General features: G+C 40.5%; 2 protein-coding genes and 1 long non-coding RNA gene across 3 annotated transcripts; all 3 read right to left on the bottom strand.

The window, feature by feature from the left end:
* Positions 1–29,546: 29,546 nt before the first annotated feature.
* LOC145554345 (uncharacterized) lies at positions 29,547–58,213 on the bottom strand. The gene is made up of 9 exons (XM_081613916.1): positions 58,100–58,213; positions 57,817–58,054; positions 34,306–34,425; positions 33,837–33,968; positions 32,850–33,014; positions 32,692–32,787; positions 32,363–32,573; positions 30,663–31,608; positions 29,547–30,601 (listed from the first exon to the last, which is right to left on the bottom strand). Exons 1-9 carry the CDS (start codon positions 58,211–58,213, stop codon positions 29,822–29,824), a joined length of 2,802 nt encoding a protein of 933 aa, XP_081470042.1. The 3' UTR covers positions 29,547–29,821.
* A 5,686-nt stretch (positions 58,214–63,899) lies between these two features.
* Positions 63,900–64,342, bottom strand: LOC145554016 (uncharacterized). Its single transcript, XR_014090054.1, has 3 exons — positions 64,262–64,342; positions 64,074–64,188; positions 63,900–63,991 (listed from the first exon to the last, which is right to left on the bottom strand). It is a non-coding gene; the product is annotated as an uncharacterized LOC145554016 (long non-coding RNA).
* Positions 64,343–64,357: 15 nt separating this feature from the next.
* LOC145554004 (uncharacterized) lies at positions 64,358–66,595 on the bottom strand. Its single transcript, XM_081613223.1, has 7 exons — positions 66,434–66,595; positions 66,171–66,272; positions 65,758–65,990; positions 65,286–65,464; positions 65,084–65,177; positions 64,653–64,997; positions 64,358–64,558 (listed from the first exon to the last, which is right to left on the bottom strand). The coding sequence occupies exons 1-7, from the start codon at positions 66,540–66,542 to the stop codon at positions 64,388–64,390; spliced, it is 1,233 nt and encodes a 410-aa protein (XP_081469349.1). The 5' UTR covers positions 66,543–66,595; the 3' UTR covers positions 64,358–64,387.
* Positions 66,596–72,089: the final 5,494 nt, after the last annotated feature.

The following is a 72,089-nucleotide window of genomic DNA, read 5'->3' as shown; positions in this document are numbered from 1 at the left end:
CGCTTGGAATTTCTTGCTCTTAAATGGGCAGTCTGCGACAAGTTAAAAGGGCGTCATCTCACAGTCTGGACAGACAACAACCCATTAACATACATACTAACCAAGCCAAGGTTAGATGCGTGTGTACAGCGATGGGTTTCCAGGCTCGCTGCCTATAGTTTTGATCTGAACTATGTTCCTGGTAGCAAAAATGCCGCTGATGCCTTGAGTAGAAAACCATTTGTTCTGTCATGCATGAGCCATCGCATTGTAACTGAACCATATACCGCACTACTTAACCAGGTGAACGGCATGGTGGACAAAACGGTCCAAGATGCGTTTCGTTGTACGACCAACTGTCAGTTGGTTGTTGAGTGAGCGGATGACAATGCTGAGGTGACCTCACCGACTCCCCAGACATCATTAACATTGCAAGATGTGTCGGATGTTCTTGAGGCACATGAGTCTGGAGGTTTCAGTCAGATGAGAGCCACTGACCCAGCTGTCTTGCAACTCAGTGACACTGATCAATCTGCCTTGCTGCCAAAGAGTGAACTTGCTAATTTACAAGGTCAGGATGGGCAGACTTTTCTATTATATGCAGAGTCACAGAAGACCCACTAGACGTGAACGAGCAAGTGAGTCACCTGGTGTTTTGAACTTGCTGAGACATTGGCCTAAGATGATCATTTAAGATGGCCTGATTTACAGAGTTAAGAAAGACAAACAAATGAACATGACAACTCAACAGTTTATTGTCCCTGACTCTTTAAAAGCCAAAGTCCTCCAAGGAGTGCATGATTCAGCTGGTCATCAGGGCCAGGCCCGCACTGTGTCTCTTGCCAGACAGAGGTTCTTTTGGATTGGGATGGAACATGACATCATTAACCATGTGAAGTGTTGCTTTCGATGTGTGGTTGGCAAAACTCCAGAACCCAATGATAGAGCTCCCCTTGAAAGTATTCAGACCTCTGAGCCGATGGAACTGGTCTGTGTTGACTTTTGGACAGCTGAGCTCTCAGATAAGCGAAGTGTGGATGCCCTAGTTGTAACAGACCACTTTTCCAAGATGGCATATGCGTTTCCATGCAAAAATCAGTCAGCCAAACAAGTTGCTCATCGTCTGTGGGATGACTTCTTTTGCATATATGGATTTCCTAAACGCATTCATTCAGATCAAGTAGCAATTTCGAAAGTTTCTCATCAAAGAACTTCTGGAAATGTCTGGCATACAAAAATCTCACACTATATGGAGGAATTCAAAGGTGCTAAACTCATGAATTAAGAGACGATACACAAAACTCCATTCTCTCCGGCTCACTGACAACCAGGAAGACATTTAATGCACATCTGCGGAATCACATATTACATTTTCATCATCTCATTTCATCGTCTCAGAATCCAAAATGTCTTGTCTTCTGCTTCTGGTTTCGAGCATTTATACCGCTTTCAGTCTGCTGTTGTGTATTGGAAACATCTGACCAATGGCGTTCTGAATCTTGCTTCTGGCTCTGTTTTACATTGAGTGTGTGTTGGAAGTTCCGAGAATTCTGGGCCGACCTCGTGGAAGTTAAATCTGCTCCCTCAGGAGGACCATTAGTCAGATTGTTAGTTCTTATCTGTCCAAACAGAGACTCTGGCTGAGTCCCTTGCCTGCCTGGATGTCTCGTACAACACCTTATTTGGTGTTGAACCAGCACAACATAACACATTCCTTTTCAGTAAAACATATCTTAATGTGAATTAACACAACTTTTACTATTAACATAATTATATTCCTCAACATTCCCCCCTAAAATAAGTACACTTATTTTCTAGTTAATTCGTATGGCATTGCTCTCCCATGGTCATAGGTTTCATTGATATAGGATCGAAAAAACCCTTCATGACAATCCTTTCATCCGAGGGAAAAATTATCCTATGGCCCTCCAGGCAACCACCCTCAGGCACCAATGAAATCAATGACCATGGTACCCACAATGATTTCTGCTCAAACACCATCATAGGACAATCGGCTTGGTTTGAACCGAGTAGTAGTAAGCTTGACTTCTCTGCAGCGATGCAGTGCAGCGTTGTGTAGTACAGTTCCTGTCCTCGGTCGCAGATGCAAATTGTTGTTCCGGTCTGATGTTGCCTTGAATTTATTACTCTGCCTTCTCACTGTCCCGGTTCAGGGCTCCAACAAATTCCCATGTCCATGAGTCTCTGAGTCCAACACACAGAGGGTCCCTGAACCGCCAGTCACTCTGGTTGCCCTGAGAAGACAGGAAAACTGAGCAGTATCATATAGTACAATATGTTCCAATTAAAGGTCTTCATTGCTTGTATGAAAAAATCCTTGATGCTCCTTATTGGATTCTAAAGTCCTATTAGTAACTCACATGTGACCTGCGCATGATGACCTTCCATATACATTTCATTTAACATACTGTCCAAGTCATATTATTACCACCTCAACATTCCTCCCCACCATCACACAGCGAAATTTCATCATAAATCAGAATTGAACAACCTGTGACAAAACAATAAGGGAATTTGATAAAAAGAAAACAGTTCACAGAATATCCAATGTGGTTGAACCGAATCATGTCACTACAGAATCAAATTATCCATCTAGATGCATAATAATGACATCACCTTTGCAACCTAACGGTGTCAGTTCCCCCAGTTATCACAATCCGCTTGTCCACAGTCCCATGGTTGTCCAGGAACCACGACTCCATCGAGACGCAAAATAACAAAAGAAAAATATAAACACATCAATAAAAACTTTCAAAACAACGTCACAGTAACAATCACAACCTTACGGAACATTTCATGAAGGATGTAACAATTATGAATTATCAATTCTCAACTCAAAGGATATTGTTGCTTCAACTCACTCAGCCAGTACCCAGATTCAGCCATTTTCCTGGGCAAACAGCCCTACCTGATTGCAGTTCCTGAAACATAGTTCTGATGGGAACATACATCAAATGGGATTGAATTATGTATGGGATTATTTAAATTTATTGATCAGGGTTTTCATGCAAGAGAAGAACAAGGAAAGAAGCAAGGGTAAGCAGCGATAGAAACAGAAACCCCCTTCTCCTCTGGAAGACCTCCATCTTCTCTCAAAGGATATAGAAACATTTAAGTTGTTTGTATGTATGCATGTAGAAGCATAGTTTGGTCAGATATGCTGGATACCTTTAGTTCAATCCAGCACTGTGAAGCTTAACTATTCACATTACCACATGAGTCATCTCTACCACACAGTGCTTATGTAATGGCTAGATATAAATTGTGAAACACCCCCCTATGACCATAACTACCCCACTATGGAAAAGGAAAGTATCAATTGAAGTGCCCAAATCAATATTCATCAACTATTCAGTTTATTGTTAGTGCCACAACCGTCAATTATTGATAGTTCTCAATTTAGTTTTACAAATGTGATGAAACTTTTCCCTGTACATCTTATAACATAACTGTCATAAAATCTCTTCTCCTGATTCCTCCTTCAATTCAACACTATGCTACTCATTTAGAATATAATAAGTCCATTTATTTATTAAAGGCCATATAAGAAATTTGTCTTAAAAGTTGTACTTCAGCCTGTCAGCAGTTTGTTTCCTATTAGATCGCATACAGGTCTTATGTCAAACCCATTTATTTAATTTAACTGGTTCGTGATTTGGAATTAAATAAGATTGTTGCAGTTTTATTCTACATTTGACTCTTTTACATAGTCTCCAACTTCAGTTGTCATGGTAGATTTTATGCCATAGGTAAAAGAAGCTTTAACTTAAGTTTACTTCTTAAATTTTAACCAAGTCTTTCAGCAAGCTTGTTGAATTTTGTTCCTCTGTGAAATGTTTTGCCTCCACAGCTTAGAAAATTTAAACCCTTCTTAAACTCTCTGGATTTGCTTTTGTGCTGAAAAGGTGCTTGTGAATTAAAATTACATTACCTTGAGAACTTTAAATTAATTCCACTAGAGTAATCTTACCTAATTGCCAACCCATTTATTAAAAATTCTTCTATCTGAAGAAGAACTGTCGTACTGAGACGTAAGTCATAATATTAAATGTACACTGTGTGTCAGAAGTGACTCCAATGTTTGTTCGGTCCAATAGCATAGGTTCAATAGAAAGCTGTTATATTGAGTTTTAATGACCAAACATCAGGAGAGATCTGTTCTAGGTCCCTGCAGTTCTGATGACCTAAATCAAGAATTAACATTATCCATATTTCACTTTGTGTTTCATCATACCGTCTCTCCAGATTTCACTCCTCCTGTTCTGGAGATATTTAGGTGTCTTCCATCAGGAGAAGGCAGCTAGAATAGGACAGATTTACAGCTTCTGAAACACAGATCTAAAAGCAGAAACAATTAGTGCTTTTGATTAGACAAAGCATGCAATCAAACCCTGGTCCTGTCTTTACTTTGCTATACTAAGGCTGAACCTGTTGTCCTGGTCGGAATATGAAACATTTCTTCTCCCATAATGTAATGCTGACAAAATGTTTGTAATTGACAAATATAGCAAAATCAGATTGATGCCAGATACAACTTATTCATAGTGAAAGAAACAAATTTATGACCAATCAAACAGAAACCCTTGATATTTTAACCTTAGAGTAAAATTTCAAGTTCTCTACATGAGTTCAAATAAAAATACAGAGAGAAAAATGAACTGAAGTGTACATTCTGTCTGTTGATGAAAGGGTACAAATGAAACACCTACTGCAGAGTTCAAATAAAATTATGAATTTCCAAAACAATTTCTGATTTATGTGTCTCTTAGCATTGTTTTGAGTATGATGTTTATGTAGTATTGCCATATTGAAGACTGAATCTAGTTGGGTTTCTACCAATTGTTTTGTCTCTAACATCAACTGTTTAATGCAAAGACCCTATTGAGACACAGTTCCTAGAATTAAATATATTTTGGTCTAACCTTTAACCTGCTGACCCCCTTTGAAAGTAATCCTGGCTCTAAGATAGGAACTTCATCCTTGTCAGGCCACTTGAGCTTTTAATTATCTGACTCCTGTACTATCCAGTTATTTCTCCATTCTTCTTCCTTTCACTCCTAAAGGAACAATATCTGTCTCCTATTTAGCAGAGTATAGTGTTATAAATTATTTTGTCATGGGAGAACTCATGACCTTCAATTTTGACAGAATATGTTAGTTTAGTTTAGAACAATTTAGACAAAGTGTTAACCAGCAACCTTGGAACTAGAATTGGGAGAAAAAATTATTAGAATAAAAATAGCATTTACGCCCACTTGTGAAATTGATTCAATTTCCTCTCAATAATTATTTTTGATTCATTTCTATCGTTGGAATGCTCAAAGTGATAATCTATTAGATTAACTTCCAGATTGCCAAATTAAGGTTAAGGAAGGTTCAGAGGGTATTAATGAAGACTTATGTAATTAATTGGTAATTTTATGATCTTCCTGATGGACAGTCTGTTGGCCTTGGTTGCATGATGGTTCCTGAGCTGCTGCTCCTTCGTCCAAGGTTGTCGTCAACCAGTGGAGACCGTTTCCTGTGCTCAGCCGTTGTTGTTGTTGGCCTGAGCATCACTCCTTGAGCAGGCGTTGTGCCAGTGCTCCATGGTCCACGCAGGTTTCTGCTGTGGAGAGGAGTTTTGGTTCTCCGTGTTGACATGCTGTGAGGTGCCAACGTCACCAGTCAGCAGCTTCATAGGCACTTCTCCTCCAGTGCCAAAGTTGTCAAAGTTGCCATATGCAACTCTATCATGGCCAACAGTTCCATCTCTTGGTGAGTAATATTGTAACTATTTGAGTTGTTGTATTTCACCTGTGATCAATTAATTGTTTTATTAAATTTTATTCACTGCCACACTTAATTTTGATCAATTATAATTGTTGCTTTGTCCATGTCTTTATGTTCCAAACTGCAGAGGTCCCCCATAACAAAACAATTCACCCCCATATTAACTATAATTTAAAAAGCAGTAAGTAGTTTATTACAGAAAGTCTTATTTTTCTATCCAGAATATGTTTTCCATAACCTCTTATTAGCTCTTATTGCACTGATTATGTTGGAGCTGAAATACCATCTAAGGAGTTGTTTTTGCCAAAGGACTCTCTAGTTGGAACTGACCTAACCCCTTTCCTTCCAATTGTGTACAAAGTGCACAGACGGACTCGGAAGGAATGCGGTCTCGACGGATAGCATCAACAAGTTGGTCTATTTGGTACTTCTGAGAAGGAGCAGATGACTAGGTCTGTTGAAATCATGAGGTCTTATGTCCCTATTTGGACTCGTATTAAAGGTCGGCCAACAACCACTGTAGAAAAACAAGCTGAGAGTCTGTTGGCAGAAACAGCACCCTTTCCCTATTGGTTGAAAAAGACTGCTGAATTTGAGACTTAGGAGAGATTTGTTGGTATGGTATTATTTTCCTTACTTATATATTTGAGAGTAGCCACCCTTCAATTCCTCAATAAGTCCCTGTGTTTCCTGTGTATATTAATGAGTAATGGTAATCATGAGCAACAAATTCCTAATAGTGTATGCTGTTCCATTAACTAATTTCTACGTAAGCAACAGTCATTTGCCAGTTAGTTGTTTTAAATTGTTGAATGTATTTCTTATAATTAAGAATCTATATTCCGATTCACTCAAACTGAATGGGTAGGTGAGGGCCCTGTTTTTCTTTGGATCGCCCATGTTGCAGCTGGGGCTAAGCCCCCCTTCTTGCTTTCTCTGCTTTTCTCTCTCTGCCTGAGCTGCGTCCTGTGTGCAGCTGCTGGCCTGTTGCCTCGTGTGACGTAGAGGCGCAGAGACTGAAACACAATTCATAAGACACATTACACTTTCACATGACAATTAACTCAACATAACAAACACTTTCGACTCATCCAAAATGCGAAAATATAAATGTACACATTTGGGTCTCATGATCATAAATCATAAAAATAAAATAATTCTCTTTGCTCAATATACAGCTCAATATTCAGCATTTTTCACAGCTCAATATACAACACATTCTTTCACATTCCGTACGCTTTATGCCCATTTTTCCCCAAAACCTTGATAATAATTATTGAAATAGGAAACAATTTAGATCCACACATTTGACTCTGTCGACCCAGTACTCATATAGGTTTGAAAAGATCAATTGCAGAATCTTAAAGGTGTCCTGCCAACCTGCTCTACAGTCCGGACTTTTGAGTACTGCGAAATCAGGCCTGTGTGGATGACTAAAGGCCTTGAAACATATTTAAAATTGTAGTTTCATGTGGATCCGTCAAAGTGAAATTGAAATTGTACCTCAGCAATATAACCAACTATACAGGTTTGTACAGATATTTGTAAGGGTATTTGTATTTGTAAGTGTAAGTGTGTACTTATGACAACAAATCAACACTTAGACAGACGACATGGAAACAATATCATAAATAATCTCGCTCACACTCATCCCACTGCTTCACATATAATCATGGTCGTGGCAGGGTGTGTGTGTGTGTGTGTGTGTGTGTGTGTAAGGTTATGGCCACGCTCCAGCAAGAGAGCGAGCAAAAATTCCAATCGTCGGCTGATCTCAGGCTGCCTTATTTTTATTCCTGAGATGGAGACAGAGCGAGGCAGTGCATTTCTGTCTTAGTTTGTATATGCGTTGCCTGTCCTAACTATGCTTTGCTTAAGTTTAACCCTTCATGGAGATAGTTGAGTCTCACAACCCGCTATTCATGCAGCCAAGCCAAAGCATGCACATGTCTACTATATTCATGCATCACACACTAACTGCAGGCGATCACACACTCAAACCTGTTCTGCTGATATATGTCAAGCGAAGCTCTTAGTGCTTAGAGTCAAAACATGCAAACTTTAACTGCCCCATCATATGCAGCCACATTTCATCAAACACTCATCCAGACATACATATTTTCATACATATATTCAATATACACCCATCACACACACATCCACATCATTCACATAGGCCTAATCTCACACACATCCACATAATTTAGTCTCATGGAAGTTTAGTTCATTCCCTAATTTGTGCATGTACATTATTGAAAATTTTTCTTCTTTTTGAACAATTGATTAAATCATTACTTCAAGTTTTGTTTATTTGAGTTAACTCAGAGATCTCAGATTTCACTGCAGCTTAGGCCATTTATTCATTTATTTATTTATTATTTTATTTCTCCCTTCCTTCCATTCTTCCCCGGGGAACTAGTTAATATGAGCTCAATTTGTTAGCATGCTCGTTTATAAGGTATATAAATGTAGTTTGCTTGTGATCCAGTCACTGTCCAAGTTTTGTGTGCACACATTTAATTAGATTAGAACTTAAATTAGCTAACAGAAAAACTTTAACTCCTCACCAAAATCTCAAACAAAAATTAAAGAACAATCACTGCAGTTTAACTCACAAATAATCTGTAAAAACTCTATTTTATTCACTTGAACTTCTCATTTCTCATTTTTCAACTTCAGGCCTACTCATTCTTACATGGAGGATTTTACAGCTTCTCTTCCACCAAACGGCTTTTGCTCTGTCATGAATGGAAAATAGGCTTTTTTTTTTTCACTCCATGGAGGGAAAAAAAACACACACGCTTCTCCGCTACGGAAAACTCACCGTCTCTCTCTCCCGAGAGACACGATGGCTTTCACGCAGCAGAACAAACGTCCCTCCTGGCCTCTTATTATTTCTATAGCGCTTTTCACAGTGATCCCACTCTCTCTTCGCAGATTCAGCTGGCTTAGTATTAACTCACGGCCTCTTGCCGTACTTTTGAACTCACGGCCTCCTGCCGTATCTAACAAATCGTGATATATTATTAATTAGTCAGCTCGCGAAAGTGCCTGCTCAGAAGAGCTGCACCAGGCTTGCTGATATGTGGTAACTTATAACGCGGAATAAAATTCCTAAATGTTACCATCGCCAAACGGGCGGTGCCAGACTGACTAAGGTGCTTATTTTTTAGGTTGTCTGTGTTTCCAAAATGTACTAGATACCTATGAGTCTAACGTTTTGTGACAACCCCACCTTGCGCAAGGTTCTGTTTGTCAATGAGCAGGAAAGAACTTCATTTCTTTTTAGCTCTTCAAACTGGCAGCAGACAGGAAACCACTCTACAATTGAATAAGTAAGAGATAAGAGATCAATTCTCACCTCTTTTGTCTGGGCCCGCGGTTCTGTTCTGCAGCCAGTCCGAAGAGTCACCTTCCATCCTCCCTAACTTGAATCGGCTCAATCGGCACGTCGGGTGTCACCACTTTATGGAGGAATTCAAAGGTGCTAAACTCATGAATTAAGAGACGATACACAAAACTCCATTCTCTCCGGCTCACTGACAACCAGGAAGACATTTAATGCACATCTGCGGAATCACATATTACATTTTCATCATCTCATTTCATCGTCTCAGAATCCAAAATGTCTTGTCTCCTGCTTCTGGTTTCGAGCATTTATACCGCTTTCAGTCTGCTGTTGTGTATTGGAAACATCTGACCAATGGCATTCTGAATCTTGCTTCTGGCTCTGTTTTACATTGAGTGTGTGTTGGAAGTTCCGAGAATTCTGGGCCGACCTCGTGGAAGTTAAATCTGCTCCCTCAGGAGGACCATTAGTCAGATTGTTAGTTCTTATCTGTCCAAACAGAGACTCTGGCTGAGTCCCTTGCCTGCCAGGATGTCTCGTACATCACCTTATGTGGCGTTGAACCAGCACAACATAACACATTCCTTTCCAGTAAAACATATCTTAATATGAATTAACACAACTTTTAACTATTAACATAATTATATTCCTCAACAACTACACCGTACCACATGATGGGGAATGGCATTGTTGAGCGTTACAATAGAACCTTGGGAAACATGATACGTGCACTTCCTCCCCAGTCCAAGGCAAGATGGCCTCAGATGCTCAAAATGCTAAGATTGCAGACAAATGGGAATCAACAGTATATGAAGTGGTGTCTGTGAAGCCTGACATAAATGTGCATTGCATCAAAGACCCTGTCACATCAAGGACAAAGGTTCTCCACAGAAATCTTCTCCTCCCTGTCAACTTTCTCACTGCTGCTGCCATTTCTGTTGATGTGGACAATTCCTCTTGCCCTTCCACAGCAGGAAGTGGACTCTCTCATCCTGTTGTGCCTGATGAGGTACAGGACAATGAAACTAAAACTGTGAACTGGCTTTTGCAGATAGACGAAAATGGTTGTATGGATGAAGTTGTAGATTACCCAGACTGTGCTTCTGACATTCAAGTAAGTGGTTATTCAGTAGACATTGTATTTCCTGTCAGGTGATGTGACCAAGGATTTGCCTGAACCAGATCTCCCTGAATCTGTTGCACTGTCAAGCTCTCCAACCAACTGTTCATCCAACCAACAATCCATCCAACTGTTCATCCAACCAACAATCCATCCAATTGTTCATCCAACCAACAATCCATCCAACTGTTCATCCAGGTCTGGAAGTGTGTGATTTTCTGAACAAGATAGTACCAAAATGTATAAAATATATAAAAATTGAGAGTTAAAGATTAGAGCAAATTTTGCTTTGCAAAGGTTTATAAAACCTGAACCATTTCCTGCCCGAACCAAAATAATAATGGGAAAAAAAATTATATCGCAGCAGGTAAAGAAAACCAAACTCTAAATCTATTGTTAATCTCTTCATGTTAAATAAATGAAAAAATATATTACTTATTAAATATTTAGTCATTATTACAGTTTGAATTGGGCTGAACTGATCTGATCGTTTCCTTAGCAGCGATCAGAAGCAAGACCTTGCTCCAGAACTACAGCGAGCTCACTGATGAGGTCGAAAGGAGCGGAGACGAATCGGACGAAAGGACCATTCAGGACGACAATGAGAGAGATTGGTTCTGGGACGGACTTCCATCCCGTCCCAAAGTACAACCTGATCCGGCTGGGGATGAAAATAGAGATTTGTTCTTGGACGGATTTCCATCCCGTCCCGAAGCACAACCTGACCCGGCTGGGGAAGATCAGAGAGATTGGTTCTGGGACGGACTTCCATCCCGTCCCAAACCACAAGCTGACCCGACTGGGAAAGTTTGTGTAGAACAAGCGGTAGATCCTGAGTCTACAGAGACTTTACAAAACAGGACTGCAGAGAGTCGAACTGATCAAACTGACCCAGCTGGAGACGTTTCAGGGAACGTCACAGCTTCCAAGCTGTTTTTGGGAGGGACTGTTCCCAAAAACAAAACGACCGCTGACAATACAGATCACTCGAAGGATCAGGAAAGACTAAACCACCCAGCATGTGGTGGTTCGACATCTTCTTCTGAAGACAGACTTAGGGCCCAGGTTCTTAATGGTGCATGAAAGGAGAACCACCCTGGACGGGGTGGCTCACCGTCACAAGAAGAAGACAGACTTTGGGCCCAGGTTCAGAACGGTTCAGAGATGAATGACCACCCCGGACGGGGCGGCTCACCATCAGAGGAAGAAGGCAAACTTTGGCCCCAGGTTCTGAATGGTGCACAAAAGAAGAACCACCCTGGACGGGGTGGCTCACCATCGGAGGAAGATGACAGACTTTGGGCCCAGTTTCTGAATGGTGCACAAAAGAAGAACCACCCTGGACGGGGTGGCTCACCGTCACAAGAAGAAGACAGACTTTGGGCCCAGGTTCAGAACGGTTCAGAGATGAATGACCACCCCGGACGGGGTGGCTCACCATCAGAGGAAGAAGGCAGACTTTGGCCCCAGGTTCTGAATTGTGCACAAAAGAACCATCCTAGACGGTGTGGCTCACCATCGGAGGAAGAAGACAGACTTTGGGCCCAGGTTCTGAATGGTGCACAAAAGAAGAACCACCCCAGACGGGGTGGCTCACCATCAGAAGAAGAAGACAGACTTTGGGCCCAGTTTCTGAATGGTGCACAAAAGAAGAACCACCCCGGACTGGGAGGCTCACCGTCAGAAGAAGAAGACGGACTTTGGGCCCAGGTTCTGACCGGTTCACAGATGAAGGACCACCCCGGACGGGGTGGCTCACCATCGGAGGAAGAAGACAGACTTTGGGCCCAGGTTCTGAATGGTGCACAAAAGAACCACCCTAGACAGTGTGGCTCACCATCGGAGGAAGAAGACAGACTTTGGGCCCAGGTTCTGAATGGTGCACAAAAGAACCACCCCAGACGGGGTGGCTCACCATCAGAAGAAGAAGACAGACTTTTGGCCCAGGCTCTGAACTGTTTACAAAGTATGGACCACCCCGGACGGGGTGGCTCACCGTCAGAAGAAGAAGACAGACTTTGGGCCCTGGTTCTGAACTGTTTACAAACGAAGAACCACTCAGGACGGGGTGGCTCAACCTCTTCTGAGGAAAAACTTTGGAACAGGTTCTGAATGGTTCACAAAATAAGAACCACCCCGGACGGGGTGGCTCACCGTCAGAGGAAGACGACAGACTTAGGGCCCAGGTTCTGAACAGTGCTAAAAAGAAGAACCACCCCGGACGGGGTGGCTCAACCTCTTCTTCTTAGGAAAAACTTTGGGACAGGTCCTGAATCGTTCACAAAATAAGAACTACCCCGGACGGGGTGGCTCACCGTCGGAGGAAGAAGACAGATGAGGAGAAACTTTGGGACCAGTTTTTACTGTGTTCCCTACAGAAAATCTGATCCAGATGGTGAAGTTTTCTATGACTTTCTAGAACAAAAAGATTATTTTGTGATTACAGCTGCCGTAAAGATGGGAGCCTGATGAGAGCGACGGAGGACAACCTCTGTACAAGTTTCCCAACAGTCTCAGAAATTGTTGGCAGTTTTTAAAGCGTTCAGAAGACGACGTGTACAAGAGGGAGATTCATCATGAAAATCAAACACATGAAGAGAAACACCACACGCTGCAGAGAATCCTAGCTAACGATTTCTCCTGCCACTCCTCTCAAAAACAACCAAGTTGGTTTTGGAGAGGAGCAGGAAACATTGAATTTTTGTGAATAAACTATAAAAAGTTAATATCCTGTTTGCAGGTTTCTCTCCGGACGCTCCGGCTTCCTGCTACAATCTAAAGTCATCATTGTTGGGTTGATTAGTCTCTAAATTTTCCTTTGGTGTGAATAACACATCTATTTTGTGAATAAAACATCAGGGCTGCACAGTGGATCAGTTGGTACCACTGATCAATTCATAAATTTTAGTTATTCCATATCCAAATAGTTAGCTCATTTAATGAATTTTGATTTAACCTTAATAACCTCTTTTGTCAAGAACTAAAAAGAGCTCAAAACTACAAATTTGATCATTAAATTAATTCGGTGCATCTCCCTCTTTTTCTATAACAGAACACTATAAATGTTCTGTCATAGAAAGTTAAAAGAATACCACCAAATTATTTAGATGAAATCTGCTGCCACTGATAATGTCTGCATCATATAACACAGTTGGATGTAATTAAAACATGGTGTCCCAGATGCTGTTACAATCTGCACACCTCAATCAAAAAAATTATATTTGATTTAAAATGTATGAAGTTAACACATAACTAGGTGCCATTAGTTCAGTATGCTCTGTAGACACTCATCAATCCACTTCAACACTTTAAATAATAGTCTTCAAATTTAAAAGTTTAGTTTAGTTTTCTTCGAATTATAGCCACTATAACATGAGCCAAATAAATTTAGATCATCTTCCTTTGTAGTTGAAGCGTGGCACACAGTGCAAGTCAGTTATGGTTAAGAAAAAGTATGTAATTATAATAGTTTGTCCTTTTCCCCTTCTTGTAACGCTGGAAGGGAAAAAACACATTAGCATGATGTGGGACAAACAGAGTGAATCATCGAGGAAGTTAATGCATTTCCGAGAAATGCAGAGAGTTGTAACAGTTGTTTCACACCAACCTTCCTATTCCATAATAAAACCTCTGACACCAGGAGATGGGATGTCCTTCACAACCTTAGCATTAAACAGCAGGGGTCAGGATGTGAAGGCAGCGGACCGCGTGTGTGCTATAAATAAATTAAGGAGAGAAAAAGTGGCATTACACAATACAAAAATTTAGAAATAACTTATTCACCACTATCAAGTTTTGTTGGCATTCATTTTGTCTCCAACCTGCAGACTGAAGGAAACCTCAGAGGCAGAGCTTTTGGTGCTCAGGTCACATGATCAGAGGTGAGAAATCCTGGATCAATCATGACAACACAAAACCAGGACCACTGCTGAGCAACTTGACAGGCCACAGTCTTTTATCTGCTGTATCAGAAGGCGTCCAGAGTAGTGGCCATTCCTGCCGTGTAGAAACATCTGGAATGCAGTCTTTTTGATGAACCTAGGTCAGCCTCTTGAGTTGACGGAGCGGGATGTAGAAACACAGCAGATCAGTCATTCACTCAAACCTCCGTCTCACTTCGGACAGAAGGCTTTGATCTTTGTGGTCCCGACTCCCTGCTGATTCCGGTCGTAGAAGACTCTCACAGCTGACGCCTGGGCCCCTTTTGTTTAGCCAGGTGTGAAAGATTACAGCCAAAGCAGACATCTGTTGCCAGATCCTGTGAGCAGCACCTTGCACTCAAGTGGCAACAGAACACAGTTCATCTTCACTGACCTTAGTAATTGTTCAGTGGCTTTTGGCTTTCATACAGCAGTCCAGTAGAAGAAGGGCACAATTCAGATATTCACGTCCTTGTGTCTAAAAGCACAGCAGCGGCCTGATGTGGAAATCAAAAAAGATCCTTTGAAATCACGTCATCACCTGGTTTCTGAGCTTGAAAGACCCAGCCTCAAAGATCGCCACCAGGAGACAGGAAGCAGCACTGCCAGAGGAAAAATAACACAAAGTAATTAAGAAAAATCAACAAAAGTGTATGCCACATTTTGCTCACTTTAACTATTATAAATAAAATGTATTTTCTTTATGTTGTGATGCATCTTCCAGTATAGCCTTGGATTTGTCCAATCAATGCCAGAACTCACTGGATCAGAGACACGGTCCACTACTTCAAGCCCTGAACTTTAAAGAGAATAAAAATAGAAATGTATGAAAATGATTCACCATCAGATGTGTCAGAAATATAGAGTAAAGACACTTACTGTTTGAAATCAATAAATGTTAGTACCTCAATGACATTCACTCTGCTTGTGCCATATATCAACATATAAAATCATTACCTCTCACAAACTCTTAAAGAATTTAAACAAAATCTAGAATGTCCTAGTACTAACACTCTTAAAAGTTGTGATTCAATTGCACTTGTCAAATAATTATGAATTTAATATTATTCGACTAAATACCAAACATCCTTGTCACTGTCCCATGCTTCAAGACAAAGTCCTATTTCCTTATTTCCTATTTTCCTTAATTCTTTAAAACTCTCTCCTCATATCTTTTATTTTCATATTTATGACATTCTAATACAACATGCTGTTGTTTCATATTTTCCACAGTGATCACATTTACCAGTTTTGTGCTTTTGAGTTTTAAAGTGTATAGTTAAATCCTGTCTGTCCAAATCTCAACCTTATCTCTCTTTCTGCCTTTCTGTTTCTTCTTTCTCCTACTATCTTCTGAATTTTATAAAAACCATCCTCCTGTTTTTCTTCATCCCCCCGTTTTGCCATTCTTTCATCTGTTTTTCTTTAATAATACCCTTTCCTTCGGATTTACTTGTTTTAACTGTAAAACTAAAATGATTTTGAATAAATTTAATCCAGTCTGCCTTATTAAAATTCCATTTTTATTGACCTTATTATTTAAAGTTAGTGCTACTCTTATTGTAAAGCGATAATGATCACTACCTATTGTTGGATATTTATTACAAATACCAGCTAAAACATTAGAGACAATAGTTAAATCAACAACTGATTCCTTCCCTGTTCTTACATTGATTCTTGTTCCCTCCCATCATTGATACATACTAGATTTTTCATTTCCATTAATTCTTCTATAACTTGTCTGTTTTTATCATTACATTTACCCCACAATGTACTATTTGTATTAAAATCCCCACAACAAATTACTTTCCCTTCCAAATATTCAGTTAACTCCTCCATTATTCCAATCGATAGTTTTACATGGATTATAAAAACGTATTTTAAATTCTTCCCATATCTCAGTTACTTTATATTCAGTTCTTTCCCTGAATCCTGATATTGTCTCCCTTGCTTTATAAATATTCCCTCCTGTCATTTCCTTTAATCACAGAATCTAATCTTGTTTTTATCCAGGTTTCCTGAATACAAATAATTTCTGGTTGTTCTTCAATATAATCTTTAAATTCCTGTCAGTTATAGATTAAACTTCCAGCATCCATTGTAATATAAACATGAACTGTTTTCACCTGATGGTCCTGGTCTCACATCTACCTCTAACTCTTTATGTTCTCCCATAATCCAGATTTAATCTTAATCTGCAGTTTTATTAAAACTCTCCTCCAGTTTCATTAAAATAAACATGAAGTTTTTCTTTCACAAACTCACATTTAGGTTCAAAATCTGAAACTCACTAAATTTATTTGGCTTATAGAGTAGAAGACAGACACAGAACCAAATGTGATTAAATTAATATCTGCAACAAAAACTAATAAAATCATCCAAAATAAAATTAAAAATTCAGTTTAGAGCTAAATAATTAACAAGCCACAGATTTATGAAGTCAATTTGTAAAGTTACACAAGGCAAAAAAATAACAGCAAAATTTTTAAAGATATCATTTTTCAAAGTCATATTTTCACCATGTTATTAATATATTTATAAATATCAAGTAACAAACAAAACATTTAATAAAAGGGTAAATATGTAGCTTAGACAATAATATTTACGTTTAAAAATTATTTGGTTTGTAAACTAAACACATTGCTGGGATCATTTTGCTCACAAATTCAATAAAATCACATTTTTATACATCAGTTCCTGATAAACAGAAATAATTACCCATGAGATGAACCAAAAAACAAGACCTCTCACTCTGAGTGATTTTAGAATCAGAGCTGAACTTAGACTAAAGAGTCAGATGAGAAAGATTAACGCTGCCCTGCTGCTTCCAGCAGCCTGGAGATGAATCTGAATCTGATCAGAGATGAAGAAGATGATCAGATCATCTCCAGATGATCAGATCATCTCTCATTTCCTCTTTAAAACTCACAGTTTCAATCTGATCAATAAGTTTTTATCTGGACTTTGTTCTTCATGCTGAGATCATCAGAGCTGCTGCTTCATCACTGAGATCTTCATCGGTTCGATCTTTAATGTTTTTTCAGTGTCGAAGTATGGAAACATCCTGTCAGTGAAGGTGTGTGTGAAGGTGTGTATGTGTGTGTTAGTATCCAGATCAGAGAAGGACAGTTTTCCTCTGTCCCAGTCCAGATTCACTCTGATCCTCTGGAGATTCTTCTGGACTGAGAGACGAATGGGAAGAGCTGATGGAGAACGAGCTGAGTATTTACCTGAATAGAACAATATAAACAACCATCCAGACTTTATGCTTCTCTTCCTCTGAACAGACTCTAACATACCGAGTCTCCAGACTCCACTGTCTCCAACATCAACATCCCAGCTGTGGTTTCCTGCACATTATTTGGAATCATTCTAAGTCAACTTAATATCTAAAGAAGAAAAACAATAATAAATATATGAAAAGAAAATGTATAAAACTTTATATATAAAGTCCATGTGATGACATATCAGGCGCGATACCAGCCTCCTTTATACTCATAAGAACAATCTGATATTCTTCTCCTGGGTGTTTCAGTTGCTGCGCTGTGGTGAAACTCAAATGCTAAAGCACTTCATACCTGGTAGTGATGGTAAAACACCAATAAGTTATTTATTGATCCTCCGCAAAAGAAAAAGAAAAAACCGAAGAGAAACCACGATGTTCTAGTTTGGATCAGAGGGTTGGAGTTTTTTCGTTGTCCGTCAAAGAAAAAATCATTTTATTTCCAATTTGTAGTCATCAAACGAAACATTTATTATTTCTCTGCTAGAACGTTTTTGAAATCAGGTAATATTTCACGAAATGACGTGATTAGAAGACGGCAGAACTCTGATCGGTTCCTGATCCCTCAGCGGGAGAAAAACCCCGCAGAAGCAGATCAGCTGCGCTAGGAGCTCCAAAGTCTCTGGTCCGTTAAAGCGTCCAGATCAGAGATGATTCTCTGATATTGTTCTTAGTATGATTAATAATGAGCTCCACGATGTTCTCTGTGCGTAAAGTTGAAACTGTCTGCGCACCAAGTGGTCAGCTACGCTTCATCACAGTCTGGACAGAAACCAGCGAACTGCTCTCTGTTCTTATCAAGACGAGGATGAGGAGGGAATCTGACATATTTACTCAGTTAAGTTTTTACTGGTTTTGTTTTTAAAACACCATTAACATAAGCAGTGTAACTATATATTGTATATTTGGCGTTAGTCGTCTCATGTGTGGTTAATTGGAGCAAGTGGCGCAAAAAGTGGGTATGCAGGGTATGCAACGCATAGGGGCGCAGCACCAGAGGGGGCGCCAAAACCCCGTCTGGAGGGGCGGCGCGCCGATGACGTTTTCCCGGACACTTTTGGCGCGCCTTACCCTCCTTCACCTCGCGCACGTAGCGAGTTTTACCCTTCACGTATCGTCGCCTCGGGGGGGGGGTTGGGGGGGGTTAAGTAAGAGTCAGAGTGAAGGAGCGCCGATCTATGTTTTCGCATCCACCTGAATAATGTGTAGTTGCGCCACTGATTGGAGCGTAACGGTGGAGCATTTATTGTCCAGCGCACTGCGCTTGTTTCTGCCTAACGGATCTGCACTTTAATTTCTTTCCTCTCTCAACAGTCAGATGTTATTCCTCTACATAAACTACAATAAGTAGATCACATTCTCTTTAGGTTTTCTCTGTGTGCTCCAAGCTCATTAAATGTAAACTCATTAGAAGCCCGAGCCACCATTAGGCAAATAATTCTGGTCCGACCCGAACTATTTTTAGCTGTCAAATTACCTGTCAAAACAGAGCTTCCTAACAAAGGTGTCCATAACTCTTCAACACGCTGTCAGCTCCCGGTCAGAAAGACGCATTTAGTTCAGTGTCCATGAGATGATATTCAGAAAGGATCTTTTATTTGATTGATTTTAGTTTCCTCTGTGATGAACTCTTAGCGTAAAGTCTATCATGTCTCCATGTGGGCCAGTCAAAGGTGTTAATTATAACCTGCCAAATGACAGAAGGGCTTTAAAAAATAACCAAATATTCAGTTTGGTTATTTTTTATATATATACTGCTCAAAAAAAATAAAGTGTTCCCTTTATTTTTTTGAGCAGTATATATATATATATATATATATATATATATATATATATATATATATATATATATATATATATATATATATATATATATATATATATATATATATATATATATATATATGCACACACACATTTAAAATTTTGCCCCCCCAGAGGTAGTCCTGGCCCCCCCTTGGCCCCCCCCCAACTTTAAAAGTCTAGCTCCGCCACTGCTCCTGTTGGTATTTAACCTTGTGCAGTTGTCAGTGTAAATATGGAAGAGTTGTTTTACAGGTTTTAAATCAGTGATTTGGTGTTGATACTTTGATTCATCAAGTCATTTTGAGATGAATAATTAAGAAGCTCCAGTTATTAAAACTTGTATAAATGTCAGTTGTCCAGATTTCACATTCATGTCATTGTGATTGAGGTTTTTTTGCTTCCGTCATAATAATTAGATCTTGAATCATTTTGAGTTTATGACTCTGTGTCCTTTTCTCACTCTTTAACCTTGTGAATGGTTCTCTAACCACACCAGTTAAAGAAATTAAATCTGACAAGGCGGAGACAGACTCCTTTAGCAAATACTCAGATTGTCTCAGCTGGGCTCTATCCAGATAGCACACGATGTTAAATCAACGTTGAAAAATAGTTAGAATCGTTCCTTTTTGGTTGAAGTCGACAAATGATGGTGGAACAACCATCAAACAACCATCCAATCAAACCGTTGAAACTGTGTCATTGAATTAATGTTGTTTTGTGGTTGAAATCTGATGACTGATATGTCGAAGTCTGATCAACGTCTGATCAATGTTGAATCAATGTCAGCTGTTTTGCCACACACCTTGTAGGTGAGGATCTACTCTGAAGTTGAGGCTGGTGGGATATTTACACTCGCCACTGTGTGTCGATCAGGACAAACTGTAGATGGGATTTCTTTGCAATCTCTCTTTATTGAGTTGGTACAGCAGTGGTACAGATGTGCAGCAAAGGATGGGCTTGGAGTTGGAGATGTGGTCTAGATCATAACAGAAATAAGCCCACATTAATTCACCTTGCACATTTATCCAGTACAAGTGGCAGCAGTGACACCTGCTGGCCACAAACTGACCACATGTTCATCAAATGCTACGACTGATAGCTAAAGAGGTTTACCCACGTGAAGTAACTTAAAATTCACAATAAACAGGCACATCAACATGTACGGATACTAATGAGCACACGAACAGTAATAAGTCAAATACTTGAAATACTATGTGTTACACGTCTCAGCATATGATGGACAGTTGTAACAAATGATGTTTTATTTTTTTTTTCTCTTCCTGCGGTGAATTTCTGCTTCCCCTTTGATCCTGACGGAGAGCCTGTAAAGACAAACAGCGTCAGAGATAGAAAAAAAGGACAACCGCCGTCTTCTTCCCCAAACTCGGTCTCTTTATTACAAATTATTGAAATCATGAAATTATTAACACTTCCTAGAACAATCACATTCCTGTGTCCCTCTGCTGCTACCAAAAAAAACACACAGCCTTCACCTGAGTAAAAAAAAAAAAAGTATCAACTCCCACCAGTCAATCCACAACGCAGAGATGTACATTAAAAAAAACATTTCTCAAATAAGAGGATTAATTATGTTAAATAATGCAAGATGGAGATGTTATAATGAACGAAACATTAAGCTCTAATGTGTTTTGACTAACTATTGACCGACTGAATAACTACAGTTTAATTGATTACATAGAAAGGGAGAAAAAGTAACGTCTATAATAATAATACTACTACTAATAATAATAATTCACTTTTAACAGATAAAACAACACAATGTATGTCAAGGTACCTATGTTTGTTCGGGGAATGGAACGGAGCTAAAAGATACATGTAGCGATCTTCAGAGCGGCCGTTAGTTGACCGTTGTAGCCAAAATGTAGCTAACAAATCCTTTTTTTTTTCAATGTTTCAGCACATCTATCAAATTACAAATCCTATCCAAATATACATTGTTACTCCACATTTTTACCGGGGGGGCAGCCTTCACCAGTTTCTCATTACTAACCTGTAAAGACGAACAGCGTCAGAGATAGAAAAAAAGGACAACCGCCGTCTTCTTCCCCAAACTCGGTCTGAAGAGCAGGGGGCGGGGCTCCTCACTTCCGGTCTCCTGGTGAGACGTTGCCCGAACCTTGGTTACTTTTTTTCTATTTAACAGGGTAATTTGGTCTGGAGTGATAATTAAATTTTCTCACTTTGTGGTGTATCACACACTCCCCAACAAACAAAGGTGGCCCCTGACACTTAGTCCCCAAAATAACTTGACTGAACATAATTTTTTTTCAAAACATTGCAAAATAAAAATATGTAGTGTTGTGTGTTGCAGGTCGCTCCAGGTGAGTATGCAGTGTATGACGTATGTGTGCTTCAGGTATGTAACAATCTTTCCCAGATGTTCTATCTACAGTGTGTTGGATACATAACAGGTAGGTAAGGGTAAGGGCTAATGGGTGGTGGTTGGATAGGATAGAAGTAAGGGGAGGAGAGACACTGGTACATACACTGCATTGGTTGGGTCCCAACTGCATTCACAATGGGGCACTGGTACACTGGTTGACCCAGAGTCGGGTAAGTGAACATATGTCTTGGCTGTCTTTCTCTTGTAGACCGTCTCAGGGGGACTGGGTGTTCCGCGTCAGGTGCTGGAGTATTGTCCTCTTGAGGGGCAGAATGTATGTCCTCCAGGAATGTGGACTGAAGCTCCTCAACATATTGTCCATCTCCACTGCTTGACCCCCGCCTTCCACTTCTGACACACTCTCCTTCCTGTCCAGGTTCGGTTGGGATTGCTTCCATCAAACTGGTTTTATTCTCTTCAGCTATCTCTTGGAAAGCGTCTGCAGTATTTTGATCAGGTGAGTGAAAGTTTGGTTTGGGTCTCTCCACAGGTATTCGAAGCCAGTAACGAGGTTTTCCCCCATCCTCCTCTTCGTCAGAGTCATCTGTGTTTGAGTGCAGTACAGCATGTCTGGCCTGAAGGTCGTTTGAACTCTTTTTGGCTTTCCTTTGTGACTCTGCTGTACTTGTGGTCGGGTTCTGGACTGGCTCTATAGGTAAGTTGTTTACCTGTAACAGTAGGTTTCGGTGTAGAGTGCGAACTGGCCGACCTCCTCGCTCAGGGCTGACTTTATAGACAGGGTTGTCACCCACCTGCTCTCTGACGATGAAGATCTGCTGCTCAGTAGTTTCTCAGCTTTCCGGGGCCCCCACGTTCACCGAGATTGCGTACCAGTACTCTGTCCCCAGGCTGACGGACGACACCTCTGCTCTTCTTGTCATAGTATGTCTTTCCCTTTATGCTGGATTGTTGGCTGTTTGCATTGGCTATCTGATATGCCTCAGTCATTTTTCGAGCCCACCTCTCAGCATATCCATTTGGCTCTTTGAGTTCGGCCTCCTGGTCTGTTATGAGACCAAAGAGGATCTCAACAGGGAGGCGAGGATGTCTACCATACAACAGATAGTACGGGGAGAACCCTGTGGCCTCATGCTTTGTACAGTTGTAGGCATGGAGCACATGAGGTAGGTGATCCTTCCAGTTCTCTTTCTCTTTCTCCCCCAGAGTCCGGAGCATCTGCAGTAAGGTACGATTTAGTCGTTCGGCCGGGTTGCCCTGGGGATGATATGGGGAGGTTCTTGAATGGGCCACACCAGCTAATCGTCTGAGATTTTTAAAGAGGTCATTTTCGAACTCCCGACCCTGGTCATGATGGAGTTTGGCCGGGTACCCAAATCTTGGGATGAAATCATTGAAAAGTCGGTCGGCTGCCGTCTTACCTGCCTTGTTCTTGGTGGGATAGGCTTGGGCAAACCTGGCAAAGTGGTCAATAACAACCAGGATGTACTCGTACCCACCCCTGCTGGCTTCCAAGTGAAGGAAATCGATGCAAAGCAGCTCAAGGGGTGAAGTCGATGTAATACTTCCCATTGGGGCTCTTTCATTTGTAACTGGTTTCTTCTGTTTGATGCAAGAGCATTTCCTGGTGATGTAGTCCTCTATATCGCTTTTCATGAAAGGCCAGTAGAATCGCTCCCTTGCCAAGCTCAGCACTTTTTCAACTCCGACATGACTCAGGTTGTTGTGGAGGTGAGTCAGAACTGTTTGTTTATATGTGGCGGGCAGAACCAGTTGCTGTCGACTCGCAGTCTTTCTGTAGAGCAGATCATCCTCCAGGTATAATTTGCCCCACTCTCGCAGCAGCCTCCTCGTGTGTCCATCAACTTTATTTCTTCCATCCTCTGTTAGTGGTTTGTCTTGTTGTTTCAACTCCACAACTTTCCCAATGGCGGGGTCTTTCCTTTGTTCCCTCACCAGCTCATCGTGACTGACTGTCTGCAGACCCTCGAACTGGGGTTGGCTAGGATGTGACAAGTTGAGGGCTGCCACCCAGGCCACATCTCTCTGTTGAGCTCTCCGACTTCCTTCCCATGCAGCACAGACTGTGTCCTCTGATAGTTCTTCAGAGCATTCAGCCATAAAAGTGTCTATATCCAGGGGCCATCGCGACAAGGTGTCGGCATCAATGGCAGTTTTACCTGGTCGATATTTGATGTCGAAGTGGAAGTCAGCCAACTGCCCCACCCACCGGTGACCCACTGCATTAAGCTTGGCAGTGCTCAGGATGTATGTGAGTGGGTTGTTGTCCGTGAAGACTGTAAAATGTGTGGCATAGAACAGATAATCACGGAACTTGTCACAAATCGCCCACTTCAATGCCAGGAATTCGAGTTTGCCACTGTGTAGGTGATAATTCTGTTCCGCTGGCGTCAGTGTGCGTGACCCATATCCAATCACCCTCATTTTTCCATCCTGAACTCCTGAACCGCACCCAGGCCCTTTTGGGAGGCATCAGTGTGAAGTGTGAAAGGGCGGTCGAAATCAGGGTACGCCAGCACTGGGGGTTTGGTCAATCGGTCAATGAGCTGCTCAAGGACCTGTTGATGTTCTTTGGTCCACTCTATTGGGGTTCGAGAGGACTGCTGGTGGCCTTTTGTTTTTCCCCGTGGCAATTTAAGCTGAGAGGTGTCGGCCTTTGACTGGAGCAGGTCATACAGGGGCTTGGCTATACGTGAAAAATCCTGCACATATGTTCTGTAATAGCTCAGGAACCCGAGCATTTGCCTGATGTCCCCAACTGTTTGTGGTGTCTTGTGTTTCAGTGTTTGTACTGCTTCAAAATCTTTAGGGTCCATCCTTACTCCATCTGCCGACACCAACCGGCCAACGTACCTGACCTCCTTGCGAAAGAGCTCGCATTTCTCTGGCTTCAACTTTACACCATGGTGCTGCAAGGCTTGGAGGACTTTGCGTAACACCTGCACATGCTCTTCGAATGATCTGGAGAAGCACAAAACATTATCGAGGTACGGGATGCAGCACTCATCTCTCAGCTCGTCAAGCATCCCCTCCATGCTCCTTTGAAAAGCTGCCGGTGCATTCGACAACCCAAACGGTATTCGGACCCACTCATACAGGCCCCATGGGGTTGTGAACGCAGTCAGGTACCTTGACCCTTCGGCAATAAAGCCTTGATGGTACGCTTTCCCTTGGTCCAGAATCGAGAACCAAGCGTATCCTCCCAGGGAGTCAGTGAGATCTTGGATTCTTGGGAGGGGTGGCGGTCAGGTACAGTTTTGTTGTTGAGGAGCCGGTAGTCGACACAAAGTCGTAAGGACCCATCTTTCTTTCTGACACATATGACAGGGGCTGCGTATGGTGACTGAGATTTCACAATCCAACCTTTAACCAGAAGTTCCTGGATGTACTCCTTCACTTCTTTGTAGAGTGGCTTTGGAATGGATGCGTAGGCTCTTTGGACTGGGATATCATCCTTAGTCCTAATTTCCATCTGCAGAGAAGGGATGCATCCAATGTCATCACCATCACGGGAGAAGGCTCCACACTCCTCACAGAGCACTTCCTTTACCACCTGTTGTTCTTCGAGGCTTAGGTGACTGATCTCGACAGGAGGGAGCCAGGAGTCAGTTGGAGAGCTGCTGGAGGATGCAACTCCATTGACCCTAACTGCAGCCATTTCTTTTTTGTGGGACCCTGGAGTGTTGGTCTCCAGGACCTTTATGACATGTTGGATGGTTCCCAGGGGAGTTCTTTTGGGTAGGGTGACCTCATGTTTTGAGTGATTGGAGATGGGCACTTTAACATATGGTCGCCTGGCCTCATTGACTTTTAAGAGGCCGTCCCCACACCCAAGTGTCCTAAAGCAGTGCTCCCCTCTGCAGGCTCATATAGGACAAAAGGGTCAAAGATGTTAAAATTGGGGGGGTACCCTGCACCACACATGAGCTGTTCTGCCAGGGGGGGTTATAGAGTGGTCTCTACCCACCCTTATTGTGACTGGATCATCATATGCCCTGGGCGGCACCTGGATGAAACTCACAATGGCCTCCACCTGCTCCTCCTCTATCCCAAATGCATCACGGAGGAGACTGACCACTGTGGTAACCGCCTCACCCGAGGACTCCTTTCTTTTAATGATCTCCTCCAGTACATTGGCTCCAAGAAGGGGCTGGGGCAGGGGCAGCTGACTGACAAGAAAAGGAGCCTGTATGGTCAGGTTGGGGTCATCGTTTCCTGCTAAGTTGACAGTGAGCTCTACCCATCCACTGTACGGCACTGAATGGCCTGTAACTGCATAGACACTGAGTTCCTCCTCTAATAGCTCAGAAAGGGGTCTCACAGTACAATTTGAGATGTGAGTGGCAGCCCATTCTTGGTCGATTATACTCACTTGTGACCCTGAATCAAAATGGGCTGTAATTGGGTAGCCACCAAGCAGGCATTTCAGCAGGCTTTTCTTTCCAACCAGGGGTCCTTTACAGGCGACTGTTCTCTGGCTGAGAGGTGTATGAGGCTCCTGACGTTGTCTTCGTTGGAGGCGTCTTGCTATTTGACTTGAAGCTTGATCTACTGGTCGGGACTGGAATTGCTCACCGGTCTCTGGGTATTCCTCATCAGAGACCGAGTCCCGTTTCCCTGCGGCTTGACTCGCTTCAAACACCCAATCGCCCTGTGCCCTGCTTCTCCACATGTAAGCAATGGTTACACTCCTGTGAGTTCTGATCAGTACACCCAGGGCAACGAGCCATCCTGCCCCTCATCTGAGCTGTGGGTTGTCTCAACAGAGGTTGTGGCCGCCTGCTTGAGGATGGTTGGTAGGGAGGGTTTGGTTGCATATGGGCTGACCTAGTTAGAGGCAGGGACACTTGTGGGTTAGCTGTATGCAGGTCCATCAATGAAGCCACCATCTGAGTCAAGGCTTCAACTTGAGCACTGAGCTGTCCTATTGTCTGGAGATTCTTACTGTCTGCTGCTGCGTCTTGTGACTTGTTGTAATCACCTCCTGTTTCAACATTGGTACTGGGTGCTTGTGTCGTCTTTTGTCTAGGAAGTTGGCCCAGTCTGCGTTGGTGCTCATTCTCATCACTCATGATTTTCATGACTTGGCTGAGGATTTCCTCATCTGTAACTTGACTGTTTGCAATCAGGGGCCTCAGTCTCTGTCGGAGGTCTGCATGTTTCGTTCCTAAACCCTGGTATATAGTATGGAGAAAGACTTTTTGGATGGTCTTGGGGTCATATGTGATGTCTGTACTGGTGTGTCGAGTTTGAAAAAGGAGTTTCTGTTTTAGCCCAATCATGCGGTACAGGAACTGTTGAGGTGGTTCTTGGTCTGATTGCCTGGCACAAATCAATTCCTGGAACATCTCAGTTGATGCTTTCTCACCCAGGTGGGACCTGAGGAAGCCTTTGAGCTCAGATACAGTAATTGAGTCTTTGTTTACAAGCATGTCTTTAAAGGCTCCTGGTTTTATGATCCTCAACACCCCCTGACCACTTCTGCCTCTGTGAAACCCTCTTTTACTCCCTCATCGATTTGTTTACTGATGTTGTTGTAGCTTAAGTCAGAGTTCTGATCTCCAACCTGACCACCATGTACTTTGAAATCTTTGCGCTGAAGGTAGGAGAGGTCCTTCAGACACACAGGTTGATCCGGGGTCATTTGTGGTCTGTTATATAACTCTGACTCCACTTGGTGGAGAGAAACTGGAATTGGTGGGGTCACACTAGATTCATACTGTCGGAGTTTCTCACCCAGTTCTTCATACAGCTGCCTCAGTCCTTCTACCGACCCCATTTTTGTGTTGGGTTGGGTAATAGAGTCAGGCTGGGACTGTATGACTGTACTGTTAAAGTGAGCATGGGGTTGTGATGTGGAGTGTTTGATTGTTACAGACTGAGTGTGACTAGGTTTAATATGTGCACAAACATCATCTAACACACTCGCTCCAAAATTATCAGTAGCATCAGCATTCATTAGCTTATATATCAAATCATTCAAATCCAGCAACCAACCCATACCTTTGTCTTCCCGCTCGAGTAAGGCATCAGACTGCAAAAAGGAAATGACAAAGTCCATGCAGCTTTCTTCATTGTTTGGGTCCAGTTCACCTCCATGCTGGCTAACAGTAGCAATGTCTTTTGCCACCTGATAAACGTTGTCGCTTGGGAGTTTGAAAAGTTGTTTCTTGATGTTCCATATTAACTCTTTGCGAACCTCTGCCATGGTGTCTGGTTCTCCTACAGCTCGGTCCTCCAGTTCAGTCCTCTGATAAATTACACGCTGTCCTCCAAATTGATGAGTTGACTCCTCTGAAGATAGCGTACGATGTCCTCTGGATCAACAACTTGGCTTAGCTTTAATTAGAGTACGTTGTCCTCTGGATCAGCAACGTGGCTCAGCTGCAGCTAGAGTGCGTTGTCTTCTGAATCGGCAATGTGGCTCCTTGGTGATCAGCATACATTGACCTCAGGATCAGCAGTGCAGTTCAGGTGGAGGATCGCGGTTCCTTCCCACACTGATCTTCCAATCTGGACACCCACGGGTTGACTCCTGGTCTTCAGCGGTCACCTTGGTCACGTGGTTCTGGTATCTCTGGATCTACTCCCAATATTTTTGATGAGGAGAGATCCCGGACGAGCCCCCACAGTTTGTTACACGTCTCAGCATATGATGGACAGTTGTAACAAATGATGTTTTATTTTTTTATTTTTCTTCCTGCGGTGAATTTCTGCTTCCCCTTTGATCCTGACGGAGAGCCTGTAAAGACGAACAGCGTCAGAGATAGAAAAAAAGGACAACCGCCGTCTTCTTCCCCAAACTCGGTCTCTTTATTACAAATTATTGAAATCATGAAATTATTAACACTTCCTAGAACAATCACATTCCTGTGTCCCTCTGCTGCTACCAAAAAAAACACACAGCCTTCACCTGAGTAAAAAAAAAAAAAGTATCAACTCCCACCAGTCAATCCACAACGCAGAGATGTACATTAAAAAAAAACATTTCTCAAATAAGAGGATTAATTATGTTAAATAATGCAAGATGGAGATGTTATAATGAACGAAACATTAAGCTCTAATGTGTTTTGACTAACTATTGACCGACTGAATAACTACAGTTTAATTGATTACATAGAAAGGGAGAAAAAGTAACGTCTATAATAATAATACTACTACTAATAATAATAATTCACTTTTAACAGATAAAACAACACAATGTATGTCAAGGTACCTATGTTTGTTCGGGGAATGGAACGGAGCTAAAAGATACATGTAGCGATCTTCAGAGCGGCCGTTAGTTGACCGTTGTAGCCAAAATGTAGCTAACAAATCCTTTTTTTTTTCAATGTTTCAGCACATCTATCAAATTACAAATCCTATCCAAATATACATTGTTACTCCACATTTTTACCGGGGGGGCAGCCTTCACCAGTTTCTCATTACTAACCTGTAAAGACGAACAGCGTCAGAGATAGAAAAAAAGGACAACCGCCGTCTTCTTCCCCAAACTCGGTCTGAAGAGCAGGGGGCGGGGCTCCTCACTTCCGGTCTCCTGGTGAGACGTTGCCCGAACCTTGGTTACTTTTTTTCTATTTAACAGGGTAATTTGGTCTGGAGTGATAATTAAATTTTCTCACTTTGTGGTGTATCACACATGCAACATATACTCGCAGGTGAGAAGCTAACAATGTGCAGCATGCTAACAACGGCCCGACGAACACAACGTCATCATACTGCACAGGCGGAACTACTAAATAATAACTACCTTAACATTTTTAACAACAAAACACTTACAACAAGTCAGGAACGCACGTCCACCCCAACCGAAACCGTCGGCACCAGCTGCACGCCTCCACGCTCAGAGACACTGTGTTTCTGCAGCTGCTGAAAGTGCCATGGAGAACTCACCACTGGGTGGCGAACCTCCCCGTCCCAGACCAAACCAACCAACACCTGGCCCAATCTTAATAACAAACAGTAATGTCCACTCGAGCCTTTGTAACAGCCGCCCCCAAATGTATAAAGTACATTTGTTTCTAAACAAAGGCAATAATTTAAGTCTCTGATGATGAACCGTGGCTGTTGGAATCCTCAGGTACTGCAGGAAGAACAATCATCCTCGCCACTGGTCCGGTGTAGACCCGGTCCTTCACTCGAACATCTGCAGACCTGATGCGGCCGTCAGCACTTGGATGCAGCTTGGTCACTCGTCCGACTGGCCAGAGTGCTCTGGGAAGTTGAGGATCCACGAGCATGACCACCGTATCCTCAACCAGGTCAGCTTGAGAAGTCTGCCATTTCTGTCTGACTTGTAAATTGGGAAGGTATTCCCTGATAAATCTGGACCAGAAATGGTCTGCCAAAGCCTGTGAATGCCGCCAGCGGCGTTTGCTGGAAGTTCAGTTGTAGGGTACACAACCTGGGGCAGCGACCCATCCAGCCGCCCCATCAACAGATGATTTGGTGTTAAAGGGTCAGGGTCAGCAATGCTGGAGGATACATAACCTAAGGGTTTCGAGTTCAAAATTCCCTCCACTTCAACAAGGACTGTCCTGAGCACCTCTTCTGGCAATGGTTGGGCCCCGACAGTGGCATACAAAGCCGTTTTAACAGAACGTATTTCTCTTTCCCACACTCCACCAAAATGAGGGGCACCAGGGGGATTGAACTTGAAAGCAATCCTTTGCTTGGCAAGGGATTGCTGCAGGTCAGGAGACATCTTTGCTATGGCCTGTTGTAGCTCTCGTTCCGCCCCACGGAAGTTGGTCCCCTGATCTGAGAGAATTTCTGAAGGTGTACCCCGACGGGCTATGAATCTCCTGAGGGCCATGAGGAAGGAGTCAACATCAAGATGGGTGAGGATGTCAAGGTGGACAGCCCTGGTTGTTAAACACTTAAATATGATGCCCCATCTCTTCTCGTTACGCCGTCCGATTTTGACATGGAATGGCCCGAAACAGTCCCCTGTGGAGTAGAAAACAGGCTTAAAGAGGCGGAGACGGGCAGCCGGTAAGTCAGCCATTTGGGGAATAGTAGGCTTGGACTTCCAATCTGCAGTCTGGGCACTTGGACTGATGACGTCGAACTGCTTCTCTACCTCGCAGTATCCAAAAGCTTCGACGAATGTCAGCAAACAGTCGCTCAGGACCAGGATGGCATAGACGTCGATCGTAGTCCTGTATCAGAAGTCTGGTGAATGGATGGTTCGGATCTAGAACTATGGGATGTACTGCTCCTAATTCAAGATCCTTTGCCTGTCTCAGTCGACCACCCACCCTGATTTCTCCTGCTTCATCCAACTGGGGTGCTAAGGCACGTAACCTACTGTTGGTGGCAACCGGCTTCCCCAGTTTTAGAAGTCTGATCTCCTCAGGAAAGCCATCATGTTGTATCTTAGTCATAATGTGCCTCTCTGCTTTGCGATAGTCTTCAGCACTCAAACTCACATCCTTCCCAACTGCAGCTTGTAGGTTCTGTGCAGTGGATTCAAGCAGTTCCTGCCAGTCTTTGTAGGTCTCAGATTCTGGGCTTGGGAATGTGGTGGTTGAAGTTGCACCACAAAATACTGATTTCCGTAGTTCTGAGGATTCCTCTTCGAGTGGAATTGCTGGATTAGTAGGCCAGTAGTCTGAGGCCTGAAGTAAGAAAGAGGGTCCTTGGTTCCATCTGGTGTGTTCAGACAACTCCTGTAGGGTCTTACCCCGAGTGATGTCGTCAGCTGGATTGCTGGCTGAATCCACATAACGCCAAGACTGTAGATCTGTTAGGTCTTGAATTTCAGCCACTCGGGTGCCCACAAATACTTTGTAGCGACATGAGTCCGATAGTATCCATCTTAACACGGTGGTGGAATCTGTCCACAAGGTGGTAGTGTCGATCCTCAAGGTGAGTTCTGCACTTAACAGCTTAGCTAGCTGGGCTCCTGTTAAGGCTGCAGAAAGCTCCAACCGAGGTATGGACAGTTGTCGCCTGGGGCTACTCGTGAGCGGGCTAGAAGGAAGGATAGGTGGATTTGACCTGACTATCCTCAGTCCTGAGGTATGGCAACTGACCCATAAACCTGCTCCGACGCATCACAAAAGATGTGTATTTGCCTGTTCGTGACTGAAGCATCATCGACTGCAGGAGTGAAGTGTCTGGGTAAGGTGACTGTGGCAGTAGCTTGAGTTCATCTTCCCATTGCTCCCACAGTTGCTGTAGATCTAAGGGAAGCAGTGGGTCATCCCAGTCCCGATGCTTCTCCCATAGTTGACGAACCAGCACTTTGGCACGAGTCGTGTAGGGCAGGATGTAACCAAGGGATCATACTGGGAAGCAAGAACTTGTAGATGTTCCTCATGGTCAAAGTCCATAATTAATGGGCCTGTGTTTGTAGCCTATGACATCTTTGTGAATGTTCCAACTGAGTCCAAGTGTGTTTTCAAAGGGATCGGACTTGTCTTGTGTCAGCCAGAGTTCTGCAGTGGGGGAACGGCTTCACTTGGTAGGTGACTGATCACCTCCGTCGCATTACTTGCCCACTGACGAAGGTCGAACCCTGCTGAAAGAAGCAATGCTCTTAATTTATCCACCAAGGCTCTTGCTTCCTCTGCAGATGGCAAACTTGCAACCAGTTGTCGACATAAAAACACTGCTCCACAGAAAACCGCACATCCTCTCCATCTTGACTGTGGTGTGTGACGTGACGCTGGAGGGCATATGTAGCACAGCAGGGCTACAAGTAGTGCCAAAGGGAAGTACCTGCCATTCGTAGATGTCTGGTGGTCGGTCTTTGACCTGGTCCCGCCACAAGAACCTCAGGAGGGGTCTATCTTCTGGTAGGAGGCGAACTTGGTGAAACATCCCCTTTATATCACTGCTTATGGCAATGGCATGTTCCCGGAACCGTAGCAGCACTCCTAAGAGCGATGCTCCGAGGGTAGGTCCAGGTAGTAGGAAGTCATTAAGGTTGAGACCTTGGGGAACAGTTGAACACAAGCCTGTTCTTGTTATTATGGCTCACCATATGATGAGGGATGAACCATGACTCTCCATCAGCTGTGGTTTTTTGGGGATCAAGTTTTGCCACAGTACCTGCCTGGACCAGTTTCTGAATCTCCTCCTGATATATATTAGCCATTGTTGGGTTCTTACTTAATCTCCTCTCATTGTTCCGCAGGTTGGATATTACTGAATCAGGAGAGGCTTTGAGGGCAGGCATGGTTTTCTTTCGAAGCAGTGGTGTAGCATACGGAGAACCCCATCCACACACACGCGCTCCGTCTTCTTCTCCAACAGGTCCACAGCCTCTTGGTCCAGTTTGGAACGAGTTACTGTCTTCTCGTTCCGGTAGGGAAGAACATCAGTCTGCCAGAGTTTCTCTACATTCCTCAGCAGCTCAGTGTTAGAGTGGGAAACTGATGTGAACAAGCACTGTGGGTGTTGGAGACCACTGGTTGCTATTCTCATTGGTCCCTGAAGAGCCCATCCGAGTCTGGTTCTGACTGCAGCAGGTGCACCCGGTGGACCTAACCGGACTGGTTCGATAGGGGTGATAAGGTGAGGGTTGTCTGTACCAATGAGGATCAGAGGCTGTGCATTCTTAAAGGGATGCAGAGGCAGATCGACAGATGCTTGAACTGCTTCCGGAGTCTGTCAATTGGGTAGGACTGTTCTGCTAGGACCAGACGATCAGCAGTAAAGGCTCCATTCACAGCGAAGCGGCTGTGACTGCTGAAGGAAGGAGATATATGAAAGGAAACTGAAGCACCTCTCAATGTCTGGATATCCTGCCTTATAGTTCTCAGATTCAAAGTCTCTGGATTTCCCTGCAGGCCAAGCTTGTGGGCAGCGGAGGCAGGAGCATTGTGTGTTCAGAACCATCATCGAGCAGAGCATAGGTCTTGAGGCTGTGGTTCTTGTGATGCAAAGTGACTTGGACCACTTTCAGCAAGACTCTGCTGACCTCGAGTGGTCTGTCAAGGTAAAGCATGTCAGTGGTGGTACTGATGAGACAACTCTCCTCCTTAGTCGTTTCTTTGTTGGCTCTGGTGTTTACATCATGAAGCACCTGAAGATGCTTCCTTGACATAGGTTACAGGGTTTCCGGAGATCGCACTGAGCTGCATGATGAGATCTTGCACAACGCCAACATCTGTTGTGGTCCTTTATCCACTGAGACAGTTGGTCCTTTGACAACTTCTGAACGTCAGAACACTGGCTGAGATAATGGTGCGTACTTTCACAGTAGGGGCAATAACGTTCTGCTTTGGTGCCCTTCTTCCCTGAATAATTGGGAACTGAACCGTCCTTGGATCCATGCAGTATAGTGGTGACCCTCTTCTTCTGATGAATTGCTTTGTCTTTAGTTCCTGATCCAGAATCATGACTATCAGAATTATGACACCACGTTTCATACTGGAGCCATTCAGCAAAATCTACCAATGTGTAGACGGCGTTGGATAGCGGAACATAGCTCGTCGGAAGTCTGCACGCTGATATGCAGGCAATTTACTCAGCAGGCGGGCTACATGTGATCCACATTTTAGCTCAGCATCACCCTCTGGGCCCAATGTTCTGAGCAACCCGACCAGAGACTGGACTTGGAGAGCAAACTTCTCAAATGCTGCTGAGTCACCTCGGCGGACATCTGGAGCATCCATTACACTGGCAATCCTATTCAATGCCATCTGATGTGGCTGGCCAAACTCTCATTCAGGGCCTCCATAGTGTCCGAGTATGGTGTGGCGGAATTCAAATAAGAATCTGCGATGAGTTTGGCTTCCTCAAGTTTGAGGTGATCCACCAGGATTTGGTACTTGAACAGCTCTGTCCCATCAGGAGGTAACAGATTAGTTAAGGCAATCTTTAGCCGAGCAAAGTCGCTGGGGTCTCGTCTGGCAAAGTAGGGAATGCTTGCCTAGGACCTCGATAGGTTTGTTCAGTGAGAACCGGTAAGGTCGAAGGAGGATGCAAACCTGTTGTTGATTCCAAGCATTCTGCCCTTGGTGACCCATGAACATCTGTCAGCATCTCCTCTTGCGTAGTGGTAGTCCACGGAACTGTTGTCTTCCTACTCTGATATGGGGAGGTGAGATGGCGGTTGATATCGGGTATCGCTGTGCCTCATCTTTCCTTGTTGCACCTCCACGTTACTGTTACTAACATAAGCTGTATGATGTGGTGCAAAAGGAGGCTTACTTTGACGCATCATGCTCTGACTCTGATCTTTATGAGCTGTAGATCACTCATCAGCTTCTCCAACATAGTCAGAACTGGCTGGGATGGTGGAGAAGGCTCAAATTCCTCTCTTGTTTCAGGCCATGGTGGAGGATCGGGCCATTCCTCCTCCTCCTCATTGTTCGCCAGCTGTGTTGGAGTGGTGGTGGTGCATATGCTGGTGGTGGGACTCCAAACCTCTGCTGGACAGTGGCTGTGCTCTGCTTGGAGGTCCCATCCTCCTCTTCATTTCTTCCTTTAATTCTCTGAGTTCAGCCAATTCAACACGCACTGCCTTTTTAGACTGCTCAAATTCAGCTCTCTGTCTTCTTAACAGCTCCAGCTCTGAGCGGTATAGTGAGGAGGTCTGCATAACTGTCTGGGGTTGAAGATGCAGAATAATCTCTGAAGTCCTCTTCTGATAAGCTCTTCCACCGCTGTGGTTCAGTAACTCTTTGTTCTGGGGAACCAACCCACTCATCTACCGTGATTCCCATGACTGTTGGGCCATCGTGGTGTACTAGATGGGGGTGAGGGGTGTCATCTTGGCAGCTCCCTCTTCTGGTGAATACGAGCTATCATAGCATCCAGTACCAGCTTGTACACCCATATAACTGGTTTCATAATCCTGTAAATATGAAGGTGGGCGGGTTTGCCGCTTCGGTCTAAGTGTTGCTTCTTGGCTGGTCTGCATGCTGAACAGTGGTAAGTGTCCTGATCCGGCTCGAAGGACCAAAATTGTAGGTAAGGATCTACTCTGAAGTTAAGGCTGGTGGGATATTTACACTCGCCACTGTGTGTCGATCAGGACAAACTGTAGATGGGATTTCTTTGCAATCTCTCTTATTGAGTTGGTACAGCAGTGGTACAGATGTGCAGCAAAGGATGGGCTTGGAGTTGGAGATGTGGTCTAGATCATAACAGAAATAAGCCCACATTAATTCACCTTGCACATTTATCCAGTACAAGTGGCAGCAGTGACACCTGCTGGCCACAAACTGACCACATGTTCATCAAATGCTACGACTGATAGCTAAAGAGGTTTACCCACGTGAAGTAACTTAAAATTCACAATAAACAGGCACATCAACATGTACGGATACTAATGAGCACACGAACAGTAATAAGCCAAAATACTTGAAATACTATGCAACATATACTCGCAGGTGAGAAGCTAACAATGTGCAGCATGCTAACAACGGCCCGACGAACACAACGTCATCATACTGCACAGGCGGAACTACTAAATAATAACTACCTTAACATTTTTAACAACAAAACACTTACAACAAGTCAGGAACGCACGTCCACCCCAACCGAAACCGTCGGCACCAGCTGCACGCCTCCACGCTCAGAGACACTGTGTTTCTGCAGCTGCTGAAAGTGCCATGGAGAACTCACCACTGGGTGGCGAACCTCCCCGTCCCAGACCAAACCAACCAACACCTGGCCCAATCTTAATAACAAACAGTAATGTCCACTCGAGCCTTTGTAACACACCTTCTTCCCCTCCTCCTCACCAGAGCTCTGGGTGAAAGCATTTTATTGCTGAGCGGGGGTTACCACATTTTTAATAACACTGTAGAGGATAGTGAGTGGTGTTTACTTTCTGTAGACTTTTTTTACTTGAAATAAAAATTCTTACTGTTAGTGTGTGATATATTGACACAAAAACATCTACAACTTAGTATGAGCAGTGAAGCGGTCCACCCCTACAATTGAGTGGGATGGTCCAAACTCGCTGTTTGCTTGTTTGAAAAAGTTGTTAATTCAATGTTGAATTATGATCACAAAGGTTGAATTTATGATTGAGGTCAATGACAGAAGCTGGGTAGGTTGACATGATTTTAATTGATGTCTGATTAACAGGGTTTTGCTGAAATGAAAACACGCAGGTCAGTTTGCCTTGAGGGCAAGGTTTGGGGAAGAACTCGTGATCTAAATGTTCAATCAATGTACGCTGTTTTTCACACCCTCTACACACACACCCTCCCCCTTCCTCACCTGGCCCCATCTACCCTCAATCTCCTCCCCTTTCCACTCTCCTCCCCTCCTCTTTGGACTCTGGGTGAAACAATTTTAATTTTAGGTGAGGGTTTCAAATTTTCACATTTTATTTTGCTAAAGATGATTTTTGGCTCTAGTGGCCTTTATTCGATGGTTAATTGACAAGAAAGGGGGTAATGAGAAAAGGGGGAAGACATGCAGCAAAGGTTGCCAAGGCCGGGAATCGAACCTGCGAGCTGCGTCAAGAACGGAGGTATGTGGGTTGTGCTTAACCAACCACAGGTGAGGGTTAATCACGTTTTAACTTATGTGGTACGATTCTGTTCTGTACCCAGATTGCACATGATGGCAATTCAACAGTGAATTAACATGTTTGCCAACAAGCCAACAGCAAAGCAGCTGTGTGTTTGGGCCATCCCACTCATGTAAATAGCAGGGGTGGACCGCCCCACTCCTTGTAGTAAGTTGTAGATGTTTTGTGTCAAAATATCACAGTCAGTAGGAATTTTATGAACAAGTAAGAAAATGTGCAGAAATGAATCATCACCCACTATCCCACTAATTACAATGTGATAACTCAGTAATAAAATGCTCTCACTTAGAGATCTGATGAGGAGGAGAGGAGGGGAAGGGCAAAACAGCTGACATTGATTCAACATTGATCAGACGTTGATCAGACCTCGGCATTTCATTCATTAGATTTCAACCACAAACAACATTAATTCAATGACACAGTTTCAACATTGGTTACTTGGTTAGAGGTGGATGGTTGTTTGATGGTTGATCCACCATAATTTCTTGACCTCAACCAAAAACCAAACTTTCTGACTATAATTCAATGTTGATTTACCATTCTGTGCAATGCGTTCTGGAATCTGTTGACATTTTACAAATTTCACAAATCAATTAGAAGGTTTCACAAATGTTTTATTTATTCTGCTGTTAGTACAGAATAATCTAGTTAGGTTTGAAATGTCTAGGTGTTGTTTTTAAAGTACAACACATACAAAAAGCTGAAGATAGTGAAAAATTAAGTGTAATTGCCCTTTAACTATTTTCCGAATTAGATGCTACATTCGGAAGCTAACTTCAGCTTCGACTGATAGCTTGGGCACAATATAGACAGATCTATATATGTTTATATAGATATATATCTTTAGCATAGATATGTAGATTGCACACTGCACAGATAATCAAAACACTTAATGTTACCGCAGTGAAGTTAGTTTCAAGTTGGATATTCGATATTCGAGCTCCGGGAGTAGCGGCGTTTAGCTAAAGGTTGATCCGATTTATGAACGCTAATGTCGGCCGGCGGTTCTCCATCGCTCCCGGCCGCAGCGCCCGAAGGTTCACTTAGGGACTGTCAATAAATTACCGAACCAAACCTTCCTGTCAAAGAATGTTAATAAATGCCTTGAATTGTAACCAAATAACTAATTGAAAGTGCTATTTCATGCTTTTACATGAGACTCAATATCATCTATTAAATTCTAAAGTCATACAATATTTCAATTATTTTAATATTAAATAATAGAATGTTTTCTTCAATAGCTTCCAGGTCATGTGACCTATTGATTCAAAATCACTTTCAAATAATTATACTAGTCTCTGTAGATGAGGCACAAACTTTTGTTTTACATTTTTAGCCATTTTCCATTTTTTAGGAATTTTTTACCTAAAATTGAGGGTTTTTCTTCAATAGCTTCCAGGTCATGTGACCTGTTGACTAAAAATCACTTTCAAATAATTATACTAGTCTCTATTGATGAGGCACAAACTTTTGTTTTCCATTTTTAGCCATTTTCCATTTTTTAGGAAATTTTTACCTAAAATTGAGGGTTTTCTTCAATAGCTTCCAGGTCATGTGACCTGTTGACTAAAAATCACTTTCAAATAATATACTAGTCTCTATAGATGAGGCACAAACTTTGTTTTCCATTTTTGGCCATTTTCCATTTTTTAGGAATTTTTTGGTCAAAATTGAGGGTTTTTCTTCAATAGCTTCCAGGTCATGTGACCTGTTGACTCAAAATCACTTTTAAATAATTATACTAGTCTCTATAGATGAGGCACAAACTTTTGTTTTCCATTTTTAGCCATTTTCCATTTTTTAGGAATTTTTGGTCAAAATTGAGGGTTTTTCTTCAATAGCTTCCAGGTCATGTGACCTGTGACTCAAAATCACTTTTAAATAATTATACTAGTCTCTATTGATGAGGCACAAACTTTGTTTTCTGTTTTTAGCCATTTTCATTTTTAAGATTATTTTGGTCAAAATTGAGAGTTTTTCTTCAATAGCTTCCAGGTCATGTGACCCATGGACTCAAAATCACTTTTAAATAATTATACTAGTCTCTATTGATGAGGCACAAACTTTTGTTTTCCATTTTTAGCCATTTTCCATTTTTTAGGAATTTTTTACCTAAAATTGAGGGTTTAGGTCAATAGCTTCCAGGTCATGTGACCTGTTGACTCAAAATCACTTTTAAATAATTATACTAGTCTCTATAGATGAGGCACAAACTTTTGTTTTCCATTTTTAGCCATTTTCCATTTTTTAGGAATTTTTTGGTCAAAATTGAGGGTTTTCTTCAATAGCTTCCAGGTCATGTGACCTGTTGACTAAAAATCACTTTCAAATAATTATACTAGTCTCTATAGATGAGGCACAAACTTTGTTTTCCGTTTTTGGCTATTTTCCATTTTTTAGGAATTTTTGGTCAAAATTGAGGGTTTTTCTTCAATAGCTTCCAGGTCATGTGATCTATCGACTAAAAATCACTTTCAAATAATTATACTAGTCTCTATTGATGAGGCACAAACTTTGTTTTCTGTTTTTAGCCATTTTCCATTTTTTAGGAATTTTTTGGTCAAAATTGAGAGGTTTTACTTCAATAGCTTCCAGGTCATGTGACCTGTTGACTAAAAATCACTTTTAAATAATTATACTAGTCTCTATAGATGAGGCACAAACTTTTGTTTTCCATTTTTAGCCATTTTCCATTTTTTAGGAATTTTTTGGTCAAAATTGAGGGTTTACTTCAATAGCTTCCAGGTCATGTGATCTATCGACTAAAAATCACTTTCAAATAATTATACTAGTCTCTATTGATGAGGCACAAACTTTTGTTTTCCATTTTTAGCCATTTTCCATTTTTTAGGAATTTTTACCTAAAATTGAGGGTTTTTCTTCAATAGCTTCCAGGTCATGTGACCTGTTGACTAAAATCACTTTCAAATAATTATACTAGTCTCTATAGATGAGGCACAAACTTTTGTTTTCCATTTTTAGCTATTTTCCATTTTTTAGGAATTTTTTGGTCAAAATTGAGGGTTTTACTTCAATAGCTTCCAGGTCATGTGATCTATCGACTAAAAATCACTTTCAAATAATTATACTAGTCTCTATAGATGAGGCACAAACTTTTGTTTTCCATTTTAGCTATTTTCCATTTTTTAGGAATTTTTGGTCAAAATTGAGGGTTTTACTTCAATAGCTTCCAGGTCATGTGATCTATCGACTAAAAATCACTTTTAAATAATTATACTAGTCTCTATTGATGAGGCACAAACTTTTGTTTTCCATTTTTAGCCATTTTCCATTTTTTAGGAATTTTTTGGTCAAAATTGAGGGTTTTTCTTCAATAGCTTCCAGGTCAGGTGACCTGTTGACTAAAAATCACTTTCAAATAATTATACTAGTCTCTATATATGAGGCACAAACTTTTGTTTTCCATTTTTAGCCATTTTCCATTATTTAGGAATTATTTTACTCAAAATTGAGGGTTTTTCTTCAATAGCTTCCAGGTCATGTGACCTATGGACTCAAAATCACGTTTAAATAATTATACTAGTCTCTATAGATGAGGCACAAACATTTGTTTTCTGTTTTTAGCCATTTTCCATTTTTAAGATTATTTTTGGTCAAAATTGAGAGTTTTCTTCAATAGCTTCCAGGTCATGTGACCTGTTGATTCAAAATCTGTGTGAAATTGTTCTATCAGTCTGTATAGATGAGGCACCCTCCTTATTTCCCCATTTTAGATATTTTAAATTTTTTTTCCATAATTTAAATCAAAAAATATGATTGGTGTTTAATAGCTTACATTTCATGTGATCCACTGACAAGGAACAAAAAGGGTTAAATGGAATAGGTATGAGTGTGCACCACCTAGTCTAGTAGAATAATTTTACATTTATTTGAGTAAATTGATCACATGACCCATAAGCTATTAAGAAAATTCAATCAATCAATCATCTTCCCCTTGTCCGCAGTCGGGTTTAGGGGTCAGCAGAGGCCCAGACTTCCCTCCCACCAGCTCCTCCAGGGGAATCGCAAGGCGTTCCCAGGCCAGCTGAGAGACATAGTCCATCCAGCGTGTCCTGGGTCTTCCTGTGGGCCTCCTCCTGGTAGGCGTGCCCAAAAGACCTCACTAGGGAGGCGCCAAGGAGGCATTCTAATCTGATGCCTGACCCACCTCAGCTGGCTCCTCTCAAAGTGAAAAATCAGCGGCTCTACTCTGAGTCCCTCCTGGATGACTGAGCTTCTCATCCTATCACTAAGGGAGAGCCCAGAAAACGTATGGAAAAAAAATAATTTTGGCCGCTTGTGTTTGTAATTTTGTTCTTGCAGTCAAGACCCTTAAACCAATGCCATAGATGAAGGTAGGGACGTAGATCGACTGGCAAATAGAGTCCTTCCTTTTTGATCCAGCTGTCTCTTCACCACGACAGACTGGTCCAGCGCCCACTTCACTGCAGACGCTACGTCAATCCGTCTATTGATCTCCTGTTCCATTTTTCCCTCATTCTTAATGTTATGGATTCTGCATTTTCCTCCATCTCTTTTAGCCTCTTTCATCTGCCTCACATGCTGAAGCATACATAACCATGTTTATATGTGACTGCTGGCAGTCATATGTAAACCGACTGAAACTGATTAGAGTACAGTTTATGGAGGGTCCAGATTTCAGAGATGAATAAAAAGCTAAACTTGCTACAATCTTTGCCTCACTTGGCTTCTTGTCACTTGGCCCCAGAGCTGGACGATGAATGTAACCTAAGAAGCATGATGTTCCATTTGGATGATATGTATGGATTGTGAAATTTGATTATCTTTTGGCATTAAAGCTTGTTTTATATATAACCAAATCTCATTATTTCTCAATTTACAATGAGTGGTTCTGGTCGGGTCCTGAAACTGGTTAATGAACATGGGTGGTGAACAGAGACAGAAATGAATGAACTCCAACATTGAACAAGATGCTAAGATGCTTAAACTCCTCCACTTGGGTCAGGAAAATCTTACCTGACTTTTCGAGCTCAAGACCAGGGCTTTGGATCTGGAGGTACTGATCCCCCTCCCGGCCGCTTCACACTCGGCTACTACTACTACTACTGCTGCTCCAGTGAAGCTGTAGATCACGACATGATGAAGCCAGAAGGGCCACATCATCTGCCAAAAGCAGAGGCGTGATCCCAAGGCCACCAAAATGGATCCCTTCAAAACCCTGGTTGTGCAGAACGTGGCCTCGGACAGAAACCCCCAAATAAAAAAAATCTAATCTAATTTTATTTATATATCACATTTCAACAAGGCATTTCAAAGAGCTTTACACCATAAAATTACAAAAATAAAAAGCTATAGAAACAGCCAACAACTGAAACATTAAATTTTCTCGCTGCATATCAGATTGTTAATTAATGTTCCATTAATTAACGCACGGCTCTCATCTCGAGTCATGCGATGAGATGAGACTATTTCTAGTTAGAACCTCTCAACCTCACACACCAGCTCAGGCTCCCACCAGAGAAGTGACTTTCCATGCCCAGTGATAAAACGTCCATCACACAGGGTCAGAAAGCCAAGGTCCCCTCCCTCGGCATTCTAAAATCTCACATTGCACCCAACCCTTTTGGCCCATCCCACAGGTGGTGAGCCCATGGGAAGGTGAACCCACTTTGGGCTGAGGCTGGCCAGACTCCATGTGTTTTGGCAAGCACCAGGTGCTTGCCAAAACACATGCTTGCCTAACCCTATAGAGACTAGTATAATTATTTAAAAGTGATTTTGAGTCCATAGGTCACATGACCTGGAAGCTATTGAAGAAAAACCCTCAATTTTGACCAAAAATAATCTTAAAAAATGAAAAATTGCTAAAAATGGTTAACAAATGGTTGTGCCTCATCTATAGAGACTAGTATAATTATTTGAAAGTGATTTTTAGTCGATAGGTCACATGACCTGGAAGCTATTGAAGAAAAACACTCAATTTTGAGTTAAAAAAATCCTAAAAAATGGAAAATGGCTAAAAATGTAAAACAAAAGTTTGTGCCTCATCTATAGAGACTAGTATAATTATTTAAAAGTGATTTTTAGTCAACAGGTCACATGACCTGGAAGCTATTGAAGAAAAACCCTCAATTTTGACCAAAAAAGTCCTAAAAAATGGAAAATGGCTAAAAATGTAAAACAAAAGTTTGTGCCTCATCTATAGAGACTAGTATAATTATTTAAAAGTGATTTTGAGTCCATAGGTCACATGACCTGGAAGCTATTGAAGAAAAACCCTCAATTTTGACCAAAAATAATGCTAAAAAATGAAAAATGTCTAAAAATGGTAAACAAAAGTTTGTGCCTCATCAATAGAGACTAGTATAATTATTTAAAAGTGATTTTGAGTCCATAGGTCACATGACCTGGAAGCTATTGAAGAAAAACCCTCAATTTTGACCAAAAATAATGCTAAAAAATGAAAAATGTCTAAAAATGGGAAACAAAAGTTTGTGCCTCATCTATAGAGACTAGTATAATTATTTGAAAGTGATTTTGAGTCAACAGGTCACATGACCTGGAAGGTATTGAAGTAAAACCCTCAATTTTGACCAAAAAAATTCCTAAAAAATGGAAAATGGCTAAAATGTAAAACAAAAGTTTGTGCCTCATCAATAGAGACTAGTATAATTATTTGAAAGTGATTTTTAGTCGATAGATCACATGACCTGGAAGCTATTGAAGAAAAACACTCAATTTTGACCAAAAATAATCTTAAAAAATGGAAAATTGGCAAAAATGTAAAACAAAAGTTTGTGCCTCATCTATAGAGACTAGTATAATTATTTAAAAGTGATTTTTAGTCGATAGGTCACATGACCTGGAAGCTATTGAAGTAAAACACTCAATTTTGACCAAAAATAATGCTAAAAAATGAAAAATGTCTAAAAATGGGAAACAAAAGTTTGTGCCTCATCAATAGAGACTAGTATAATTATTTAAAAGTGATTTTGAGTCCATAGGTCACATGACCTGGAAGCTATTGAAGTAAAACCCTCAATTTTGACCAAATAAATTCCTAAAAAATGGAAAATGGCTAAAAATGTAAAACAAAAGTTTGTGCCTCATCTATAGAGACTAGTATAATTATTTGAAAGTGATTTTTAGTCAACAGGTCACATGACCTGGAAGCTATTGAAGAAAAACCCTCAATTTTGACCAAAAATAATGCTAAAAAATGAAAAATGGCTAAAAATGGTAAACAAAAGTTTGTGCCTCATCAATAGAGACTAGTATAATTATTTAAAAGTGATTTTGAGTCCATGGGTCACATGACCTGGAAGCTATTGAAGAAAAACACTCAATTTTGACTAAAAAAAATCCTAAAAAATGGAAAATGGCTAAAAACAGAAAACAAAAGTTTGTGCCTCATCAATAGAGACTAGTATAATTATTTAAAAGTGATTTTGAGTCCATAGGTCACATGACCTGGAAGCTATTGAAGAAAAACACTCAATTTTGACCAAAAATAATCTTAAAAAATGAAAAATGTCTAAAAATGGGAAACAAAAGTTTGTGCCTCATCAATAGAGACTAGTATAATTATTTAAAAGTGATTTTGAGTCAATAGGTCACATGACCTGGAAGCTATTGAAGAAAAACCCTCAATTTTGACCAAAAATAATCTTAAAAAATGAAAAATGTCTAAAAATGGGAAACAAAAGTTTGTGCCTCATCAATAGAGACTAGTATAATTATTTGAAAGTGATTTTTAGTCGATAGGTCACATGACCTGGAAGCTATTGAAGAAAAACCCTCAATTTTGACCAAAAAAGTCCTAAAAAATTAAAAATGGCTAAAAATGGTAAACAAAAGTTTGTGCCTCATCAATAGAGACTAGTATAATTATTTAAAAGTGATTTTTAGTCAATAGGTCACATGACCTAGAAGCTATTGAAGAAAACATTCTATTATTTAATATTAAAATAATTGAAAATATTGTATGACTTTAGAATTTAATAGATGATATTGAGTTTCATGTAAAAGCATGAAATAGCACTTACAATTAGTTATTTTCTTTACAATTCAAGGCATTTATTAACATTTCTTTGACAGGAAGGTTTGGTACGGTAATTTGTTGACAGTCCCTAAGTGAACCTTCGGGCGCTGCGGCCGGGAGCGGTGGAGAACCGCCGGCCGACATTAGCGTTCATAAATCGGATCAACCTTTAGCTAAACGCCGCTACTCCCCGGAGCTCGAATATCGAATATCCAACTTGAAACTAACTTCACTGCGGTCTTAAACCTTTACATAGCACCTTTGTAAGCTTGTCCCTGTTAGCTACGTCAGACATATGAGGCATTATGGTGATTACAAAAGATTATTAACTTACCTTTGAAGTTATTGTGAACTTTGACACATCCAGCTTAAATACTTTGTTGCTGTTTGAGCGTTTCTGGACGTCTGAATAATTATATAGGCATCATTAATAGTCCTGCAGGACTGAGGAGCCACTGTTAACATACTGTTGCCTGTGCACCGGAACCATTCTCTGTGCCAAAAAAATGCGGAAGTGCTAAAACGGAAGTCCGTGGCATATACCCCATTAGAAATTGTAGCTTTTTATAGCAACAACTTTTGCACCTGTGACATCAAATGAAACTGATGATTCATGCACCAAACTTGTCCTGAGATTATCCGAAAGTAGAAGCATTCACTTGTCTAGAACAAAGTAAAGATCAAATCCTCCATAGCAGGACAATCCTTCTTCCCTTCTTTCATATATCTGGGCCATGCCGCTGACCACCAGAACTGCCATCAGTATGCCCAGTTCCACATGCAGTATGGCTTGCCCACACCAGGACTGGGACATGATTCCAAATTTGAGACAGGCCTCGGCCTGAATGAGAGGAAAAGCAAATATTCTCCAGCTGAAATATTCCCTGTTTAAGGTGCTCAAGTGTGAAGAGGCATCCTGGGAAGACTGATCTCCTAAGCATAAAGTTCTCCTCTGGGTTAGAGCCCCATCTCTGCTGCAGCAGCAGATGTACGCTGGCAAAGGACCATGAAAACCAGTGGGACTGGGTCTCTGGCTCCCTCTTTCTTCCATTTTGCATTAAAAGTTTCTACAAAAACAGAAAAAAATCATTTAATGGTAGATTAAACACTATTTCTCGAATCTGAAACTTGTGAATCTCTTTGTTTTTTGATTCCTTTAATAAGTGATTTTGCTCCTTATCCATCAGCACCACATGGTGGCGAGAACCATGTGGTGCTGATGGATAAGGAGCACCACAACAGTGAAGTGTTCAGCAATCAATCTGCATTGCATATTAGAAAGCTAGAGTAAAAACTATTTCCTCTTGATAATCACTTTATTTATTAATTGAATATTTTCCCACCAAGAAATGTGGCATATTCACTTGTTTTTCATTTAATTATTCCATTTTTTTTACAGTCTTTAATCAGAAATAGAAGGATTTGTAGGGTTATAAAATATCATCCCAAACTTTTGGTACCATATTTTATGCAAATACTATACAATGTCTATGTTTTTATGTCAAGAATAAAGTTTTTGTCTTTTAAGTGAAAGACATTGACTTAAAGCCAATAGAAATATTGTTTAGAGTTTGTCACAAGACATTTAAGTAATGCAAACACATCACTATGTCAAACACGGTGGTGGCAGCATGAGCTACATTCACACAAGAACCCAAATCCTATTCAGAATCTCAACTTGGAAGCTTTTGTTCACAGATGTTCTCTCACCTAATTTGACTAAAATTTTGCTGTTTGTCAACAAAAACCATCCTGGAGAAACATTGAGGTTCTTAAAAGCAGGCAGAGGGATACCGAAATTACACAATTATCCACGCCCTTGTCTGCCCCCACACTATTCCATCTAAGTTAAATTCAGTTTTACAGGGTATTGAATGTGCCTGCCCCAGTAATGGCTGAGTCAGTATTTCCAGATGTAATAATAATGGAGCCCACTGGCAGCCTATAGTTGGTGTAGTTAAACACTTTCTGCAGGCCCGTGCAGAGGCCACTAAAGGGGCAGGTGCTCAAAAAAAAGGTCACATCTAACAGCATTCTAGGACAGAATATTAACAAAGCCACACAGCTGTCAGAGTTTAATAAACAATAATAAATTTATCTAGAGCATACAACTATGCATATGTAATATATTTTATTAGTAATTTCTTTCTGCAGGTCTATTTTGTTACAGGAAAGTATTGTAATATTCAAACCCCCAATTCAGCAAGACATGTAAATCAGAGCTGGACCACCAGACATATTTTGTCTTTACAGAATTGCACTATTAAAAATATAAACAAAGCAATGCAACCTTTTAGTGACTGTAATTTATAAAAAGAGCTGCCTGTTTGCTGCAGTGGAGATGAAGATGGTCCATTCAGGAAAGCAGAGCTGCATCAAACTTTGCAGGAAAGCAGAGAAGCAACTGCGTCATGCATCACGGGCAAAAGGTTTGTTTGTTTTGTTTTGTTTTTTGGATTTGACTGCATTGAAAGTGTGTTTTCCATTTACACTCATTCCTGTACTCTGACTAAAATAAGTGACATTTAACATTTACTTAGACGCGCTGAGCCCAGATTCACTCCTGGAGCGGCATGTCAGCGGCAGCAGGGAACAATCTCACTGAGGAACTCCAGGTTTTACTCCATTTTCTTTTTCAATTTTTATTTATTTATGTTTTTAACTCTTCCAGCCATATCCATTTATTAGCAACGTCATTCTTCTTTTAGTCCGAAGTAAAGATGGACTCGGCACCAGCCGTGCTGCTCCTGCTGGGCGGTCTGAGCGTCTGTCTGGCTGCTGCAGAAGCTGCGGGCGTGATTTTCTTCAACCCAGAGGATGCGGTCGATTACAAGGACCCATGCAAAGCAGGTACCTTGAGATTTACTCAAAAATTGTTTATATTTGATATACAAAAGGTGCTTTGGACAGCTTGAAGCGACGTCCTGCCGCTGAGACTGAAAGCAGCAAACAAAGTTTCACTGCACGTTGCAGTGACGGCAGCATATAGGTTTAAATTTAGGTTTAAATGGATTCACTTAGGAGTTTGCAAAGTATACAAGCAATAAGTAATAAGTCAGCATTACAAAACGCTATATTTAAATTTACAACATATAAAATATTCAGATTCTGAATATTCAAACTTTCTTTGTATAATTTAAGAAAAGAAAATTAATTTAAAGTGCAACATAAAATATAGAAACTGATTGAACCTGGCAGACTTAGCTGATATGAAAATATAATAAAAATTAAAAAATGTGAGGATATTCTGATATTCATTGTTTTCTTTGTGTAATATGAGCTATTCTGTGTTTACGCAGGTTTAATTACTTTAATATAAAAGAACGTACTTTCTTTTTCAATTTGTTCAATTAAATTAACAACATGTATTTTTAATGGTTTACCAAAAGTTTACACAACTATAGAGGTTGACATTTAAAAAAAATCTATCAAAATGAAGCAATTGGATTTTATTTAAGCAGTAAAGTGGTAAATTGCTTTTTTCTTTATAAGCAACTTACCTCTATGTCTGTATTTTTAAAATATATCTCAATAATCATTACATTATTCAAAGCCTTTTTTATCAGCAGGCACTGTAAACCCAGCAAGGGATTATTACAATCAATAAAAGTATCCAGGTGCTGACAAAGTAGTTGATAATTTCCAGGCGTAAATATTTTTGCACTTGTGAACAAAGTTTTGCAACCTTAATAAAATGAAATAAAAGTAATTTGCGTAATTTTGTGAAATGGGACATCTAGACATACACAAATCAGTGTAAAAAAATAAAATAAATTTTGTGTAGCCATTGATAAGGATTTACTTATGTGTGTAAAGAATAGTTGCTTCTCTTTTTTGTCTTTTTACAGATACAAAGCAATTCTATTTTACAACTTTACAAAATACAATTCAAAGCTACAATGTCTGATTCAGTTCAAACTATTTATTTAAATACTGGAATGGAGGAGAACCTCTACAAGCTGAACAACAACCCAGCTAATCCGTATGTTTATTGTCAGAGTTATAGTTTTTGTGCTTTTTGGGCAATTGTCCACTTTTACATGGTTCTTATGTTTTAAAACTCTGCAAGCATGAATAGATTTGTACTTTGTGCCAAACAGAAGCATCTTCTTGGACACCATCTTTCCTCTTTACGATGTCAATGGTGTTCGACCCTCCATTAGACAGAGGACAAGGCTTAGAGAAGGAGACGTCGCTCAAGCCCGCAAACTCTACAAATGTGCAAGTAGGATATAAATAAATAAGATATAATGTCCCATAAGTCATAATTTTGTCCGTGACTTGTCCTCTTTGTACATTTTTTTATTTCCTTTTTTTTGTCAGGATGTGGGGAAAGTCTGCAGGACAGTGCTTGAACCTTTCTTCTCCTGGTTTTCCAAATGGATACTCAGCATACACTCACTGTGTGTGGAGGATTTCTGTCACACCAGGAGAAAAGGTGACTTTTAAACCTACACCTGTCCCTGCAAAATGGGTGCATGTATTTTATAAATGAACCTCTTTGATACACAATATGCCTGATTTATTTCATGCTGGGGAAAAAAACATATCTTGGCAATAATTGTATAATTTGACCTACTTATAAAAACAAATTGTAAGAAAATTAAATAAAAATAACAGCATGAACATGTTGGTAGGCCTGATGTAATGGAGACCTTTACAATTGCACCAATGAGGTGCATCTTAACAAATGAGCAAAATTAGAATTATTTCAGTAATTCATTTGAATAGGTGGAACTCATCTTGAAAGTGATGAACCTTTGGAGTTTATTTCTGTTGATTTAGGTGGTTATGGTTTGAATTTTCTTAGTCAGTGCAAGTTTTTACTGCTGCAAGTGAACCAGTTTCTTCTGCACTTTTTCTTCCACTTGACTTTACATCCAGGATACACAAAACCTATGCTACATAAAAGAAGCAGAATAAACAGCCAAACCGTAACACCAAACCAAACACAAGGTATGAGTGTTGCTTAGTTATACTTTTTTTAAATCAAAATATTCATGTAGCCATATCTTCTCACAATATCAGTAGTAGTTATTTCTAACAATCTATTTACAGTTTGTAGTTTTTATTTTATATGTTAATTAAAGTATCCTTTTTTCCCTTTTTAAAGAACTTTCAGAAGTGGAAAAATGATCCATGACAAGCATTGCCATGGGATTAAATTAGCTAATATATGATATTTATCATTAACTACATTAACATACTATGAAAAAATTCTCAAGTAAGACAGGTAATTCTGTCTTACCTGAGTTTACTGAACTAAATAAATAACTTGAAAAAGTTAGATTTTTCCTAACATAAGTGTTGGTCTCTTCTACAACTTTAAAAGATGAGAAAAGATCCAAATAATTGTGGGAGTCGCTGAATATCCAAACATTTAAGTTGTTACTGTAAAAAAAATTACGTTTGTCAAGCTTCATCCTCGAAGTCCAGCATCCTGCAAGTTTCAGGAATGTCCCTGGTTCAACACATTAAATGGTCAAATTGCCTCCTTATCATGCATTCGAGTTCTTCAGGGTCTTACTACTGAACTAATTATTTGATTCATTTGTGATAAAGCAGAAATGCTAAAGAACTGGAGATTGAAATGTCAGGCTTCTCTGCTTCTTATGAAGCTAAAATACCAGAACGATACTGATTTAAACCCATTTTAACAATTGTTTACAAAGATGAAGTCCAGTCCAAATACAGAGCCAACAATGTGTCAGTTTTTTGACTAACTAAATAAAAAAATGACCTATCATGCATTTTTATATTTCCATATTTTTAAAGTAATTTATTTAGGGATGTCAAATTTAAAGGGATGCAAATGCTTGCCCCATTTTTCATATGTTTATTTGTGAAAATGGTTTTAAAATATGAATTGAGAATCCTAGTAATTACTATAAAATGACAGCTGGATATTATTTACAATTGAAGGGATCAAAAATGAATTAAAGCTCCGCAGAGCCTCAAGTGGCCCTCGCAACCAATGCATTGGACATATGCATTTTTGGACCCGGGCAGCACAGGAACATTCTGCACTGAAAGTTTGGCCCAGAAGCTGCAATTGAAAGGTAAAAGAAAAAGTATCCAGCTGCAAACAATGGGACATAAAGACATTGTGAGTACAAACCTCATCTCTGGACTCCAAGTAGCAGCACTTGATAAAAATGATTTCATTGACCTTCCAGATGTCATAGCACAGAAACTAATGCATGTTTCAAAGCAAAATGTTCCACAACAGGAGGACATTGATAAGTGGCCATACCTGCAAAGCATCAAGCTTCACAACATAGATCTGATGTAGATCTGCTCATTCATTGGCACAGACGCACCTAAATAATGGAGCCATGGGAGCTGATTAACAGTCAGGATGAAGGCCCATATGCAGTTTGGACCAGTTTAGTTGGATGGGTCATCAATGGTCCACTCCGCAGTGAAAGGAACAAACAGGCTGCCATTCCTTCACTACAAGCATGATTTCTGTTAAACATCTGGAAACAATGTTAGTTGAACAATACAATCATGATTTCAATGAAAAAACATCCCAAGAGCAGATTGAAATGTCCAAAGAGGATGTCAAATTTATGAATATCATGGATAATTCAGCACAATTAAAAAATGGACATTATTATTTTGATTTGCCTTTTAAATCTGAAAACTCCATCTTGCCTATGAACCGTTGTATTGCAGAACGTCTTCAGAGTTTGAAAAGAAAGTTTCACAAAAGCAGCACTTTCAAGAAAGAGTACATTGCATTTATGAATGACATGTTATGAAATGGATATGCGGAAATTGTACCTGATCAATTAATGAGCAATGATGGAAAGGTGTGATATATACCCCACCATGGTGTTTATCACTCCCGAAAAGGCAAACTGAGAGTTGTTTTTGACTGTGCTGCAACATTTAAGGGAACCTCACTGAACTGCCAGCTGCTACAAGGACCTGATCTGACCAACTTGGTTGTCGGAGTTCTTCTGCTCTTCAGACAAGAACCAATCGCAGTTATGGGAGATATTCAAGCAATGTTCCACCAGGTTCATGTTCCAGAGAAACACAGACTATCTTCGTTTCCTCTGGTGGCCCAATGGTGACACCTCACAAGTTCCACAAGAACATCGGATGACAGTACACCTGTTTGGAGCAGTGTCCTCACCAAGCTGTGCAAATTATGCATTAAGAAGAACAGCAGAAGACAATGCCCAGCAGTTTCCATCTGAATTGGTCAATGCAATCAAACATAATTTCTATGTAGATGAGTGTTTAAAATCTCTGCCTACAGAAGAGAAGGCAATAAAGTTTGCCCAAGATTTTACAGCTCTTTGCAGTAAAGGAGGATTTAAGCTCTAAAAGTGGCTTAGTAATAGTCCTGCAGTTCTGCAAACTGTTTCAGACAATATCCAAGCAAAGAAATGACAGGAGCTTTCAATAGAATGGGCGCTTGGCTTGCAGTGGTGCATTCAAAGTGACTCATTTGAAGTCAAGCTGCACTTCAAGGGCTGAATGACCTGAGAGGATCTCAAAGTTTGAAGTGAGTCACTGCATTAAACCTAAAGTTCTGTCCAGTTACAGCTCAGCTCCACCATTCTCTGATGCCAAGCCAAGTGGGATACAGTACGTATCATATATAAGGTCATGTGCATCTGTCATTCCTCCTAAGAAAGGCCAAAGTTGCTCCCCTCAAGCAGATGACCATCCCTCGACTGGAGCTTACTGCAGCTGTCCTTGCTGTTCGAATGGACCAACTGCTGGAGACATTAGTTTTCTGGACCCACAGCACCACTGTCCTAAAATACATCTGCAGCGAAACAAAGAGGTTTCATACCTTTGTTGCAAACAGGGTGTCCATCATCAGAGACGCAACACAAGCTGACCAGTGGAGATATGTGAGTTCTAAAGATAATCCAGCAGATGAAGCATCAAGAGGGATGAAAGCAGAGGACTTCTTGAAGCACAGCAAATGGATTAATGGTTCTGAGTTTCTGCTAGTCTGAAAATAAATGGCCTAAGCTGGAGGTAAAGTATGACTCACTTCCTCCTGATGATCCTGAAATTAAAAGGATGTGACTGTTAATGCTGTTGTTGAGGAGGCTAAAGACCCTACCAGTTATTTAATCTCCTACTTTTCATCCTGGTTGAAGCTAAAAACATCCAAAGCTTTGGTTTTTAAAGCTAAAAAAACTCCTCTTTAAGCTGTCCCAGAAAATAAAATAGTTTTCTGCCACGATGCATCAGTCTACAGAAGATGCAGACATTAAAAAGCAAAAGGTGTCACAAAAGATGCAGCAGTTTAAAGCTATGCTGAAAATTTAATGTTTGACATGTGAAGATCTGGCTACAGCAGAGCATTCCATTATTCTCTTTGAACAACATCACAGGTTTGGACCAGAGATCAACTCACTCAGAGCCAACAAGACCATCTCTAAAGACAGCCAGCTGTATAGACTTGATCCAGTGGTTGATCATGGAGTCCTCAGAGTGGGTGGACGTCTCAAAAGGGCTGCTATGCCATCTGAAATTAAGCATTCGGTCATCCTATGTAAAGACTTGCATGTGGCAACATTAATTCTGCGTTACATTCACAATCTGCTTGGTCATGCAGGAAGAAACCACATGTTGTCCAGACTGCGTCAGAGATACTGGATAATCAATGCAAACTCTGCTGCCAGAAAAATCCTGTCTGACTGTGTCACCTGCAGACGAAATAGAGGTAAGCTTCTATTTCTTAGAAGCTTACCTCTTCTCTTTCTGACCTGCCACTTTCTGGCAGGTCAGAAAATGGCTGACCTGCCAGTCACAGGAAAGGGTATTTCCAGACAAAGCTCATTTACAGATGTTGGTTGATTATTTTGGCCCCATTGATGTGAAGAGAGGCAGAAGTTTTCTTAAACGTTATGGAGTAGTATTTACTTGCCCAACTAGTCGTGCTGTTCATTTGGAAGTGGCTTATGCCTTCAACATTGATTCCTGCATTAATGCAATTAGAAGATTCATCTGCAGACGTGGTCCAGTCTCTTCCATTAGATCAATAATGGCACAAATTTTGTGGGAAGCCAATAGAGAGCTAAAAGAAAGTCTGGCTGTCTTGAACCAGAGTGAAATTCAAAAGGCTCTGGTCCAGGATGGCATTTTAATACTCCTGCAGCTTCACATCAAGGTGGCATCTGGGAGCGCTTGATTCGTTCAGTCAGAAATGTACTCACCTCAGTTTTAAAGCAGCAGGTTGTGGACGATGAAACACTGCAAACTGTTTTCTGTGAGGCTGAAGCCATTTTGAATGACAGGCCCATCACTTTGGTCTCTGATGATCAGTGGTGGAGAAAGTACTCAAAAAATGTACTTAAGTAAAAGTACAAATACACAGACAAAAATGTACTTAAGTAAAAGTCAAAGTACCACATTAACATTTTACTTAAGTAAAAGTAAAAAGGTACTGGCTTTTAAAAATACTTAAGTATTAAAAGTAAAAGTACTTGCTGAATGAATTGCCTAATCACTAATATCATTAAGTGAACCAATCGTATTTAATTTAATACATCAATAATGTGCCATTTTAATGAACAATGCCACAGATAAAGCATGTTTTTATTGTGTTTACTCTGTAACATAGATTAGACTTAGATATGTGATTCTATGCATCATAATTTCAGGGATGGAAAACAATCTTGTGTAGACGCTGCCATTAGTAAAGGGCTGGAAATGCCGAGGAGAGACGGAGGAAGCAATCAACAGAGCCTCCAGATGCGTTTGGCCTGAGTGCCGTGCTCACCAGAGCGACCTGTGGCCTTTTTATATTAGAAAACGGTGTCACCTGCGCAAAGCTCCGCCCACAACAGGAAGTTAGCATGAAAACAATATATCAACACCCCCACTTGTTTTTATGTTGACAAAATACATCTCATTCACATACCAAAAAGAAAACATACAAACTTATCCATTCTCATTTTAGTTACAGACTTTGTGAAAATATCAGCAACCATTTCTGTTGTTGGAAAATAACAGAGAGTTATTTTTCCACAGTAAGAGCTGATCGAATAAAATGATAACAAATATCTATATGCTTGCATCTTTGGCGGTAGACGGGGCTTTTAGAAAGAGCAATTGCACCTTGGTTGTCTTCAAAAATGGTCACGGGTGTATATTCATGTCTAGAGTCCATTCCATTCATTAGATTGACCAGGTAAATGCTTTCCTGTGTAGCAGCAGCCAAAGCAACATATTCAGCTTCACATGTAGATAAAGAAACTGTGGACTGCTTTTTAGACTTCCAGGAAACAGTAGGTCCAGTTTCTGATAAACAAAAACAGTAACCAGTCATACTTCTTCTGTCCTTCTCGTCTCCCGCCCAGTCTGCATCACAGTATGCCGCAAGTTTAAGATTTAGATAATTTTTCTTAAAACATAATTCCTGATCTAATGTACATTTCAAATATCTCAATACATGCTTTGCTGCAACCCAATGTTGTTCTTTTGGTTCAGAAGTATTGTGACAACTTACTTACAACAAAACTCAAGTCAGGTCTGGTGCTCATCATAACATAGATCAAACTTCCCACGACTTCACGATACTTTTTATGATCAGCAGGTCGACCTTCACTGTCAACTTCATTTTATTTTCGCATGGGGTTGATCTTGGTTGCAGTTAGTCATGTCAAACCTTTTTCAAGATTTTCATGATGTATCTTTTCTGGTTCATTTTCACTTGACCATGTTTCTGAGTGAAATCAATACCTAGAAAATGTTTAAGTCTTCCAAGATCTTTAATTTTTAAATTGAACAGCTAACATTTTCTTCACACTTTGAAGTATTTGATCATCTACCAGCCGCAAGAACAAGATCATCAACCCAAATAATCAAGATCACCTCTCATTTTCATTTTCTTTGCTGTAAACACAATAGTCAGCAGGATTCTGCACAAAGTCATTTTCAATAAGGAAATCATGTAACATTTTATTCCAATTTCGTCCTGACTGTTTCAGACCATAAAGTGACTTATTAAGTTTACAGACTAGTTTCTCCGCTGTTTCTGTTTCCACCTCAAATCCTTCAGGTTGTTCTAAAAAGATCTCACAATCAATAGGGGCATGTAAATATGCCGTTTTGACATCCATTTGGTGTAAATCCAAATCATATTGAGCAGCAAGTTGCATTAGAACACGCACAGATGTCATATCAGCTGTAGGAGAAAATGTCTCCTGATAGTCAATACCAGGAACCTGATTATAGCCTTTTGCTACATATCTAGCCTTATAAAGTGTCTCTACAGGATTTTCTTTAACAGTAAATATCCATCTACCCCCCACTGTTTGTTTACCCTGAGGTAATGAAGTTAGGGTGTAAGTATCATTCTCTTTCAAAGAATCCATTTCATCCTTCATAGCTTTAGCCCATAGTTCTGATTGTGGTGAGCTCATAGCTTCTTCCACGGTCTTAGGCACATCACATGCAATCCTATAGCAATAATCAATGTTAACATCTGCATAATCATCCTCACATTTCATTTCATAATCTTGATCTGTGTAGTACTTTGGAGATTTTCTCTCTCTCTTAGGATAACGTGCAGCAAGGTTACCTCCACTTTGATCTTGATCTATGTCACTAGTCTCAGTTTTAATGTCATGTGTGACAGTTGTTTGCAACTCAGGTTTTGATTGCTCACTTTCAACTTTCTTTCTGAGTGAGATATTCTCATTTATGTCATCAGTTTGAGTGTTACATTCATTGGTACTTTTTGTTATAAACTTTACCAGTCTATTCTTAAGTATTTTACCTGTGTCAGGATAAAACACAAGATATGCAGGACTATTCTTGTCGTAGCCAACAAAAATTCCCTTTTCACAACGTGAATCCAACTTTTTCTTGTTGTATTTGTATGCATAACATTCAGACCCAAAAGTTCTCATTTTAGAAAGGTCGGGTTTTTTTCCAGTTAGCATGTAGTATGGAGTCTGCTCAGTACGCTTGTTGTAGAAACTGTTACGGATAATAGCAGCCGTCTGAACCTCGTATGTCCATAAATATTTAGGCAGATTGCTCTCAATCAACATGCATCTTGCCATTTCAAAAACAGTTCTCCATGTTCTTTCAGCTGTCCCATTCTGATGAGGAGAATAAGGAGCTGAGGTTTCATGTCTAATGACATTTTGACTGAGCAATGACTGGAACTCACTAGATAAAAATTCAGTTCCGTTATCAGATCTTATACATTTGATTTTCCCATAAGGTGCCACATCTGCAATAAACTTCTCTGTTCCTTTAACAGTGTCACTCTTAGCTTTCAGAATGTAGGTAAAAATAGCACCTGAATAGTCATCTGTAAAAGCTAGTGTGTATCTAAACCCATCTTTAGCAGCTGGCTCTATTGGTCCAGCCAGATCTGCATGTACTAGATCCAATGCACCTTTAGCTTTTCCATCAGGTTCTCTATTTCTGGTCTGAGTAAACTTGCCCTTTATGCACACTTCACAGTTTAGATGAGGCTTTTCAGTTTTACCCCTAATTTTCATTCCATCTGCAACACTCTCCAACTTTGATACATCTTCATAATTACAGTGACCTAATATTTCATGCCATGTTTGGATGTCATAACATGCATTGCATTCATCTACCTCATCTGAAAGAGTACTTAAATAGAACAGTCTGTCATGAACATAAATATCAAAAGCCGTACCAATTTTATGGATGAGCTGGTTCTGTCCATCCTTGAAGATGACTGTCGCTCCTTGGGCAGTTGCGGCTTTAACTGAAAAGATGTCCTGGGAAAATGATGGGACGTACAAGGTGTCCCTCAACATCATTTCCACAACCCGTCCATTACTGTCTCTCACACGAACTCTGGCGGTGCCTTTCTTCAGCGCGATGCCACTGGCCCTCACGCCATCAGCCAACTCCAACACATGGCTCTGAGGCTTAAACGTTTAGTCGAAATCCTGAAACTTTGCCGCATCCGTCACAATGTGCTTTGTTGCACCGGAGTCAATCATGAGGCCCTTCATCTCCGTGCCACAGATCTGGGAGTCGTCGATCTGCTTCACCTTGAAAGCGAACGTGTGGTCCTCCTCATTCATCGCTTGCTTCACCTTGTCTCGCCTTTTTCGCCGGCAGTTTGCGTCTTTATGCGTGGCGCTCTTGCAGAAACTACACCACTGTCTCGACTCTGCGCTCGCCGTTTGAAGGACAATCCAGGGCTTTGTGTCCTCTCTGGCCGCAGGTGTAACAGGTGAGTTTTGTGCTCCAATCGTCTCTTCCTTTAACTTTCATCACGCAGTCTTCCACGGAGTCCGCAACACACAACTTCTCGGTGCCCTCATAGCTCCTCAGCTTGGTTTTAAATTGGGCAAAGGTTAACTCCTCATCACTCTGTGTAACGTAAACAGAGAATGGCTTGAACTCATCGGGCAGTCCTTTTAAAATTATTGCAGTCAACAGGCCATCGCTTAAAACTTCTCCTGCATTACGCAACGCTGAAATTTCAGTTTCTGCTCGTATAATATAATCAGTGACGTTCTCATTGACGGCTTTCTGAAGAGACGTCAGCTCCGTATACAAACTGATCACTCGTGGCTTACTGGAACCAGCGTAGTGATCTCTCAGGATCTTTAAGGCTTTTCTGCCATCATCCCCAGCATCTCTCATGACAAGGGACAAACTCTTATCGTCCAAAACTTGGATTAATTCTGCATACGCCTCTTCGTTCTTGGTGGCGTCTTCTTCCGTGTCATCGGGTTCGTCCTTCAATAATATGGTGCTCTTCAGCTCAAGCAGACGTAAGTAGGCCAAGAACTTGGTTTCCCATAGCTCATACTTTTTCTCATCTCCGTCAAAACATAATCGGTTCCATCGGCCGCCAAACTCCTTCCTGGGCCCATAACCTGTAGACGCTGCCATTAGTAAAGGGCTGGAAATGCCGAGGAGAGACGGAGGAAAGCAATCAACAGAGCCTCCAGATGCGTTTGGCCTGAGTGCCGAGCTCACCAGAGCGACCTGTGGCCTTTTATTAGAAAACGGTGTCACCTGCGCAAAGCTCCGCCCACAACAGGAAGTTAGCATGAAAACAATATTCAACATCTGGTCTCCTGTCCTAACATAACATGAACTTCACTTTTTTTGCCACACATTTATTTTGAAAGAAATCCAACTGGCAGAGGAGGACATGGAACCAAGGAGCCTCGTAGCAGAGTTGTAGTCTGGACCACCGAACCCAAGACCAAATCAAAACCAGCACCCCATGCTACATGACAATAAAATTAAGTGCACATATAAAAATTGCTTCTCAAATTGATCTGAAAGATTCACTTTCCCACCTAGATATTAAATACTTAGAGCTTGTCGAGAAAAGTCGAGCTCATCCCACTTCCCCATGCTGGAGATTTTAGTTTAATAGTAATAATAAATAAAATTACCTTAAAATTAATGACATAGGTGACATCAAGACCCAACAATAGAGTCAGACTGTAATAAAATGAATCTGGTTGTGTGTGTTGTTATTGTGTCCTGCAAACTTTGCTTTAATTCTACTTTTTTATATTTAATCATAAAAAAATCATAGTCAGGCAGAAAGAAAGTCATGAAACAGGAAAAGCTGATTTCCTTAATAAAGGGGAAGTTTCTGTCTTGCATCAGGCTAAAAATAGTTCAGACCATTCCTTATTTTAAAGCATTAAAGGTTTTTAAAGAATAAAATCTAAACTTTTTGAGAGATTGGATAAAACCCACAGTAAAATACTTAAAATAATGACTTATAATTATGCCAATAATTAATATTGGTTTAACCAGTGGTTGATGTTGGTTTGATTATAAGAATATTTACACTTACTCTCACACTTGTGGAAGTACTTAAAGGTGAAACAAGTAACTGTAACATGGTATCAGATAATTACAATAATGGATTATTATTGGGTTCTTTTCAGAAATGTCTGTAATAACTCACCTTATGATTATAATAAGAGTAACTAATAAGTTATGGTTATTATAACATTATAAATGAATGTTAAATCAGAGAAACTAAAAGGTTATAAATGTGATTTTGACATTGAACTTGAAAAGGTGTAAAATGTTGTAACTGTAATTAAAAGTCACTGATGTTGTGTAGGAGGTAGATGGTAGGTGGAAGGTCAGGGGAAAAGAGGAACTGATAGGAGAACGGAGATGACCAAGGCCTTATTGCTAAACTTCAACTTGCCTAAGAAAAGGTTGGGCAGGAAACAGAGGTAGGAGGAACTATTGAGCAACTTGGGGACATTAGAACAGAGATCCGGTCATAAGGTCTCCAGGGTGATGGATATGAGATCATCTGTCCAAGCAGTCAGCCAATGAGACAGGCACAGCAACAAAGCTAGCCAATGTAAACGCACCAAAAGGGTGGATAAATCCTTTATAAGGTGGGTGCAACAGAGGAAACTTTGGTTGGATCCTTCAGGCAGCTTCGAGCCAAGACGGAGATGGACAAAGAACTCTGCAGCTGAAGAAGAGCCGGGCCACAGAGCCGGAGACTGTTCTGCACATGGGGACCAACCCGTTAGCCCCGCAACATGTGGCTTCAAATCGCACTTCTCTCAACAGCTGGGTTTAGACCCCCAAAGACAAAGACCAAGGCAAAGATGAAGATAAAGACAAAGGCAAAGAACAAGGCAAAGATGAAGATAAAGACAAAGGCAAAGACAAAGGCAAAGAACAAAGGCAAAGAGGAAGAACTGGTGTGTTCCTTCTGTGGGACCAGGAAGATTGTGAGACGAGGAGAAGGGAGCTACAGAGCTGCAAGACAAGAAGCTGAGGACCGCTACGCGCATGAGGAAGTCACCCTGAGGCCCGAGACCTGCCGCTCTAAGTCAGTACTCTTCCTGTACTGGGAACCTCCTGCTGCTGCAACACCTTCATCATCAGGCCAGTTCTGGGGTTCAAAATGCCAAACTCTGTCCGTCTCTCTCAAAGTTTCCCTTTTTTAGTTCTCAGTGTCAGCATTAGGGAAAGATAGGCTAGATTATTGATTTTACTTATTTGATTATTTCTGCTAGTGAATTAAGCTGTACTGACCCTTGCAAAATTGCCTTACTAATAAAATAATTAGCATTTAAGAAAATCTAAAAGATGTTGTGGACATTCAATTAATGAGTCACCTTAAAGTTCTTTGATGGTTGTAAAATAGCTATGAAGTTTGATTCTGGGAGGAAAAAGTAGAAATGTTTTATAGGTTGCTTTTAGCCAAAACTAAAACAATACCCTTGGGACTCGCCCGAGTCACTAAAACCAACCTGGTTCAGTAACAAGTGCACGTTGTAATAAAGAGAAAGAGCGACCATTAACAGGTGTGCTCTGTGAAGCTAGCTGGTTGCAGGCTGCTCAATCTGGCTAATTCACAGGGTGAAGAAGGGTGGGACATCTGGAGGGGGAGGTCGTTAGAAACCAGGCTAGTCTTTCTCGACGCCAGCTTAAACAGAGTTTACTCAGTTCTGAACAGGGTAAAATCCCATCAGATTTAGAAAACTCAAATTACCCGTTAGATGGAGAGCTGGCTGCACATCTCCCTCCTCTGAGAAGGGGAAGTACAGAGAGAGAGAAGGGGAGGGAGGTGTTGCGCAACAACAAGCTGAAATAAATGTAACCAGTATCAATTCAAACTCTTCTTCATTCTGTTTTGCTTTCATCTCTGTGCCACAATACACAGAGGTCTCCTGCCATCCCTAAAGAAATAACACCCTGGGTGGTTGCCCATATTGCCAATGTCAGAAATTGCACCATTAAACATAGCAATTAACAATGATCAACTATGGACACTGTCCAAGGCGCAATAAGCAAGATGTAACCAAGCAGGAGGAGCATCGTGACTGTTCTCATCCACCTGAGTGAAGTTGGCCCCCCCCACCTTCTTCAAATCAGACAAAATTGGTGTCAAACGTTTGTGCTATGTTTGTGCTGGTTTGTGAGGCAAAATTTTTTGTTTGTGCCGCTATCATTTTAAAGATATAAAGAAATGTTTCTAGAGGTCATCCAAGGTCAACCCACCACCCACCTTCTTCAAACCAGACAAATGGGTGTCAATCAACTCGGCTACGTTTGTGCTGGTTTGTGCAGCAAAAATTTTCGTTTGTGCTGCTTTGGCTCTGAAGATATTAATGAAAAGGTAAAGGTCAAAAGGTCAACCAGCCCCCCCACCTTCTTCAAATCAGACAAAATTGGTGTCAATCAACTCGGCTACGTTTGTACTGGTTTGTGCAGCAATAATTTTCGTTTGTGCTGCTATCATTTTAAAGATATAAAGAAATGTTTCTAGAGGTCATCCAAGGTCAACCCCCACCCACCTTCTTCAAACCAGACAAAATGGGTGTCAATCAACTCGGCTACGTTTGTGCTGGTTTGTGCAGCAAAAATTTTCGTTTGTGCTGCTTTGGCTTTGAAGATATTAATGAAAAGGTAAAGGTCAAAAGGTCAACCAGCCCCCCCACCTTCTTCAAATCAGACAAAATTGGTGTCAATCAACTCGGCTACGTTTGTGCTGGTTTGTGCAGCAATAATTTTCGTTTGTGCTGCTATCATTTTAAAGATATAAAGAAATGTTTCTAGAGGTCATCCAAGGTCAACCCCCCACCCACCTTCTTCAAACCAGACAAAATGGGTGTCAATCAACTCGGCTACGTTTGTGCTGGTTTGTGCAGCAAAAATTTTCGTTTGTGCTGCTTTGGCTTTGAAGATATTAATGAAAAAGTAAAGGTCAAAAGGTCAGGTGATCCAAGGTGAACCAGCCCTCCACCTTCTTCAAATCAGACAAAATGGGTGTCAATCAACTCGGCTATGTTTGTGCTGGTTTGTGCAGCAAAAATTTTCATTTGTGCTGCTTTGGCTTTGAAGATATTAATGAAAAGGTAAAGGTCAGCATAGCCAGTGATGACTGCAGATAAACTGTTTTCCTAGAACAGTACATTGTTTTTCTGCCATATTCTGCTTTGAGACAATCTCCTGGCTCTGAACGGTTGTTGAGGGGTGCATTTCTGCAGTTGGAGGAGAAGCGAGATTATTGTTGTTATTTTTTGCACAGATGAGATGTATTATACTGTACTAAAATAGCTACAGTTTTGGAAAATGTTTAAAAGTAAATTTCTTTTATGAGCCTTGCATACTGCAGATCCAAGTGGACAAACCTACCTTGATGCACTGCTATGAAGTATTAAAAAGAAGTGTTGATGATTGCTCTTGATCATAACATTGAGCTCAAAATGGGTGAGTAGATGCAAAGCACATGTTTGGTTTTATTCTTATTTTTTTGTTTTTCAATTGTACAGTTCGTCTAATAGCACCCTCAAGTGATCAGAAGCTAAAATACAGGTCACCGAGATAGCTTTGGGAGGTGTTGTACCCACAGACATAATATAAGAGTAGACCCCGCATTGGCTGCTCCGGTGCAGGAAATACGGCGGCCATCTTGGAGAGGTCGTCTTCCTACTTTGCTCAACCAAAACAACAGAAGATGCCTCAGCACTGAGGGATATTGTTGTTCTGATTGATGGACTATTGATGTGAGGGCTCCACAAACAACTTTTCACAAGTAAGATGGATATATTATTGTGTATATTTTGTGATTATAATATTACTTTACTGTACTGTACTGTACTTATGTCCACTAGCGAGATAGCAGCTAATATTAGCTACAGTGCACGAAACAACAGTCTTGTTGTATTCTTCCAAAGCCAATGCTAAAATGTTTTTCTCATGTTGTATTTTGCGACGAGCCTTGGCACGAGCTTTGTTTCCGTCTGTGTCTTTGTAAAGACGTTGAGATCGCCTTTTGATGCTTGCAGCCAGAACCTCGATTCTGCCTGCCAACGAGTCTGGATCAGTTGTTGTAGATGTTGCTGATGATGATAAATAACAGAGATGCAGTTACATATAAGTACTTTTGGAATGTACTCTAATTTTTAATCTGTAAAAGCTCACCTTCTGCCCACTTCTTAATATCATTGACCCAGTCATCAAGTTGCATCTCAGTCACTGAAAGCTCAGTTTTTAAGGACACCAGGTTGTGATGCTGTTTTTGAAGAGCTTTTGTGGCCTGCATTGACAATTTCAAGTAAAAAAAAAAATCAGAGCACAGCAATTATAGGAATGAACAAAAATTTCACTACCTTCTGGTATCGATGAGTTAGTGAGGTGGCCAAGTTGACATGTTTTGCTGGTTCCAGCGCATGGCCATAAGGGTCAGCATATCTGTCCATCCTGTAAACAGAAAGAAGCCCACAATAGTAGAGTTTTCAGTTATCATAGTTACTTATAATTTCAGGAAACCAATCTTTGGTCTTCTCACCAGCTTTTGACATATGTTTTGTCGTAACAGCGATCCTTGAAAGAAATGCATTGCACTGTTCAACTTCTTCCCCTAGAGTCAAACCAGCACCCTCTTGATATGCTCCACTCCATTTAACCTAAATAAAAGCATGCAAACACAAACAATTTCAACAGTCAAAGATGTTCATGCATTTATGCAAGGTTATTCAATGGCTATTCAGTGTTCCTTACCTCACATTTGAAGTCATGGGCTTTGGCATGGAACACTGAGAGAAATGGCTTCATTTGAAGCAGGTGTTGGAGCTCAGGACAGCTTTTAGATACTTTTTGAAGATATGGCCAGTACTTGCATGTTACATCCATGCAAAAAAATGTGATCTGTCTGTTGGCCAACCTTTGCTGCAGGTACAAGGGGTATGCAAATATCTCACCCCTATACATGTTCAGGGCACAAAGTAGGACCCCATGTCTACACACTGCTAGCTCCAATCCCTCCTCGTCCAGCTTGCTGCTGGATCTGTGAGACATCTCCCTGGCTGCTGACCATTGCCCACCACAAACACCTCTTCCAGAAATCTAGAATGCATAAAATTAAATCAGACATGCTGTCATTACAGGGTATAAGGTTACTGTCATTATAAAGTTATAATCTGCAGTCTTACATGTTTGGTTGATTTGTGTATATAGTCCACAAATTTTACTACATCTTCATCCTTGGCTATGAAAAGGTCCTTAAATATAGCCTGTTCCTCCGATCTGGGAAAAAAAAAGGAATAAAAACACTATATAGGTGTTATGGTCCACAGGTAGTGAACATCACTAACTTATACAAAGAATTGTTATATTGCACACATTATACAATACCCTGATGCATTCTTGAAACGGTAATGCTTGCGGTTTCCATCCACTGAAAGTGCAAGCATATCTGGGGTACAAGCTTGACATTTGAAGGGATCCTTCCTTAACATTTTATCTAACTCATGTCTTACAGCTTCCCACTCGAAAAAACTTTTCAGGAAGCTGTCAGCCGAGATCTTTCCTGTCTGATTTAAGATGAGAAACAAATTTAAAAAAGAAAAATTACACAAGGACATAGGTGACCAAATCCAAGGCATCAAGGATAGGTGTTCTTCAAGTTCTAGGTGTGTCCTTTGCTAAAAACAACTCATTCAATCAATTTTGATGTTATCAGGACTTCCGATGATCTGAATGCTGAATGAATGAGGTGATATTGATTCAAGTGTATGAAACCAGTGACATCAAAATGTTGAAGAACATAACCACTCAAAAATGGAGTCAGACAGACCATCTGGGATATGTACGTTAAAGTACTCACACGGCCAAAGCGGACGGTTCGTTGGTCCAACATTTTTAGAAATGCTTGACAGGAGAGACCTGGTGCTGCCATCTTCATTTCTTCAAATGTAAAAAGCACATCAGTTGCATATAGAGTGGAAAAGTGAAGGGTAGCTGGCCAGTAATCAGTTAAATTTAGGTCATGTACTCCACATGTCCAACTAGCCTCACATCCCTCACAACCCAGCTCTGGCATGCTGAGATCATAACGACCTAAAACACCAAGAAAAATGTAAAAGTTGTAATACTTGGTTATTGTAATGTCAGGTTGACATTGTGTCACAAACAATTTCTTATGGTCTGCAAAAAATTACTAAATAATTACATTTTGCTAACATTGGTTTTTAATTATATTTTGGTTTTGATTCATGAAAAAAATGAAGTTATTCATACCATTGATTGTGACCACAGTGACTGCCTTTCCTGGTTTGATCCTCAAACACTCTGATGGACAATCACAAATTCTAACTGGGATCTCCACAGGTACGAATCGTGCTAAAGAGATTGACATGTTTAAAATATGAATTCACATAATCTGCATATAAGATATGTAGAACCAGATGAACAAAAAAACAGAACATTCAAAATACAGTCAAAAGTTAACAGTAAGAAAAACACTCTGAAGAGTGTTTAAACAGTACAAATAAAAAGCTTACCATCATTGCAAAGAGTTGTATTTAAAACATAGGTAGTTGGAGGTAATGGCTGGAAGAACCCAGCTATGATGGTTTCTCTGTTGTGGAAGACATGTCTGGTGTGCATCATCACATCACATTTTTCACAAAAGAAGGGTTGTGGTAGGCAATCACGACACCGAAGTGCAGCTGGATATTTTCCACATTGTTGACAAAAAGGGGCTGACACACTGTGCTGAGCTGCTATGGTGTTAACCAGTCGGGGTCTTTCTGCTTTCCAACTCTCTGAAAATATGCTTTTTCTTGTGCTCCAGTTAGTGGAAGCCAGAGGAACTTTTGGCACTAGTGGTTGACCTGCAGCATCATTCAGCGAGCTCTGGAGTTCTTGTAGAAAAGACTCTTTTAAAAAATAAAAACATTTTTAGATGTTACAAAGTATAGCACATAGAAGCTTATTATATAGAAAAAATAAAATAAGATGTACTACTGACATGCCAACAGTCTCTGGAGCAAAGGCAGCCTCACACTGAATGTTAGAGGGATGAGAGGGACATCTGGTCTTCTCACTGTGGGACGCTATAATAATGAATTAAACAAATATAAAAGTAAGGAGTATATCTAACATCTTACTTAAATCCACATTTGGATGTCCAATTCCAATTTAATAACTGTCTTAAATTCCCATATCTCAAGATTCAAATTTGTAGTAGAAACTATTAACTAAAATTAAGAAAGTAATTTAGATTGTCAGACAAATGGAGAAAAAACACATTTGTTTGTAACCTTTTGTAATAAGGTGTGGTTAATGGATAGTGAACCATTTAAATTATGTTGCCTAAATTATCCAAATTTGTAGGCTATTTTTTGTAAATTATTTAAAGGATGTTGCAGACTGTTTAATAATATTTCTCTATTTTGATGAGCACTGGTGGTTTGTATTTTGTTTTGTTTAACTGTATTTGCACTTTGTAAAGTTTTTTTTGTGTTATGTACCTCATGGGCTGCCGTAGCTAAATGAGGGCAGGTCCAATAAAAGCTGGCAGAATCACTGTATCAATGAACATTCAATGACTTGAATGAACTGTCAAAAGTGCTTGGCACTATCAACACTTAGTCGTCCCCGGTGAAAGCAGAAAGTTTTCACGGTGACTAAAGTAATCAAGGTGACTATGGTGATCAAAATGATTGAGTTGACCGATGATCCACATCAAAGAAAATAAAAAAAAACTTGAAAATTAATACAAGTGCTGGGGGGCTGCTATGACTAAATACATGTACATCAACTGCTGGAAAAGCACTCACTCTGTTGCAACCACATTGTACTGTGTGTCAAAACAGTAAAACTCCTCATTTTTGTTATATAACTAACCTGTTCTTTGTTATTGAGTAATTTCTAGTCAACATACTCTTACCGTATAATTAAAAACAATTTTGTGTTGGGGAAAGATATCAAGCCTTTAACAGATAAATGTTTTACATCCACTTCTCTGGATGTAAAAGCAAACAGAATTACTTGTTAGAAGAAATATATTTTGCCAAAGTATCAATTAGCATTCATTTACTAATATGTGTAAAAAATAGTCTACATGTGTCAGTGATCATGTTTTGAAAGAAGTACTTACTCTTAGGTAATTGATTTCTTGTTGATCTTGCCCTTTTATAAAGTTTGTTACCATCTTTATTCCTTTTTCTCCACCTTACTGTTGGTTCAGGTATCTGCATAGGTACTTGATCTTCATCTTTCTTAAGCTCAACAAGCAAGTCATCAAGTTGTTGAAGCTCGAGATTTATATTTTGCTGTTGTATCTCAGCATCTAGGACCATTAATGGATCAGATATGTTTGAGACACTCATGGTGAAGGACAGACAGACAGACAGACAGACGGACAGACAGACGGACAGACAGACAGATGGACGGACAGTACTGTTGACAAGTTAAGAATAGACAAATTAAGGACACAAAGATGATGAACAGATAAAACAGATGTGGCTCTTAAAAGTGCCTTTTGTGGTTGCTATATAAAAGAGCAGAAATATACGTGAGGTGATGAGATCAAAGAGGAACCTGTTGACATAAAAAAAGAAATGTTCAGATTTCGGAAGTTCTTGATTTCTCTATATAAGTTGCAACAGCAATAAACAAAATAGACAGGTAGAGAGATCTTTCCCTGTAATGATCCAAGTTCGTTTTAATTGGAAGTAAATGGCCTAGCTTCAAACAGACAGGGGGCTCATAGACAAACTTTTAAGGATCATTACAGCCTAGGGTCACTGGCGTTTATATCGATCCTCAAATTTTACAACAAGCATGACTATAAAGAATTCTGTGACTCTAGCATGGCTAATTAAATGTATTAAGTGCAGGTTCAGTTGAAGCTTATGGACTCCAAGAGGCTAATGTAGCTAGCTTCCCGCCCAGTTCTTCCGGTAAATTTCTTTTATAAATGTTACAAACGTGTCTAAATGTCTTCAACCACTCGCGGCACAGTCCGACTGCCATTAAGTCCTAAAACTGCAATCATCAACTTTATAACGCAACACTCTAGTTATTTTTTAGTTTTATAGTACAGAAACATTTTGGACAGATTCAGGTTTGTACTCACAGCGTCGCATGCGATGACGTCAGCGTCTTCTTCTTCATGGGTTTTGCCGGATACGTACTTATTTTTATTATTTCAATCAAAAATATTAAAACGTTCACAGAACTGTTTGCATGCAATCACAAAAGAAAATAATTCTTATTTTTTCTTAAATTAAGTTGGTAAATTTAAAATAAAGGATTTTAAATCGAGCTAAAAAAAAAAGGCTTTTAAATCAACCTAACAACAACCACAACAAAAACCCTCCGGTTTTATATTTTACCGAGTTATTTTTAAATACCAAATTAAAGTTTTATGAACGTTTATGTAGTAAATATTATTAATATCCTGTTCAAACTAGCACACACATTGTAAATAAAGGTTTTTTAAAAAATAGATACGTCATCTTATTCGTTCCTAAGTCGTAAATATCGGACGCTCAGGGAACCGTACAACATTCAATGGGAGAACCCTTCAAGTCACATATTGACGCCAAGGGTACCTGAAAAAACGTCAATATGTGACGAGTTGGGAGTGAGAATGTGTTGTTCTGAGCGGTCAATACACGACAAACTATGACTAATTATCTCGTTTGTGAGTCATTCACAACAAACATCAGACAGGCTAAATATGTTTCATTAAGTATTTAACAACAAAAATGGATTCTACCACGATAATTATGTGAAATTAAATTGTCTAATATTTAAATAAATAATAATTTGGTGCTCTATAGCATCTTGCTTTGAGCTCAGATTCTGAGAGACTTTTCCTCTGTCAAACTATTTATTTTGCCTCTTATTTAGTGGAAATATTGATGTTGATGAGACTTGATAATATTTTTCAACCTTTATAGCTCCACTGTTGGAAATGAGAAGCTAACATTCACAAATGACATTCAAATAAAATCCAGTCCAACATCTGGTTTGAGGTGATTCCTCTGAAACCTTTTGGAGGAAAAATATCCTAACTTCAGAAGATGTTCCTTTAACCTAACAGAGCTTTGTGGTTCCTCCTATCAGTATGAGAGTCAGGGTGAGGAGGCGCCATGTTAGGAAGAGAAGTGGAAGCTGCAGGATCTTCAGAACAAACAGGTCATGATGCTGGGCTACTGATTATCCCTCAGTCTGGACACAGGATCAATAGAACCAGTTTAAAAGTTAAAATTAATAGTTACATGCCAGACATGGAAAACTGGGATGCACTCCATGTCATGATGTTCAGGATTTAGGTCTCATGGCATCTCAAGGTGTCAACATTGCAGCCAGTGGGCTGAGGGAGGAAATTACAAAATAAATACAGCTTTATTTTGTAACAATTTAAGAGTTACCAGCTTTTATCAGCACAGAAACTCCAAAGCACAAATATATATATATATTCTCAAAAATTAGCATATTGTGATAAAGTTAATTCTTTTCCATAATGTAATGATAAAAATTAAACTGTCATATATTTTAGATTCATTGGACAACAACTGAAATATTTCAGGTCTTTTATTGTTTTAATACTGATGATTTTGGCATACAGCTCATGAAAACCCAAAATCCCTGTCTCAAAAAATTAGCATATCATGAAAAGGTTCTCTGAACGAGCAGTTAACCTGATCATCTGAATCAACAAAGTAACTCTAAACACCTGCAAAAGATTCCTGAGGCTTTTAAAAACTCCCAGCCTGGTTCATTACTCAAAACCATAATCAGGGTAAGACTGCTGACCTGACTGCTGTCCAGAAGGCCATCATTGACAAGCAAGAGGGTAAGACACAAAGAAATTTCTAAACGAATAGGCTGTTCGCATAGTGGTGTATCCAGGCACCTCTGTGGGAAGGAAAAAGTGTATCAGAAAACGCTGCACAACTTGAAGAGGTGACCGGACCCTGAGGAAGATTGTGGAGAAGGGCCGATTCCAGACCTTGGAGGACCCGTGGAAGCAGTGGACTGAGTCTGGAGTAGAAACATCCAGGGCCACCGTGCACAGGCGTCTGCAGGAAATGGGCTACAGGTGCCGCATTCCCCAGGTCAAAGGTCAAGCCACTGTTGAACCAGAAACAATGACAGAAGCGCCTGACCTGGGCTACAGAGAAGCAGCACTGGACTGTTGCTAAGTGGTCCAAAGTACTTTTTTGGATGAAAGCAAATTTTGTATGTAATTCGGAAATCAAGGTATCAGAGTCTGGAGGAAGACTGGGGAGAGAAGGAAATGCCAAAAGGCCAGAAGTCCAGTGTCGACTACCCACAGTCAGTGATGGTCTTGGGAGCCATGTCAGCTGCTGGTGTTGGTGCAATGTGTTTTATCAAGGGCAGGGTCAATGCAGCAATTATCAGGTTTTGGAGCACTTCATGCTTCCATCTGCTGAAAAGCTTTATGGAGATGAAGATTTCATTCATCAGCACGACCTGGCACCTGCTCACAGTGCCAAAACCACTGATATTACTGACCATGGTATTACTGACCATGGTATCACTGTTGCTCAATTGGCCTGCCAACTCTCCTGACCTGAACCCCATAGAGAATCTGTGGGATATTGTGAAGAGAAAGTTAAGAGACGCAAGACCCAACACTCTGGATGAGCTTAAGGCCGCTATCAAAGCATCATGGCCTCAATAACACCTCAGCAGAGCCACAGGCTGATGCCACGCCGCATTGAAGGCTGCAAAAGGATTCCTGCCCAAGTATTGAGTGCATAACTGAACATAATTATTAGAAGGTTGACTTTTTTGGTATTAAAACACTTTTCTTTTATTGGTCGGATAAAATATGTAAATGTTTTGAGACAGAGATTTTGGGTTTTCATGAGCTGTATGCCAAAATCAAAAGACCTGAAATATTTCAGTTGTTGTGCAATGAATCTAAAATATGACAGTTTAATTTTTATCATTACATTATGAAAAATAATTAACTTTATCACCATATGCTAATTTTTTTAGAAGGACCTGTGTATATTCCGTTTGTGGACATTTGGTTTATTTATGAAAGTATTTACAAGCAAGTTCTCTTAATGTGTATTGTTTACCTTTATAGAAAACCACACACACACACCTATACACCTATACTTCCACACATACCTTCGCGTGTATGGATGAACTCGAAAGCACATTAAA

The sequence above is a fragment of the Poecilia reticulata genome, chromosome 12 (assembly GCF_904066995.2).
Source record: "Poecilia reticulata chromosome 12, P_reticulata-male-v2, whole genome shotgun sequence".
NCBI lineage: Eukaryota > Metazoa > Chordata > Actinopteri > Cyprinodontiformes > Poeciliidae > Poecilia > Poecilia reticulata.
This window is presented reverse-complemented; position numbering and strand designations above follow the sequence as displayed.

Excerpts from the sequence above, each read along its gene's own strand:
- LOC145554345 (XM_081613916.1), bottom strand. The coding sequence starts at position 58,213 with ATGAATGAGGAGGACCACACGTTCGCTTTCAAGGTGAAGCAGATCGAC. Across the intron at positions 34,426-57,816 it reads CCAGCTCATCCATAAAATTG|AGCTGTTCAAGTACCAAATC; the intron begins GTACGGCTTTTG and ends CTGATGGGACAG. Across the intron at positions 33,969-34,305 it reads TATGGAGGCCCTGAATGAGA|GAACTAAAGACAAAGCAATT; the intron begins GTTTGGCCAGCC and ends ATTCTGGATCAG.
- LOC145554004 (XM_081613223.1), bottom strand. The coding sequence starts at position 66,542 with ATGATGCACACCAGACATGTCTTCCACAACAGAGAAACCATCATAGCT. Across the intron at positions 65,465-65,757 it reads GAACCGTCCGCTTTGGCCGT|ACAGGAAAGATCTCGGCTGA; the intron begins GTGAGTACTTTA and ends ATCTTAAATCAG. Across the intron at positions 64,559-64,652 it reads CCCATGACTTCAAATGTGAG|GTTAAATGGAGTGGAGCATA; the intron begins GTAAGGAACACT and ends GCTTTTATTTAG.